This window comes from Panthera onca, chromosome B2 (assembly GCF_046562875.1).
Source record: "Panthera onca isolate mPanOnc1 chromosome B2, mPanOnc1 haplotype 2, whole genome shotgun sequence".
Taxonomy (NCBI): Eukaryota; Metazoa; Chordata; class Mammalia; order Carnivora; family Felidae; genus Panthera; species Panthera onca.
Window position 1 is genome coordinate 121,010,863 of NC_138343.1, and position 72,089 is coordinate 121,082,951.

The 72,089-nt window shown below is 41.0% G+C and overlaps 2 long non-coding RNA genes across 2 annotated transcripts; both read right to left on the reverse strand.

The window, feature by feature from the left end:
- Positions 1 to 10,516: 10,516 nt before the first annotated feature.
- Positions 10,517 to 17,290, reverse strand: LOC132667663 (uncharacterized). The gene is made up of 3 exons (XR_009605292.3): positions 15,492 to 17,290; positions 14,023 to 14,121; positions 10,517 to 13,724 (listed from the first exon to the last, which is right to left on the reverse strand). It is a non-coding gene; the product is annotated as an uncharacterized LOC132667663 (long non-coding RNA).
- Positions 17,291 to 29,279: 11,989 nt separating this feature from the next.
- On the reverse strand, positions 29,280 to 51,154 carry LOC144616275 (uncharacterized). The gene is made up of 4 exons (XR_013555420.2): positions 50,999 to 51,154; positions 46,696 to 46,820; positions 45,400 to 45,531; positions 29,280 to 31,309 (listed from the first exon to the last, which is right to left on the reverse strand). It is a non-coding gene; the product is annotated as an uncharacterized LOC144616275 (long non-coding RNA).
- Positions 51,155 to 72,089: the final 20,935 nt, after the last annotated feature.

Genomic DNA, 72,089 nt, shown 5'->3' on the forward strand with positions numbered 1-72,089 from the left:
GCCTTTGAAAAGCAAAAGTACCAGCAGCGCCCCGGCAGCATCCTGGAGGTTCTGGAAGAAGGACAAGCAAGTGATCTCCTGTGGGCCAAGTTCCAAGAGGAGCTTTGCAACTGTCACTATCAAAGGGCCTTTGTACCTTGAGCATGAAGGTTGAAAAGCAGCACAGCAGAGCGTTTGTGGGTAATGTGTGCTTCCCAGGTTTCTGGGCAAAGACTGAAACCAAAAGAATTGCCAAAAAAAAAAACCTATGCAGGTAGAGCGTGTAGACCGTGCTCAAAAAATGCTAACTAATCCGTGTGAAAAATGGAGAAAACGCATAATAAGGACACACTAGTTGCATTATTATCATTTTGGAGCTACAACGTCCAAAAACCTCCTAATTAAAAGAAAGGAGGAATCTAGCTGCATTCGTCTTCATTTTTTAAATATTTAACAAATACTCTGGGCATATAGGACAAATCACAAAAAGAACCTGAGGCCTTTACTTGCTCACCAGCTACTGGATACAAAGCACCAGGAAACTTTTCCTTTGCTTTCCCAAATAGATACAGGACTAATATGATACTAAGCATATTCTGTGATGATATGTGTGGGCTCATGATTTCAGATAATAATATTTCCTCTCCATGTCTAGTCATTGCCATGAAAATAAAGTTACAAAGATTCTATTTGTAAGAGAATGAATGTTCTCCCCTGATAAATGCAGATAACTCACGGTATCATTTGCTCTTGGAATCCTTCCCTATCTCATCCATTCATTAAAATTTAATGCATTTCTGATTTTTTTCTCATTCAAAAGCCATATATGGGAATCAATTAACGAACTAAGCAAATCTGCAAAATTGTTTTCAAATGCCTACGAAAAACCCTTTGGCATCATTTTATCGACACCAGAACGTTTTCTTTCCCAACACAATGACACAGCTGTCTCTTTCTGAATGGCATCGGGAGGTAAATTATTTAAACAATTTTCTTAATAATTGGAAAATGGTATTTGTGGATTCGCTGATTTAATCCCAGACAATTTAATGTTGGCCACTACATGTCTCTCTCTGCTTTGTTCTGTTAAAGCCAAAAGTCTAAAGAGAAATGTGTTCCTGAGAGTCTAAATGTTGTCGAGAAATTGAGTCTAACTGGCTCTGAGTGCCTTCTGCAGAGAAGCGGAAGGAGCACCCAGTCCCTCCACGTGACAGGCCATTAACATGTCTCCCAGCCATAGACGGGTCGTCATTCATGAACTACCGTTAAATACGTGAAAAGGTCAAAACTCAGTCTCTGCTTTCATAAGGCTCTGACCTAAATTTCTGCCTGGGAAACTGCATAGCGAGTATTTTACTCCTCACTTTCTGTAACTTAAAGAAAACCATTACCAGTGAAAACTGAGAGAAGAGAAAAGCAGGACAAGGCAAAGCAACAAATCAGCTGTGAAAGAGGGAGTCCATCTAACCAATACATCCTGCCTCCCACGCCGCCCCTTTTCCCTCTGCCTCAAGTTATCCCTCTCACCCATTTCCTCTCTCCCATCCCAGATGGCCCTGCAGCAGGGTTCTGAGATTAATACTCCCGTAACTTTCCTGATCTTTCACAAAGCATCACTGCAAAAATTCCTCTCTCTCTGCCAAGTGTTTTACCACATTGGAAAGTTCCCGGCCATCTTGTTTATTTCTCTACTAATCTTTGCATGAGAAGGGGACTTCAAGCCACAAATAGGTTGTGTGCTCCAAAGAGGGTCAGATAGACGTTATATGTCTGTGAACTGATGAGAAGGTCTGACTGACATCTGTGTGCATGGGAACGTGAGAAGCCTCCCATTCTAAAGAAGAGTTAGGTATGACAATGCTTTAGCCTCCAGAGGGAAGACAGAGTTAGACTCTAATACGGTGGTTCCTCCCTGGAGATTTGTCTTGAGTCTTACGGTGGATGGTAGCACTCATGATAAGAAACTAAAAATCTGTTTCACAAAGAGTTCTTTCAGGAAATATACAGCAGTGATTTTGTGCCTGTTCAACAGACGGGAGAAAGGTACTCTCGGACATATCACATCACAACAGATTATCCTTCCCTGTAACACCTCGGGTCTCCAGTAGTTCAGCAAAGGCAGTTCCCAATAAAAGACAGGCCCCACAATACCCAGTTCAGTGGCTTTTGGTGGATAGGAAGTCATGCAGGAAGAAAATGTCGGAGCAGAAAGAGAGGATAAAAATCTGGGGAGTCTCACGGAAATCAAATGCAACGTATTCAAACCCCCTTGGAGACTCCCAGAAATAGCTGGGAAGACAGGGAGTCAGTCTCACAGAGGTCAAAAGCCAAGGGAGGGAAAGTCAGCAAAGCATGCGCTTTACCTCTTAGAGGAACGATTCTTCTTTGGTGCAATTAATATATTTTGGAACCAAAATTCTCTTGGTTGCTGAAAAGGTATATAAAAGTGGATTTCATTATACTTGAATTTTAAGTAAAGCAAATGTGCAATTCCAGAAAAATTTCTGTGTGCTAGTTTCTATACATAGCAAAGTAAAAGGGAGCAAAAGTATCAGAAGCAGAATAATATTTAGAGTGATAAGAACAAATGTTTAAAAAACTTGATGTTGACATCATTTTAGGTAAATACTCTCAAATTTGCATTCGTGGCTAAATAGTTATAAATCTATATGTTATTATCTGATCCATATCTATTGGATCTCTTTTCCTGACTTGCATTCTCATTAGCACCCAAAATTTCATAAGGTTTTTAGCATGGAACTTTCCATTAAGATTTACAGCCATTTGCATTTAAATATTCATGCCCTCAATCCCATCTGAGATGAGAAAGTATGGCAGCATAAATATTATATACGTGATTCCAATCTCTGAGGAAACGGTGATCTGTTTTATTTTGCCCTGATGTTAATATTTTGCTAAAACATGCCAATGTATTTGTTAGAAGAACAATATAGATTCATTAGTAACAAAAAGAATTCTCAAAGTTCTATAACGCTATTTACCACGTAGCCACACAGTCATGCTAGAAAACAAAGATTAACATGGGGCACCTGGGTGGCTCAGTCAGTTAAGGGTGCAACATCAGCTCAGGTCATGATCTCCCGGTTCATGGGTTCAAACCCTGTGTCAGTCTCTGTGCTGACAGCTCAGAGCCTGGAGCCTGCTTTGGATTCTGTGTCTCCCTGTGTCTCTGCCCCTCCCCTACTTGCTCTCTCTCTGTCTCTGTCTCTGTCTCTCTCTCTCTCTCTCTCTGTCCCCCTCCCAAAAATCAATCAATCAATCAAAGATAACAGAAATTTTAAAGGCCATTCCCATTGGCCCTCTTTATCACAAAACAAAAAAAACAAAAACAAAAAACCTAGGCTTATAGTTACTCGGTGGCAAATCCAGTACAAGAATCTTAGTCTCCTAACTATGAGCCCAGCACTTTCACCACCCTACCGGAAAAATGAGCCTTTGGGCTTCTCCCACATCAGTTCCTAGAATGATGCTTTAAATGTTTTTCCCTAGGCTCAGAGGGGAAACCAGGTTCTCCTTCTCAACCCCTACCTTCTTTTCACCATCCTGCCCACCCATAAGCATTGTCTTAATGCAGATTACGTTCTTAGCTATTGACGCAATTCTAGGGACACTTCTCTTCAAAAATGGAGGAAAGTGAGGCAGATACTACAACCCATGATGAGAACTGAGTGTTCATTCGTTGCCATTTTCTTGTCCATGTTTGAGATTTTATCTCAAATGCTTCTTAAGAAAAAGTACATTTTCTTCTTGCAAACTGGAAGAATTCTTCACACCATTTGCATTTTGTCATTCCCTGCCATACTATGTTCTTTCCACAGTCATCGAATAACGTTGACCACATATAATTGAATAAAGAATTCCTTCTAGGTTTCAAACTTCTTGCTTCACTTGAAAAACTGGGCCTTTTTCACCTGCACTACAACATACTACTGTATGGGTGAGCAAAATTTGAGAGAAATAAAGAGACACAGAGCGAGAGAGGAAGGGAGAGAGGAAGGAAGAAAGGAAGGAAGGAAGGAAGGAAGGAAGGAAGGAAGGAAGGAAGGAAGAAAAAAAGGAAGGAAGAAAAGAAGGAAGGAATGAAGGATTGAAGGAAGGAAGGAAAGACGAAAACTCCAAAGGTATGTATTAAGTAGGAAAGAATTTAAATGCATTATCACTGAAGAATGAAGAACGCTGATTTTTCCTAGTCCTGATCATTATGCCCACTGCCAAATGTCTAGGACATTGACCAAGTTCTTGATTGCATAATTCTCAGCTATGAAGAAGGAAACCAGAGCAGCTAAATGTAAGGCAACTGATAATATGATAGCAGGGAAAGAAAAGCCAAAGACTAAGGGATAGATTACAGGGCCCTCTCAATACATCTGATGAGTAAGTGCTTGAATGGGAAATCCCATATCAAATTCCATGTTCCATGGGTTGTGTTTACATAGTGTCAGGTGCACTTGCAGACTTAAGAAGGCTTCCGCTGCCTTCTCTTTTGTTCTACAACAGGAGGGGAGGAAGACGCTATCAGAGCATGCCTGGGCATCTCTGAATTGGTAGAAGGTTACAGGAGAGCAATCAGACAATTTATTACTATGGCTGAACATCTCATCAGGACCAATTTTGCAGGTGGCATTTCTAAAACAGCAAGCACTGAGGCTGGCTGACATTCCAAGGTCAGTTCTCATTCAAGCGGACACAACCTTCACCATTGTCTGTGGACCAGAGTTAGATTTCACAACACCCAGAGACGACCAAATTACTTACACAACCTCTGATTTTTGGCATTTTCCCACTTCCCTTCCAAATTGTCATATGTTAATGCTATTTTTATTCCTTCTCCAGTTTCTTTGGTTCTTAAAACTCATGCTTAAAATAATTTCCTCCTTAATGGGAGAAAAAAAAACCCAAAATAAATAAATAAAAACTCTGAATACTTCGTAGCTAGATGCAGTCACACGGAGTTATCAGAGCCCAATAGTTCAGGACATTTCTCAGTGTCATTTGAAGGATACTTAGACGCATGATTTATAAGGGCTGTGATCTCTGAGTCAAAGTTATGCCCTGACAGAGACATCAAGATGACACTTTTAGTAGGGTATTCCAGGAAAGCAGTGGACAGTAGGAGAGGTATCTGTCTGAAGTTGACAGCAGAGAATGGTGGAAGGGGCTTTCATAGGTCAGACGAGGGAGGTGACCAGGGAACCTCAGTGAATTATGTAGGCACCCACTGTTAGAGCCTCCCTGTCCATCACACCTTTACCCTTGGGTTTTGGCCACTTCTCTAACTCAGCCTATCCTGCCAACAGCTAGTGGAGGATCCCCGAGGGACGCACACAGACACTGACTTTGGAAGTTGTGGTGGCAGCGAGACCAGGCTAGGTTTCAATCAGGCCATTCAAGTCTCCATGGAAAGGGTTTTGTTTTGTTTTGTTCTGTTTTGTGTTTTGTTTTGTTTTTTTCTCCCCACTAGATATATTCATACCAACTGAACAGGAAGCAGACAAGTTCAGTACAAGTTCAGCTTCAACCCCACCCCTTCCCTCTGCCATGGTTTAAGACAGGCTACAGGACCTAAACTTAGTTTCACATTACACCCACACATACTTGGACTCCATTGTAAAGCGAGGTCAGCAGACAGTATATAAAACATGAGATACGAATCAGCGCTCTTGTGTATGGATTACCAGCCAGGAGATCTAATCACCGGCAAATTCTACCTCTTGGGATTGTAGTCTTTGGCTCACCTCCACCGCCTGTCCCAGATGGTTAGTAGGTTGGGAGTGCAGGACCAGGCCCTTCTAATTCACAGCCAGAGTATGCTCATCACGTTCTCGGTGACAAACAGTCTGAAGTGACAGTGTGACAGCAAAAGCAGATGGGAGTCATAGTTTTAGTCATTGCCCATATTTCTCCATTTTTCACAAGCCAAGAAGACTGCTGATGATATTTGAAATGAGATGTCAGTGACCAGCAGGGATGTCATTCCAGCAGCAGTGATGGAACGGGGGTGAACGAGGCCAGCTGGATGTGACAAATATCAGACTAGGTCAATAGTCAAGTCACACACATGATAAACAGGAATGGCAGCAAAGTATAAGGAAGATTGCAGATACCCGTATTTGATGAGACCACAGCATTTCAAAGGTTCCTGATCGAGTAAATGATTTCCATGGCCAAATAAATTTGAGAAAAATTGGATTAAACAAAGACTGATTTCCTTGTTCAGGGTTTCTTAGAGCCTTCAGTAAATTCTTATGCATTGCAAATCTCCAAGAAGCAATTGCACCACAAAATTCTTTCATTATGGATCTTATTGACATATCCTGGGACAGGTGCTCATTTGATAAATACTGGACAGTTACTAGATTTGCATGGTTTCCGTGCAATGTGAGGCTTTAAGAAAATAATTATTGATATTTCTTTCAGTTCCATTACTTTAGGTTCTACTACTTATTCAGACAATGATAGTGCTGAAGACCAAAATAAAGGGCATTAGAAAAACTGATCCAAGGAAAGGGGAAATGGTATGAAGCAACTAAACTTTGATCTAATAATTGATCAGCAAACCATCATCTGAATAAAGTCAGTGCTCCCAAAAACAGAAAGCAATTTCTGGGAAGTACTAAACATGGTTAAGACTTGCAGATGTAAAAGAACCCGGGAGAAATTTCTAATGAAATTTTGATTTGTTTAATCAACTCAGATGTAGCTTCAGAAAAATGATGTGGTTGATAAGAGGTTATAAATGGGAATGTGATTAGTATATTATTCCCAATAATGGCTACTTCCTTGTTAGCTCATGTATCGAGATGCTCACTTCGTTTAAATAGTCACTGATACCTTGTTCCAAATATCAGCAGCTACAGTCTTCTTGGCTTACTTTTTCTCACGTAATAATGCGGAATATAGACTATCCCTAAAATAAAATAAAAATAAAAATAAAGGACCATGAACATGTTGTGTGTGGTGCTTTTGCAAACTTGAAATCTACAAAAAGAAATGTGAATAAAATAGCAAACTTTAAAGGATAATAAATTCTTCTTTTGCAAAGAAACGGGAAATTATTTTAATCCTCTTTGCAAAGAATTATTTTTAGAAATGTAGACCTGAATATTTTTTAGAGGTTTTTTCCTATTTAATATGTTGCAAACTGAGATAGAAAAACCTTTAATGTAAGCATTATTATATTAAATATTTATGTAAGCTGTTAAATTTTAATCAGGTAAATTTGCTTCATCTCTGAAATATAAATATGCTTATATATTTAGTTTCTAGTACAACAGTGTGAGATTGGGGGGTGGAGAGTGAATTAGAATGACTGGCTGTGAATTTTTGCTGTTATCAAAAGCAAATTCCTAGGAATATTTTAACTCGTGCCATAGTATCTTAGATCATGGAAGTCTGTCACTTACACACACACACACACACACACACAAATATGTGAGTACATATATATATATGTGCATGTGTATGTATATATGCAGAGTTTCATATAGAGATGTGCTATGTGAATACACATATTCTAATCCTTAGCTTTTCACTTAAGTTTTATTGAAGGTCAAACTGAATCAGTTCGTATAAAGCTGCCTCATGAAATTTTTTAAATGGCTGCTTAATATTTCATTCTATGGGTATTTCAGTTTATTTGACTGGTTGTCAAATTGAACAATGGTTCAATTGGTTTGAACACTTATATTTTATTAGCTTTTATTTTTGTTTTTGTCATTACAGAAATGATACAACAAATATATCTGTAAATACTTAAATGTTTCTGATAATGCCTATATGATAACTTCCTAAAAATAGAGCTCTCAGGTCAGAGTCTGTGCATTTTTAAGCTAGCTAGATATTGTTAAAGGTTTTACATCAGGACCAACCACACTTAAGAGGCCTTGATTCCCCTCCTTCGCATCTGGCCCTATTTCTGGACTCCAACCTATTCCATTGGCAAGTATCACAATATTAAATTACTGTAACTTTATGGTAGGCTTTATTTTCTCTAGGGCTAGAATTTTTTTTTTTCTTAATCCTTTTGATTCTGAATTCTCCTGGCAATTCTTGCATGTTCATTTTCTCATAGAAACTTTAGAATCATCTTGAATGGATCTCAAAACTTAGAATAATACTGTTATGATACAGAATTTTCCATTCAAGTATAGGAACAGAATAGCCATTCTTTCACTTCTTTCACGTTTGCATTAACGTTTTAACATTTTATTTATGTAGGCCTTGCATGCTTTCTTTTTCTATTATTCCTAGGTAGTTTATCTCTTTCTTTTTATTGTAAATGGGACATTTCCTCCCAATATATTTTCTAGGTGGGTGTGAAAAAAATTCTTGATTTCGGTTTATTAATTGTAAATGTCTTTCTTAGTTCTCTTATCAATGTTAGCCTTTCAGTTGATTATCTTGAATATTTCAAATAAATGATCACATCATTTGCAAATAACCATCACTTTCCCCCTTCTTTCTAATTTTATACCCCTCATTTCTTTAATTGCATTGATAAACATCTCTAGAACAACAACAACAAAACATTTTAGCCTCTATTGCCCACTTGTAGGCCTAACCCCCCCACCCAATAATATCCCATTAGTGAATATCTAGGTGATGGCGTATCCACCCTTTCTCTCCAATAATGATGTCTCACTGTCCTGATACTCCTCTTTTCCAGATAACTTCACAGTTTTACCTAAATCGTTTAGGCCAAACAGTTTTGGCAGATTACATGTAAAGCTCATGTTTCCATGGAGAAAGTACAAATCTTAGAATTCCAAGAAGCTAGAGAAAACCTATGGAACTTTTGAAATACTCCGTGAGATTTTAACACATCTCCCTTATTCTTCAGGTGCTTGGATGCCTGTGTGGAGTAGTGAAACAGAGAGCTGCCCGTGTAACAAGATAATCAAGTGAGAAACTATTTTCTGTTGTATTCTTAGGGATATAAAAAGGAAGTATTTTTTCCATCTCCATCTTAAGACAATAGCCAAGCTTGAGACCCAAGTCTGGTGCTCCTAAGTGCAGGAAGCAATTTATGACTTTGGTGTTCAAGGGTGAAAGTAGATGACATGAAGCCCCCTGAAGACAATTTTCTTCCAGGTTTCGTTTGGGAATGTAAACTCATTAAGAAAGGCTGATGTTGAGGTTTGGATAAAGGAAACAACCTGACCTGCCACGGAAAGGATGAGTAACCCAAGCCCGGGAAGAGATCCATTCCAGGTCAATCCCTCCACTAGCAAAGATTCAAGCTCTGCTTCCATACAGCACATGATGCAGAAGGGCTGTGGCTGTCTGAGCCCAATTTTCCATAAAGCAGAGCTGGGGACTAAGATCAAGCTGGTAAAACTTTACTTGGGAGATGCCAACCAGGGCTGTGAGAGTGAGGAGAAAAGGAGGCATGGAAAGATGTGAAACAATGTGATGCAATAGATAGCTAGCTGAATACCACTTCAGGAGCCAGGAGGAGAGACAGCAGGTGGCTCAACAGGCATGTTCCCATGGCAGGAGGGGCTTCTCCATTCAGGTTGACAAATAGAAATTGTACCTTATAGCAGTCCACAAGAACCAAACAAATGCAGGTAATTGATCTTGACTCCGTCTCATTTCCCATTTCTCACTAGTCGAAGTTCACCTCAAAACTTCTGTATTTCACCAAAAGCCAGCATATTGATGTTTCTCAGGAAATTACATCCCATGTCCTGCCAGAGGGCTTATCATCAAAGCCTGAAATAGTGGGGCAATGAGGGTCAGGTGAGGTTCTAGCCAAGTGAGATGAGGGAGGAGGCAACTGGGAGAATCTGAAAAACCATACAAGGTCTGAGCTCCAATAGAGTGGAGGCCAAGCCCCAGTAGCAATGGTATAGACAGCTGCAACCAGCCTTCAAAGTCTCATCGGGTCTACAGGTCCTCATGTGATCCAGGCATCCAAAACCTGGCCATTCAGAGACTGGAGACTCAGAGTCAGATTTAATTTGATATTTTAAAAGTAAAACAACGTGACATCTCTTCTCATTGAAACGCGTATCAGCGATACTAGGAAAAACGCAGGGTAATCACACGACAGAGAGCAACTGCTCATTTTACCGATCCATATTTCTTTCAAATTCCATTAACTTTCCTAAAACTGTGTCTCAGTATCCTTAAAATATAATAATTTTCTATTTTGAAATGAGTAATTTTGTTGACTTTTCCCACTTCAAATTTGAAAGAAGGGAGCAAAAATATAATGAACTTACCTGTGTCTCTTTCTACCCTCACCTTCATTTAACTTTGAGATGTTATCCCTGTCTTCTAAAGAAAACTAGAAAGTGGGATCTTAGAGAGACTGAGCTGTTCAAAAGTCACATCCCTGGTAAAATAGCAAAGCCAGATCTTAGAGAAGAAACAAGTACCAAAAATAATAAATCATTAATGTTCATGAAAACATCAAAATGAAGAAAACACTAAGAACTACATAGACTATTTTCATTTACCCACTACAGACCTTAAGAAATAGCTAATGCCTTTATGAATCTGAAGAAGAATTTAGTAACTTTGTACCCAATATGTCATTAATCATGGGAGACACCTTTTCCCTCCCGGTAAGACACTGACATTATTTTTTTTAAATAGAATTAGCACTAAGTCACAGATTTTTTAATATCCTAATTAATAAATCCATCATCTAAAGAAGTCAAATGTACCTCACAACCAGACTCAGGAACTGAAATTTTAGAATTTGATGATCCAGTTCACTGTTCTTCATTTGCTGCAGAGAAATCTGGCATTAAGTGAAACAGTCACGTCTTCTCAGCGTGCCTCCCTATTTTTCAGCATTTATTGTAGAAGTACTTTGTGTCATATTGTGGACTTGATTGCAAATATTCATCATTATTGGAGATGATGCTAAACATGGGGCTTTGTTTTCTGCTTTTCACATTGCTCAGAAAGGGCAGTCACAAACACATGAATGGGTCTGAGCATAACAATGAATCATAGAACACAATGACTATCATTGATATTTCGCACAACTGGAGTGGGTCCGTTTGCATAATTACCTGCCATCATTTCTGCCTTGCAACTTTGCCATAACACAGAGCAGTCACTGGAATGTTTTCTTTTTTCTTATTTTAGAAAATGTCTTCAACTGTGATAAGAATGTCTTGGAATTGCCTTAAAGAGATGCCCTTCAGGGTAGCGCATTTGACCTTTCAGAAAGAGCAAGACAGGATTTTCATTTTTATATGTATACGTCAGGGAAAATGAGGCCATTATCTGTCAGCACCAACTCTATCACACTTCCTGCTCAACTCTAGAAGGTTTTGAACAGACACAGACAAATGTGCATGAATGCGTTAAACACAACATATTGCTCTGCCCTAAATCCATAATAAGCGTAGCTTGTATTCACTGGAAACAATTTATACCAAATTGTCCAAATATACACAGAAAACCCAACTCCTATCTGATCCCAGGGTCCCGGTGCGTTTGTGATAAGGCAAAGAATCTGCTTTTTTTCTTTTTTAATTTTATGATGAGTATTTACAATGAATGGTATGAAAACAAAGAATGTGAAAACACTAAAGACAGTAAAGTTCTTAAAACACAGAATCAAAACTCGCTTTTTGATAACTGCCTCTATGACACAGCCAGGGCGATTTTTCTATAATATAAATCTGGTCCCATCACTCTCCCAATGAAAGCCATGTGAGAGCCTCCCACTTCTCTCTTCCAACCAAATCCCGCCTTATTTCTATCCATGTGATCCCTTGAATGAAGATTATAGCCATACCGCCCACCTGACATCCCACAATACACCTTGCACTGTCTTCCTTACTTTGGCTCCTCAGCTTACTCTTTGCATTTCCCATAATACCCTTTCTCCATTCACTTGTGGAGTCCTTGCTTCTCCTGCCAGTTGGTCACGGCTCCGATGTTACAGCCTCCTGGATGTCTTGCATGAGCTTTCTCCTCTATGTGCTTCAAAAGCACCCTCTGTGAAATACAACATAATCCTGTAGCATATAGACTTTCTTCTCTGTTTCCTTCTCACTCTCTCCCTATAGGCTGTAAGTCCCTTGAAGGCAAAAACCGGGAGCATGTAGCATGTTATATCCCCAGGGCCTGGCTTAATGCCTGACACAGACTAGCCTCTCATGCACTGACTGAGTGGATGAATGGAAATCTTACTATCCTCAAACTATCTGTAAGAGATGAATGTGCGACAGGGAAATTTTTTAAATTGTTAGTCTGAGACAGACAAATTATATGCTATTTTTAATCTCCACTCTGGCAGATGTTGTAAACTGACTTGCTTGACATCTGATATGATGAAGCCTGAACAGTTCAGTATTCCACTCCCGAGACTCCCCTGGAGTGAAGTATGATTAAATACCTGACCTTGAGATTAAATACCTTACTTCACCTCTTCGTGCCTGAGTTTCCTCATCTGTAAAATGAAGATGCTTATAAATCCTTCCTCGTGGTGTTGTTGGGAAGGGGAAATATTGATAAAGCATGAATGATGCTTAGCGCTGGACCAGACATATAGTAAAAACACCATAAATGTTTGCCAATGCGATTAGTCCTTGTCGCATACAATTGACTGCCAGTGACTCATGTTTTCTTTGGACATTTTCATCTAGCAATTACCTTACCATCCTTTCTCCTCATTTCCTCCTCAGTGAAATGACAACATTGAAATAGAGCCTCTCTGAGGTGCTTTCATCTCCAAAACTGGCTATAAAAATGTGTCCAGAGAACTACGCCTCTTGTAATAACCCAGAATGAAGGGTGGGCGGGGTGGGCGAGGGGGGTCAAGTGTGGCCAACGATGGATACAAAGAACAAGGCAGGAGTATCCGAAGGGACATTAAGAAAAAATAAAGGCAAGAAAGTTGGTCACACAAACAAACAAACAAAAAACATTGCATTCGTGCTTCTTCCCGTCAGCTCTTTCAGATACCACAGACAAGAGCCTCCTCCTGGTAACTTGGGCCATTGTATATTCATAAGGCCAATTCCATGCACAGAGGCAGACAGTGGAAGAGCTGATCTCTAGACTCCCTGTAGAAATAGTGGTTTTGTAACCACTCTTTTGGCTGCGTGCAATAGAAACCAACTAGAGCAGCTCAAACAAACAGGAGGCCGCAGATTTCATTTCACAAGGACACTAAAGGTGAACGGTGAAGACCGCGACAGCTGTTCAAGAGAACCAAGCTCCTTCTGGATGACGCTCTGTCATCCTTAACCTAAGGCCTTTGTCTTTCTGATCACGAGATCGGGTGTAAGGTTCTAATTCCGGGCAGGAAGAAGAGGGAAGGACAAAAGGACACAGGCCAGCTGAGATTTTCCCCTCCTATGCAAAAAAAGTAGTACTATTTCCTGGAAGCTCCACCTGTAACGTTTATTTTGCATTTTATTGGCTAAAATTATGTCATCTGGCCACCACCAGTTGCAAGCAAGTCTGGTCCCCTGGCACTCTAAACAAAAGCGTGAAATTCTTTTACTGAAGAAGACGGATGAAACAAATGTGGTGTAACGAGCTAGCACGTTTACCACTCGCCTCCTGGTCAATAAGATAAGTTCGGCTCGACCAGCCCACAATGAAACGTATACTGTACTTGCATGTGTTGTTCGGTGGCAGCTGAAACTAGATTAAGACACAACATTCTCACGTTGCTTAGAAATCAAGCAGGTCTACAACCTTCCTTCCCCTTCCACTCCTTGGTCTCCCTTCCATGTCCTGCCCTCTACCTAAAAAAAAAAAAAAAGTTGTGTTTAGCACATCAAAAAATCCATGAGCCCTGAGCCAAAATCTTTGCAAATACATCTATACGCCGTGTTGTGGAACATTTTTCAAGTTAACAACCCTCAAGTTTTTCTGATCATTTTTATCCGATCTTCATCCCACATTTCTATGTTAAAATTTCTATGTTAAATTTGTCACATTGTTTCACGATTTCTCTTCCCCTTCTACCACTGCTATTCTGGGGGCGAGAGAAGTAAATGTGCCCAGTCATTAGGTCCCTGGAGACTCCAGAGCGTGGCTTACCACAAGGGCTTCTGTATCTTTTCAATAGCTGGTGATGCACAGGTCTAAAACACAGGATGGCTCGGTATAGACGATGCACAGGATATATAGAGGAAATTTCTGAAAGTAAAAATACTATGTTGACTTGAAAGAGAAAAGAAGTGAGAAAACATGAAAGCCTGCAAGTTTCCTATGTGCAGACATACATCTAACTCAAAATATTTGTACAAGTTATCTAGGAGGTATTCAAAATATAACCAAAGGAGATAGCCCTAAAATATCCAAGGCTTTAAATTTTCTGAAACAAGCAAACATCCAGGAAATTGAAAGCCAGATCCTTGTAATAAAAATTGCCCTTCAACTTAGAAAGTCAAAATACCATCACGAAAACAGGAAAAAGGCTTGGTGGAATCAGCTGAAAGGTAAGAAGAAAATCTACCAGCTTTCCCTCATATTTCGGGTCATTGATCGTTTCCAAACAACTTAAGCCAAGTTTCCTGTGCAGATCAGATTCTCTGGACTCCAGGGATGACCCAACAGGCTTCAACTGCTTCTTTACACAATCACTAAAATTATATACAGGGTGAAGACGTGATGATCACATAGCAATTTGATCAGGATTTTAGCCTAGGATAAGGCAATATATTTATTGCAAATCATTTTGCAAATCATTATCGCAAATCAGTTCTATTAGTAGGAAAAAGCTTCAGTTGGATAAAAAGACAAGCGGTCATAAAACCAGAGTTTGAGACCTGGACAGACACAAGTTACCAAACCAATCAAACCAGTCTATCACAAGATAAATATATTTGAACGCAAGGAAAGGTGTGCTCTGACCTCATGCTTTCAAGGACATGAAAAGCAAGCAATTGTTTGCTCGTTTTTGTTCTTGCTGTTGCCGCTGTTGTTGTTGTTTATTAACCTTTGAATGCTCTCTGGAATTGCTAAGCACAACGTTTTTAGTTTCTCATGCCCTATTCTGGAGGCAAAGTGTATCTGCTGTGAAAACGTAATTAGCCAAGTTCCAGGATCAGTTAAAGAAACTAGTAACACACTTGTCCAAAGTGCATGCCAGTATGGCTGGTTGAAACCAGTGCAAGGAAATGAGTTTACTCTGCTCATACTAATAGAGAAAAAAGAATGGGAGGTAACAGTAAGCCAGTAGCCTATCAGAAGGGATATGTTTACACAGGACCAAGAGAAACGCAAATCAGCGAGAATCAAAATCTGAAATCATTTGTCAATTGGCTGAAAAAAAATAGAACATACTAGGATATGCACATGGTGCCATCTCTCTGTTACCACGTGCCTCCTCCAAAATGTAACAACGCACAGTTTAAACCACATATCAACATCAAGCCTCTACTGCCAAGCTATTGATTCTTACTGCGGAAGAAATAGTACTCACTACATTTTCCAAACCTTCCTTTGCAGTGAGGTAGAAATCATAAGACTGAGCCTCCACCAATCAGAAGGTGAGTTGAGCTCACCTGCTGGTCCTGCTGGTCCAAGGCAATCAAAGTGTTTGTGAGTTGATCACCCTCCCTCTCTGCTATCCATGTGGCTGACAGCCAAGTCCTCCAGGATGATAGAATTTCAAGGTGAAAGCAGCTCAGATCCCTGAGTCACTGTCGGAAGAGAGGCTCTGAGCCCATCAGCCGGGCTTGTGTCATCCTATGTCAAGAGCTGGGCAGAGCTGAGTTGCAGTTAGGTTTGAACTTACTTGAGTGGGTTCTCACATTTCTCGTCCCTTAAAGGAATAAAGGTTTGGTCACACTGGTGCAAGTGGACATCTCTTTTTCTTTTTCTTTTTTTTTTTTTCTTTAAAGAAAAGAGCAAAAAAGCCAGCAATTTGGCAAGTAAAGAAACAGATTTGAAGAATCATATTCCCTCAAATGATTGAACTGAAAGGGCGGACCTACGCCAGCCGACTCCATCTTGCTCTGTGTCCTCCACCTTGAGTGACTATGTCCCCGACATGCCCCCTTTCGGGGAAAATCGCAGAAACCTCAGACCACACCTCCTCCCCTTGAGTAACCTCCCGCTCACCCGTTCAAACTTCCCGATCAAAACACACCCCGGTGACTGCGTAACAGGACTCCGACCCTTCCCCAGCCAATCGGCCGAGGCCACAACCCTTCCCCAGCCAATCGGCTGAGGCCACAGCCGTTACCTCACCAACTGCCCCTAGACCCCTATAAAACCTTTGTGCTTTTGAAACTCGCTCTCTCTCCCCGGTATCTCACCGCTGCGTCGGTGCAGGTAGGGGATTGAGCTCGAGCTAGCTCCAATAAAGGCTCTTTGCTTTTGCATCGGACTCGGCTCCCTGGTGGTCTTTGGGGATCACGAATTCTGGACATAACAGAACAACAATTTCTTCCACTGATGACTTAATAGCATGACTGGTCATACATTTAAAAAAAAAATCGGTACATGAGTTCATTCAGCATATATCTGTTAAACCCCACTGAGTGGCAGGGACTGGTCTAAGCATCTGGCACATTTCAGAAAGCAAAGTAGATAAAAAGCTCTTCCCTGAAACAGCATACATTTCTGCCAATGGTCAAATTATCTTAAATGAACTCCTCTTTTAAAATGTTTCTCTTGATTAAATATTTTGAGAAAGAAGCTATTTCTCCAACAGTTCGAATTTTATGCTCAGTATGATCTTTATCAAATGGCACTATCCACCATATTTCCACCTCCAAAGAGAAAACTTGCTAAATATGCATGCCTCTTGATTTTCTATGAAATCAGAGCTTTGGCTTAGAGTGGTTATAACCATTTCTATTTCATAACCAAAAAGTCTTTAAAGCTATTGTTGGCTCCCATAGGTGTCCTTTTCCGTGAGGATGTGCTAGCAGCAAACGCTGTCAAAGACATGGAAACAAGTTAAGAGTTTGGGACATTAGTTATGTGTTTTCCTTAAGGGGCCTTGAAAGAAGGAAGAGGAAGGTGATTCCCATTGTAACTAATATGCTACTTTGCATATTACTATCAAACCTGCCAGGTCACAGTTTAATGTGCTTAACAACTTCCTCGTGTTCTCAATCATAAGAGGTAACATCCTGTCACCAAGCTTGAGTATCTGTTCTCTTTCAATATGGAAAGATTCAAATTAATGGTGGGTGAGTTCACTCGCATGAAACTGGCTGCCTAGCAAGACTGGAATGTATAAAAGTGCTGTTTACCTCAAACAACACGTCCTCGGAGACAATTTGCCATACTACGAAGATCAAGAAAATGGAGGATAGAGTCATTAACACTACAGATACCTTTGAATTGTGTGCATGCTCTTCTGAGGCATATTACCACTTGACCTTACTTTTATAAATTGATATTAAGGTTCATAAGCAATTGAATGCAGACAATGCGTGTATATATGTGTGTATATTTGTTTTCCTGGGGATTGTGGCGGAAAGTAGGTGCTGGAGGAAATAATGGTCGGAAGCAAAGGTTGAGTAAAAATGCTATGATATTAATAATACACACCAGTTATGGGGTCTACTGTATGGCGGGTACTTTGTTTATGCTATCTCATTTAACCCTAAACATTTTTTCTCACTTTTTAGATGAATATAGAGGAGAAAAGTTAAAGCTCAGAGAAATTAAGCATGCCCTGGACTCTAAGGCATCTTGCTAATAATTGACAGGGCTGACATTTGACTCTTGGTCTGACACGAGAGCCAATATACTTTGAAATATGTCACAGATCCTCACATAGCAGGCTCATCTGGGCCAAGGTAATCCCCGTGAAAGAGAACACAAAGCTGGGCCATCGGCCATGGTTGCCTGAGGATATAGACCTTTGGTCAGACAAGGGTTACAGGTAATGTCACTCCGTAAGGCCAAGTAACAGGCCAACTTGCAAGCTGGTGGAGGAGTAATCCAATATTACCAAGTGTCCAAAGAGGAGACTCAGTGGGATAGAATTAACTAAAACTTGAGTCACTGCTACTATGGCATAACTCTTGGAACCACTAACCTCCTTAAAAGAGCATTCGACTCTCCCTTAGGAGGAAGCCCCACACGCGCACTGCTCTGAACTCTAGGGCTTTCCCAGGGAGCCCACGGGCCTTTCTTTTCATCTGAATTCCAACATTCTGCGGGGGGTGGGGGGGGGGAACTAAACCTGCCGAACAGGTTCCGAAGATGTAAAAAGCCCAGCAACAGGAAGCCAGTTGACCCCATTTTTAAAACCCTATTCAAAATAGCCCTCATCCTTGCCTCCCCTTTGCCACTCAAGGTGAAAGGTAGCTGCAGATCCTATACAGTAGATAACTGCCCTCAGATCTCCAGGAAGACCAGATGAGCTCCCATATCAGAAGGCTGACTTGTCTACAGCATTCAGTAGAAGTTAAAGGACCAATGAACCACCCTCCTCTCTCCACCAGGTTCGTAACAAACTGAGACACACACACAGGACTCGAAGGAAGGATCAGAAGGAAAGTCGAATTGCTGGTGGAGCTGGATTGAGAACAATATTTGGACCCTGAAGGGGCTTACCAATACACGGCCTCATGGTGTGCACTGACTTTCCAGATCTGGCTGTCACAGGCCCCTGCCCTGACCAGCAGAAACTTCCCAGGAACTTCGACAGATGGAGAAGAGAACTTCCACCCCTTGGCAAGGTACCTGCAAGGGGAGAGAGTAAAAGAGGCAATCACACGCAGTAAGTAAGCGGCCTCTACCGTATAAGTTCCTTTGCAGGAGGATCATGGGTGAATAACTGTCAGATTCTTGCTACTTCACCAATGAGATAAGTCCCTCTTTCTCCCCAGGGTGGAGTAAGTAATACAGAAGAAGGTCAAAGGTTAGTACCTTGCTACTCAAAGTATACCCTTGGGCTGACATGATCACCCGAAAGCTTCTTGGGAATACAGAATCTCAGGCCCATCCCTACCAAATACCAATGTGTGTTTCAACAAATTCCCTGGGGTGACTCGTGTACACATGACCGTTTGAGAACCAGTGCTTAACTGAAGTACTTTAACAGGAATCCCAGAACAGGGCAAAAAAAATTCTCAAACAGAAGCTGAAGTGAGGTGGCCGGGGGGCCAAAGCCATCTTCAACATTTCATAGTGAAGCTTGGAATTTTAAACTAGAGCCATAGTTTCAGTTGTTTCAAACTAAATGAATTGAATACATTCCTGGTCTGCTGTTAGCCTGTGTTTAGCCAAAGAGTTGGAAGCGATCAACAGAAAATAATGATTGCATTTGTTCACTTAACAGGCCTCAGTTTCAAGCATCTCAAAAACTGAGAATCACCATCAAATGGGAGGCTCTAAAGGATAAATCCTGCTTGGTGGCCTATCACATGGACAGCTCCCCTGCCCAGCTTCTGGCTTCAAGGGATCCATACCACGTGATCTTTATTTTACAGGCAGTTTAGAACTGGAAACAAGCTGACAGTTCTCTTGATGACAAGTCTAGTGCTTAGTGGCAGATTTTGTCATATATACGTGAACCCCAATTATTGACTCAATTCTTCAAGAATCCAAATATTGCATTTAATTTTCTATCCCACAGCATGGTCAGAAATGCAATCGGTTTTGCAACTTTCACATCTACCACAACCAAAGAGTACTTTGAACAACGTTTATGGGTCTCTCCCACAAACGCCAATGGAAAATTATTGCCAGCAAGAGGCTTACCTCCTGGCTACCATCTGCCCTGTTTGAAACATTTCAATCTCGGATTGCAGGGGTTTTTTACAACTCGTTTCACGGCTTTGGGGAAGACACTCTGCTTTGCCAACAGCAGGCTCCACTCTCTTTCCTGAAGTCTGTACCGCTTGTGAGCTGTTGGTATTTCTTCAGGACCATCGGCACAGGCACAGGGTGATCGGAGGATTGAGTCTTCATGCCTGGTTAAAGAGAGAGATTGGAAAGAGTGTTTAGTTGATTAGAAAGGAAATCTCTAACCCTTGCTACCCAGAACTGAACCGGTATAAACTGGCACATTCAAAAGAAGCTACTGGGTTTACTTAACATTCCACTTGGTTCCCTGTTAAGAGTTCAAAGCATGCTGATATTGCTATTGCTTAGTCCACAGAAAACTAGTAAACAGCGGGGTGTCGAATATTGTATGATATATAGCTTTTTTTGTAATAGTGTGTATTTACACAGAACCTGTCAGCGTATTAACACAAGGCATTTTCACAGTAAGCTATTTTAGAAGCGTACAGGAGAATGAATATGTAATTTTGATTTATTAAACGCTTTTTCTTCTTAATATGGAAATGTCAGAGGCCCAGATTATTCTGGGGAAAAATCATTTTCCGTACATGCTATTCTCTCTGTGTGAATTTTTCTCACTTCTGAAACAAATTTCACCTTTGAAGCTGTATCAGCAAAACACAGAGAAAATGTTGTTATTTACTCACTAATTACCTGATTTATCAAATCAATACAGTCTGTTTGGGTAACCCATGGCCCAAAGAGCCTTTTGAACGGTGATTTGAATCAGTTACTCAGGAAACTAAAGGGTTCCATGAACTCGAGGAGGTGGAGTGTGGTACTAAGTTATTTATGTTAGTTGTCTGACTTTTTCTGGGGGAATGTATCTTTTTCCACGTGATTTTCACGTTGTATGAAAGAAGCTAAGTCACCTGTGCCAGGTTTTTTTTTTAAAGTTTGAAATGACTGCTTATAATACTGAGGTCATTTTATATACAGAGAAAGCTATTTTTAGCAATAATAACCAAGGAGCTAATGGTCCATCTTCAAATACTTTGAGATAAGGCAGTTCACTTCCCTTTGAGTAGCTACTTCACTAAAAGCTGCTACATAGTCGAGTGCCATTTCTTGCTGGCCTTTGTAAGCAAACATTGTTATAATGGTTTCATTTAACTGCAAATTGGCAAAAATACCCCCCCCCAAATAAAAAGCTATTCTTATTACAGTCAAGTCCACTCATAATATAGCAAGCCATTATTAGTAATGTCAGAGCAATAATGCAGAATGTTATGTTTGAGCCGAATTTTATTACAGCTTCCTAAGTGGTCTACATCCATTTTCTCATTTGCTTCACACAATAATTCTGTGAGATAAGAAAGTTGGGTAGCACTATTCCTATTGTTTTTTACTGTTTGAGAAGTAAGCTCAGAGAGGTGATAGAATCTGCCCGAAGTCATACAGTTGATGATGGATGTAGACACAAACCCGGGTCTTCTGGCTCCTTGTCCAAGCCTGTGGACAAACCACAAAATGATTGCAAAAGCCCTTGATAAATTAGTCCTACTTTGGAAATTTCCTAACCAGATTAGCATAGAATCTTCTTTAAGATAAAGTAGATGTGTCAAACAAAAAGGAAATGCAGTAAAAAAAAAATTGTTATGTAAGCTTTTAAGATATACGTAAGATTCACTGTAACTTAGAAAAATAATACCTTAGGCTTATGCAAGCTTTTTTATTTCACAAAGTAATTGTAGATATGTTACCTCATTTCACAGGTACAATAATCCTGTTGTTTGATACAGCAGATGGGAAACTGAGTCTCAGCATGTTGAAGTCATTTGCCCAAGGTTTCCAGGTGGCGGAGGTCAGGCCAGAACCCTGGTACTCTAATTTCCAGGATGATGTTCTTTCCATTGTCCCATAACTTGTTGTCACCTTATATAAGGTGAAGCCTAATAGAATTAATTAGGCTTACGGTCCTGTTCTGTGATTTTATTTATCCTCTCTACTCAGCTCTTTCTTGTACCACCAGGTGACAATCAATAAACACCATGTAACAAATTTGATGACATAAAAAGTTCACCAAGGAAAGATAACCTATGGGTATCACTCCTATGGGAGTGGGCTACAAGCCCAATTTTTAGTCCTCCTCTCTGAATAGTCATGGCTTTCTACTCAAAGAAATTCTTCCTTGAATCCTCCCATGATCCATTGTGTGGTACTGTTTTTGGAGACAGCCCAAATCTCATACTCATCTGGTGGGAGGATTCAGAGTCCTTAGAAATGTGTTAAGAATTGATTTTCACTGACAACCCCATTAAAAATGCCTGATTTGAAAAAGACACAGTACTTGAGAAGCATTATCCACATCCTATGTTCAAGCTTCATTTCCTCATTTGTTTTTCTTTAGTCCTGAAATGTGGACTGTGACCGTGCAACAGTCTACAAAGTGACTGAAGAAGGTAACGCCTTCAAAAATAACTTTACCCTTCTGGAAAAATATAACTTGTACGGTGTTCCAAAATAATGCTGACTTAGGCCGTAAGGAAAAAATATTTGTATCTCAAGATGTAGAAGGGGAAGTTTTCAGACATTATCTTATCCATACATGAGGCTTTGAGGCAAACAAGACATAACAAAGAATGTGAAAGAGAATATGTTTCAAACGTCTCCTCCAGCTTGTTTTCCAGTAGCCTGAGCATACAGAAACAACATCGACTCTACAGATGATAAACTTATTAATCAGGTTCTTGCAGTAAAGCTTGTCTGTATGCCTACATTACTCATTCAGAAAGTTCTAATGTAATAACCCTGCATGCGACGTTTTACTCTCCCAGTAATCGTAATTATCAAATTACTATGTTTTTAACTGTCAGTATACAGTGTGGAAAAAAAAAAAAAACCTTTTGAAAATTGTAACTTGCTTGAGTTTTAAAGAGTGAATAAACCTGACAGAAATCTTGACTTTTATTATTAAATTTTCTCCAAACATTTTCCCCTTTCTTAATGGTACCCATGAGCTTGGTCTCACGGTATCCACAATCTGCTTCAGATCACATTCGGAAGCAATTTGGTTACCAGATGACCCAGTGTGGCATGCTGTGGGCTGCTCCCAGCCTCACCTCAGCCAACAAATGACCAAATTTGTGTATTTGGGGGAAAAGTTTTAAAGGAAAGCATGTTGCTTCTTCTCAATTCTAGAACAGGTATTTTCAATTCTCTCAGAAGGCTCTCCCATCAGTCATCTATTCAATTATTAATCAAGCATTGCTTGAGCACCTCCTGTGTGCCAGATCAGCCTTGGCCCAGGAAACACAATACGGAATTAACTACAATTTTGTCTTCCAGACGCTTCATCCCATCTCACACAGATACACCATTAACAAAGAGCTCTCAGTCCAATGAAAGAGAAAACAATTAATTACAATGACGTTTCATGAGCACAAACGGAGATATGAGCAGTAATATGACTAGAGCAAATTTAAGTTGAACTTGCAATACGATCTTAGAATATACAGAGATATTCTATACCTAGAATATATGGAAAATTTATTTATATAATTTACAATATATATAGAATTCTAGATATATTCTAATATCCTAAATTACTCTAAATATAGAATATCTACATGTGTGTATATACATATCTATATATACTTATATATATATATATAGAGAGAGAGAGAGAGAGATATAGATAGAGATATGTATGCACACACACACACACACACACACACCCCTCGGGAGTCCCAAAATGAAAGTTAAAAGTTTGTTCAATAACTCTGTCCAGTTATCAATTTCTCCACCATCACTATGAAGCTAGTGCCTTTAAGGACTTCTCAGAAAAAGATGTTAGTAGAAATCATCTCAAATGATGCATGACCATGTTTTTGTAACATTCTACCTGAAAAAAATACTTATTAATTTTATTTTTGATGCAGAAAATAGCCAAAAGCCAAGATCATCAGTTATTTTGTTGCATTTTCCTATTTTTTTAGAATGTTCAAAATTCCCTACATATGGTAAATTCTCTCTTTTCCTAAAAAATGAAGAAAATCTAATTTAAAATTAAAATTATGTCATCCAAATGTGTTTTGTAATAATTCAATTTTGTTTGAAGACTGACATTCTTTGTTTTTATGAATTTTAACATGTGGTTAGAAACGACAGCAAGTCTGTGTGTGTGAAATCTTCTTTTAAAAACAGGAAGGTTTGGGGCTTCTGGGTGGCTGAGTCGGTTAAGCATCCAACTCTTGATTTCAGCCTAGGTCATGATCTCAAGGTTCATGAGTTCCAGCCCTGCCTGGGACTCTGCACTGACAGTGGAGTCTCCTTGGGATTCTTCTCTCTCCCTCTCTCTCTGACCCTCCCCCACTCATGCACGTGTGTGTGTGTGTGTGTGTGTGTGTGTGTGTGTGTATCTGTGCTTGCTCGCTCTCTCTTGCTCTTTCAGAATAAATAAATAAATAAACATTAAAAAAAAAACAAAAACAGGAAGGTGCATGGCGCATTGTAACGCCTGGTCTCACCTAGTGCGGATAAAGAACATACTTTCATTTGGGTAGTAATCTGGATTCATCCAAAGTTCAGGTAAAATCCACCCTTAATCAATGCTTGGCTCTTTTAATCATCATCTTCTTCCTCATCTTTATTCTCCCCCTCGTCCTCTTCCTCATCACCTCCAGCAGCATCATCACCATTTATCAAAACTTTGCTAACTTCAGGCACTGGGCTGGATACCTTATACCTAATCCTCACATTAATCCTTCTAGGAAGTTGATCCGTAGAGAGAGGAAGTAAACTCTGCCTCAGTAGCTAGCCAGACAGAGCTGGAACTGGAAGGAAGCACATCTGAGTGCCAAGCCCTTTCCACTAGTTTCTTGGTGGAGGCCACTCTGTCCCCCGTCTCAGCCCAGCTGCAGGACAGTCCACACGCAGGACTACCACACGGCTTCCATGAGTGCGTCGGGCCAGCAAGCCCCACCCCACACCCCAGCACCCACATAACCTCTGCCCTGTGACTGGCTTCTGCATCTGCTGAGGCAGTGTGAGAGAAGTCTGGGAGAAGAGGCTGATGTCCTCAGAGGAGGTCATCTTTAATCCCTCAATGGCTTCTCTGTGCTTCTCCGATGCAAAGACTGATTTCGCTTGAGCCCACACTTTCTCTCCGATTCTTTCTTCCTCGTAACTCACTTTTTAAAAGGAAACTTAATTTTGCAGATCAGATGCTGTAATTTAATAGGAATCTAAGAGGTAACTGCAGATGGTCAGAAGGTGCCAGGAGTAGTTTCTACTGGCTCCTTTCCCTCCAACCCTGTAACAAACACTGCCACCTGTTATCGGCGGGCAGCTCAATAACAAATTGCATGATTGGAACTAAGTTGCTTTAGCTTCAGTACAATTACTTCTTTTGTTGGGAAAAGTGTACTCAAGTCAGGCAGTTTATTGGATTTTCACCAATCTCTCCAGCTCTTAGGTACTTGTGTAGAATGTGTGCTAGATAGAGGTAAGAGTTAGAGGGAAAATGTGCTGTGTTTTTCAGCGCAAATTGTAACACTGAAATTATTAGCGATTTTTCTGTATGAGGAGTCTGTAAAATTTCATTAAGTATAAATCCAAAAAGAAGAAAGAAACTTTGTAAGTTTCCTGATCAAGCCACATGTCCATTTTCAGATATATTAACTAACTAGAATGAGAAATCACATTCTAAATATTTATCATGGGTAAGGCAATTCAACACCAATAAATATTCCTATAGCCCAAGAAGGCATCGACTAGACTTATCTGCTATGGAAAACAACTCTACATTGAGCATACTGACACTTTTTCCAAAAGGAAAATGTTTAAACTTTAAAAATCAGTGGGATACCTACTTCAACTCTTGGTTCTTCCCATTTCGCTTCTTTTGATTGTTACATAGTTTTACGTAGATTACTACATTTTTCAAAAAGGTTGCTCTCACAGAGGTGATGAGGATATTCGGTCTGATGGTTCTCAGACATTTGAATCAAATCATCTTTGCAATACTATTCCATGAAATTTTGAAGCCAATAAACTGTGTGTTTTAATGTCCTTGAAGATATGAGCAAAAATGGCACACCAGTGATTTCCAAATCAGTGACGGTTTCATCAATATGTAGAGTATCACTGGCCATCTATATTTTAAAGAATTCTGGGGGCGCCTGGGTGGCTCTGTCGGTTAAGCTTCCGACTTTGGCTCAGGTCATGATCTCACGGTCCCTGAGTTCGAGCCCCGCGTCGGGCTCTATGCTGACAGCTCAGAGCCTGGAGCCTGTTTCGGATTCTGTATCTCCCTCTCTCTCTGCCCCTCCCCTGTTCATGCTCTGCCTCTCTCTGTCTCAAAAATAAATAAACGTTAAAAAAAATTTTTTTAAATAAAAAAAAGAATTCTGGCAATAAATTTCACGAGCTTAATCTCTAAACTGAAGAAAAATGATTGCTTTTTTTAGAACTACCAGGTAGATCAGAAAGTAAAGTATTAGGAATTTAAATTAGGAATTAAAGAAGTAAAGTATTAGGAAATTTAAAAAGTAAAGAGTACTTGTTGTAGAGATAAACAGAGTAATAATACTGCTAACAAATATGCAAAATTGAAATAAAATTCTCAATGTTATATTACTAGAAATTTCATTGAAGAATGCAGGAAACAAAGTTTTTTCATTGATAATACTGTATTTCCTTTCTCCTGAAATGCATTTATACAAACATTTGTCAAGTACTTGGCAACATGTCAGATTAGGTGCTAGGAATAAATAGGAAAAAAACATAGCACACACGTCAGAATTATTATACAATTATTTGTTTGTACCATACTGCAGTTTCAGGGAAGGGGAGATAATTTTTTAAAAAACAGGACAGCTGGGGCACCTGGGTGGTGCTGCTGGTTGCCCATCTGGCTTCAGTTCAGGTAATGATCTCACGGTTGTGAGTTTGAGCCCTGCATCAGGCTCACTGCTTGGATCTTCTGCCCCTCACTCACTCTCTGCCCCTCCCCACTCACTCTCTGCCCCTCACTCTCTGCACCCCCCCACTCATGCTCTCTCTCAAAAATAAATTAAAAAACATTTTTAAAAAGCAGGACAACAATAAACATTCTTAATATGTAACATCCACTGGATAATCTTAATGAGCTATTAAGTAGGTTTCTGGATTACTTCCATTGTTCCACATTCTTGAAAATACCTAAGATATGGGACATCTTGATGCAAATTAATTCTAGCCATCATCTCATCTTTGCCGCACTCACTCAGGATTCCATACCATTCCATAAACTTCAGACCATTTGAGCCTGGTGACAATCCTGTACACCACATTTCATGGGTAGATCTTTCAGCATCCTTAAGAAACAGGGTACTGCCCTCACCAAGATTATTCCAATATGAAATATCCCCCAAATGGGGAGGTTGCTCCATTTTCTAAACAGCCAAAAATACAACAAATGATCACCTCACTTTCTCACCTTTGGTGGCCCAATATCCTTATAAGCCTTTATGCTTAAACGCTTCCTTCAAAAATAATAAGTAAATAACAAATGCTTGCACTTAATGTAATGCAACTTGGTCTCAGTGACTTTGCAGGATACAAAATCAATATACAAAATCAGTTGCATTTCTATACACTAACATTGAGATATCTGAAAAAGAAACAAAGAAAAGAAGCCCATTCATAATAGCATCAAAACCAATAAAATACTTAGGAATAAATAAATTCAAGGAGGTGAAATATCTATACACTGAAAACTATAAGACATTAATGAAAGAAATGGAAAAGACATAAATAAATGAAAAGATAGCCCATGTTCAGGGATTGGAAGAATTAATATTGTTAAAATGTCCATGCTACCCAAAGTCATCTATGGATTCAATGCAATCTCTACAAAAATTTCAATGAAATTTTTTACAGAAATAGGGAAAATTTGTAAAAATCTGTGTGAACCACAAGAGACCCCAATCAGCCAAAGAAACCCTGAGAAAAAGAATGAAGCTGGATTTGATCACATGTTCTAATTTTAGACAATACTACAAAGCTATAATAATCAAAACAGTATGGAATTGGCATAAAAAAGACACAAAGACCAATAGAATAGGACCAAGAACCCAGAAATAAACCATGCATGTGATCAACTAACATTTGATAAGCGAGCCAAGAATATTAAAATGGAACAAAAGCGAGCCAAGAATATTAAAATGGAACAAAGATGGTCTCTTAAATAAATGGTGCTGGGAAAACTGGACATACACTTTCAAAAGAATGAAACTGGACCCCCATCTCACATCACTCACAAAAATTAACTTGAAATGAACTATAGGCTTAAATATAAGACTCAAAATCACAAAATTCATAGGAAGAAAACCATAAGGAAAATGCTTCTTGGCATTGGTCTTGGCAGCAATCATTTGGATATGACACCAAAAGCACGAACAAAAGCAAAGCTAAATAAGTAAGTGGGACTACCTGAAACTAAAAAGCTTCTACACAGCAAACAAACAACCGACAAAATGAAAAGGCTATCTACAAAATGAGACAAAATATTTGCAAATCATAAATATGATAATGGGGTTATATCCAAAATATATTAGAAGATCTGTACAACTCAGCAACAAACAAACAATCTGATTACAAAATGGGCAAAGGACCTGAATAGATATTTTTCCAAAGAAACTATACAAATGGTCCACAGCTAAATGCAAAGATGATCAATAGCACTGATCATCAGGAAAATGCAAATCAAAACCACAATGAGATATCACCTCACACCTGTTAGATTAGCTCTTCTCAAAAAAAGACAAGAGAAAACAAGTGTTGGGGTGAATGTAGAGAAAAGGGAAACTTTTTGCACCTTGGTGAATGTAAATTGGGTGGTCACTGTGGAAAACAGTATGGCGGTCCCTAAAAAATTAAAAATAGAACTACCATATTATCTTGCAATCCCAGTTCTGGGTATATAACCAAAAGAAATGAAATCACTACTTGAGGAAATATCTGCACTTATGTTTATTAAAACATTGTTTACAAGATCTGAGACGTGGAAACAATCTAAGTATCTGTTGACAAATGAACGGATAAAGAAAATGTGATACACACACACACACACACACACACACACACACGGGAATATTATTCATCCATGGACATGGGTGAACCTTGAGAACATTATGCTAAGTGAAATATGTCAGACAAAGAAAAACAAATAGGGTAGGCTCTCACTTACATGTGGAATCTAAAAAACTGAACTCACAGAAACAGAGAGTATGTTGATCGTTGCCAGGGGTGGACGTGAGGGGGATATGGGTGAAAGTGGCCAAAGGGTACCGACTTCCAATTATAAAAGAAGTAAGTTCTTGGGATTTAATGTAAAGTATGGTGACCAGAGTTGCTAAAAGGCTAAATCTTAAAAGTTCTCACCACACACACACACACACACACACACACACACATAAATAGTAGCTATGTGAGGTGGTAAAGGTGTTAATTAACTTTATTGTGGTAATCATTTTACAACATATATATGTATATATATCAAATCATTACATTGTACACCTTAAACTTACATAATATTATATGTTAATTATAACTCAATAAAACTGGGGAAAAAAACCATGAAAAAAAAAAAGAGCCCAGATAGGCAGGTGATAGTCTCAGTTTTCAATCTGGTGGAAATACCCTTGTGTTTCTGATAGACACATAGGTCTCTTAGGATCTGAAATCTCTAAGTCAAGTGAGCCCAGAGTTACAGAGATTAGATGAAATCTAGGTGTAGGTGGTATATCATTAGGAACTTCATGTAAGGAACCACTTCAACTTACATCCCTTGTACACAAACCTGTGTCTTCCGTCACTAGAAGAATAGTGTTGTGTCCTATTCACTGATTCATAGTATATGCAATAGCAGGCAGGACAAACACTAACTCTGAGAGACAGTATCTTCCATATGGTGTTTTAAGATGTCAGTAAGCTTGATAGTTCTCTGAGGCCAGATTCCTTTGGAAGATGGGTTCATAAGAACTATGAACCTGATGGACATCAGCCTTCCATTTTTTTCCATATAACGAGGCCTTGGATCAAAAGCAATGGGAGACTAGGGATATATAGAAACCATTTGTCAAATGTATGGTGGAACTCTGAAAGGCAAAAAGGCAACTCTCACTCCAGCATAACTACCTATAGAAGTGAGGATAATTTGAAGGACGCTTCTTCACAGCCGGTTAAGGAATGAAAAGAGAACTCAAAGTGGGATGATAGCTAAGGGACAAATGAAGTAGCTAGACTGGCCCTACTGCTAGGATGGTAAGCCTACCATCCACATCTGTGCCCAAGAAAGTTGACAACCTATGGATGATATGCCAGTGCCAATTCCTGAGGGGCCCTAGGCCTGGCAGTTGGGCTACAGGAGGAAAGTCTCTTGCCAGAAGCACATTCAGAAACCAAGCAGGAAGAAACATGGGAGTTCCAGGAGGCTGCCCCATTGGTTATGGAGCCCAGACTATAACTGAGAATTTGGGGAACATGATCATACCCTCAGAAAAGAGACTAGACCCTAACAAGGGCTCAGGAGCTCACAGTGGAGCTCAGAGCCAGAATTAACTATGTACTCTGAAGAAATGTACCCCAGCCTACTCAGTAAGTGACTTCAAAGGACAAGACTTTTCCAGACCACACCAGTTGGTGAGGCCAGGGCTTCAAGGCAGAGCAGAGCTGCGAAAAGCAAGGATTAACAACACTTTTATTTATAGCTCACTCCTGCTTATTAAATTCTCCCCAATTGTGTCTTTTTCTTCAATTTTCTCCCACTCTGTCCTTCAGCATTTTCCGTAAGAGCACCCCACCCCCCTGTGCTCAGGCATGGGTAAGGCCTTTACAATTCATTTTCCAGCCTCCATCATCTCTACATCCTCAAAAGAGTTTAACAATGTAACTTGTCCTTAAACCTACTGGACTATTTATTGAACTGTGTTCTTTTTATGGCAGTAAGACAAAGTAACAAGAATTCACTTTCTAGAGCCATGTGTAATCACTCTGATACAAAGTACTATTGTAAAGGTTGACCATTTTGACATAAATATAATGGTGTGGACTCACTTGGAGAGCATTTTATACATGAAGTGGTGTTACAATTGCTAAGGCAGCTGTATTCTTACTGGAGAATAGAAAAGATTCTTTGAAGCATTCAAAAACATATAGTCACTGTGCATGTTAGCGCTGCCCTTGAAATAACAAAAGGCCTTTTGATAAGAGTTCTAAGCTACAAGTGTTTCTATGGATGCTTGAGGATAATGGGCACAGATTCACACTCCTGCATTTACTGTTGACTCATCTCTTTTGTGATTCTTCCCAGTGAACAAAGAAGAATGAAAGTAGACGTGAAATGAACATATACTGAGTCACATGGGGTACATTTTTGCCTAGTTTTCAAAGAAATGGTTTAGTGCACTAAGTTCTAATACAAGGGATAGTGGGAGTTGAATGGGTTCAGAAAGTACCCATGGATGTATTCAGCCCAAATTTGAGTCATGGAATCCAACGAAGCTCACGTTACACTTTTGTTTTCATTCAAAGAGAATCAAATTATAGCTTTGTAAATTTCTGAGGGCTTTTCAAATTAAATGACCTATAAAAAAAAAACAACAGAGAATTGAGTAAATGCCAAAGTAAAATCTTATAAAAAAAATAGCAACAATTTCTTAGTCTCTCCTAATCGCTTGTTAATCAAATCCTTTACCATTACCTTTAAAACTGTAGGATCTGAGCTTTGACTCACAACACCCCAGTCAGTCCCTTTTCTTCAGCCACACAGGTCACCTTCAGTTTCTCAACTTTGCTAAGTTTTATTATACTTTGAACCTTTGCACATTATGTTTTCTTTGCCCTAGAAAATTCTTTCTCCCCACCTTCTCCTTACATAACTGGCTCCTTTTAATCCTTCAAGCCTCAGTCTAAACATGACTTCCTAAGAGAGATCTTCCAAAAATTTTGATTCAAAGCAATCCCAACACCAGCAAGCTTTTTATGGAAATTGACAAGCTGATTGTGAAATGTATATGGAGATGCAAAGGCCCAAGAATACCCAAGAAAGAATCTTAAAGATGTACAAAGCACCTACTGATAAAAGAAAAGAGTGGTAGATTGAAATCTAGTAAAATAAGAATTTCCCTTCATTTAATGATACCTGTGAAAAAATTATGAAAAAGTGTGAAAAAAAACTTGAAAAAACAAGCCACAAATATGAGTGTATGTTTGTGTAGTCTTTTGTCCAGAGTTTATAAAGAATTCCTACAAATCCATATGAAAAAGAGAACCCAGTAAGAAATGCGCAAGAGACTTGAACAAGCACTCCAAGGGACAAAATAAACAAATGAAATTAACACATGAAAAGATGCCCAACCACATTAGTCATCAGGGAAATGCAAATTAAAATCACAATAAAAAAAAAATATGTAAATCCTTCAACATAGCTAAAATTTAAAACTCTGATAATATCAAATGTTAGTAGGTATGTGAAAACAATTCGAATTTTCATTAACTGTTGGTAGGAGTATAACTGGCACAAATCACTTTGAAAATAAATTTGACACATCTACTAATGCTAAATATATTAATATACTATGATCCAGCAAATTCTTTTCTAGGTATATAAGCAAAAGAAAAGTATACATATGCTTCCCATACAGCAATACTTTTCATAGTAGCCCAAAACTGGAAACAACCCAAATATCCATCAACAACAGAATGTTAAATAAAATGTGAAATATGCCTACAATGAAATACCAAAGAGTAATGAAAAGGACCAAACTGCACTCAACAACATAGAGAAATGTCACAAGCATAATACTGAGTGAAGTAAACCAGACACAAAAGAGTACATACTGCATGATTTCATTTACATAAATTGAGAAGCAGGCAAACTAATCTATGGGTTTGGAAGTCAGGATGGTGGTTATATTAGGAGGGGGAACAAGCAGGCTTCCTGGGGACTTATGCAATAGCGGGGAAGTGTTTGCCCACATTTGGGACTTTTTGTAAGGCAGTGTTGTAGAAACAATTGAAGAATTATTTCTCCCTTTATACATTGCATTTCCATTTCTTTCTTCTCTATTTCCATGTGGTTATTAACCAGATTATTTACAGTTCAGAGCTTCCAAAGCAATGCCAAGGACAAACTCTGGAGACCTGCTGAGCTCTGGATGTAAGTTAATATGTTTCCCAGTAAAAACTGAACTTTCCTTTAAAGAATATGAGCATGTATTTTAAACAAAAAAAAAAAAAAACTGAACACACAAAAACGCTCATACACTCAAAAACATATGTAAAAATCACTAAATTACAGCTTATAAAAACAAAAAAAACATAAAGTGGCCTAATAGTGGACATCTGTTGTATCTTGTCTATCTAACCCAGCTCTCTCTTTTCTTCCAATAACAGTACACATTTTTCCTTAAAGGAGTATGGTTTATGTGGTTTTAGTGAGGCTGACCCTACCCATTCTTGGTCTCTAGTAGGAGACACCAGAGTGAGCCTTCCCCTTTCCATTATGATTGATTCAGGAATAGATCTATGGGCCAAGCGGGATCAACTGCACTCTTCTCTGAGATTTCCTACATAGAAGTAGTATGAGAAAGAGTCTCCTCCCTCTAGGGTGGCAAGTTATAAGAAAAATGAAATCTGGGGTGGCCTATAGCCATCTTTCTTAACCATTAAAAAAGAAGCCATCTTATTTAGATCATAGATGAAAATAAAGCCAATATGTAAAAAAGTCAAGAGAAGAAGACAGAGCTCTGAGAACAAACTTGGGACCCTGCATTCCTAACATTTATTTTTCTGCCTTCAAGTGTTTATATTAGGTTTCTGTTATTTGCAGTTAAAAGTCTCTGACTATTATAGACCAGAAAACAAATATACCAAAAATCACTTTGGGAAAATTAAAGATACCTGCCTGTGTACACAGTTATATAGGTCTTAGACAGACTTTAAAATTTTTCCAGATAGTTTTAGCAGACTATTTTCACAAATTATTTACATCGGCTTGTTTTGAAGTTGTTTGCCAAACCTTTCACGCTCACTTCTTTCAGATAAACTCCAAGTTATTTATTTTTTAAAAAACAAAACAACAACATAGGCTCTCTGCATACCTATTAGAGTTCTTTTAAACATTTTACTGATCGATAGTATCTTCAGGGAGCCTGGGTGGCTCAGTTGGTTAAGCAGCAGACTTCTGCTCAGATCACGATCTCACTGCTCTTGAGTAAGAGCCCTCTCTCTCTCTCTCTCTCTCTGCCCCTACCCCACTCATGCTCTGTCTCCCTCTCTCTCAAAAATAAATAGCCTTAAAAATAAAAAATAAAAGTAAAAAAAAAAAGTAAAAATAGCCTTAAAAAATAGTATCTTCAGCAATACAAATTTAGGGAACCAAGAGAGACAAAATTCAAACCAACCATTTCCATTTTTATTAACTTAAAAAATGTTTAAATGTAGTTCTCTCTGCATCACTAATATTTGGAATTATCAGATATTTTAAAACATCTTCTATATTATGGGTTGTCCTAAGAAAAGGACATGTATTTCTGGTCATTTTAAAGGATCCTGCTAAAATTATCAGCATATGACTTTGGCTACTTTGATATACAAGATTGATTTCTGCCATCCAATAACCTACCATTTGGTTTGTGAAGAGGTATCTTCTCAATGTATTATGAATAACTGTCAAGGTAAAAGATAGTAATTGTTCCAAAGAACAGAGCCATGAGCAACACCACATCAGCGGTAAGTGTGCCTGGCTTGAAGTGTAAGTCTGACCTCTACTAGAAAGAAGGGAAAGGAAGAGAATGGTGTGACGGTAAATGTAGAACCCAGGAAACATGGAATTCGTTTGTGAGTATCTAAAAGAGAAGAGGAAATAGTAAGAATAGCCTTTAATATTGAGAACGGACCCCTGTGATCTAAGACAAAACTCAAGAAATGTAGTTTCTCGAGAACTCAAGAAATGGAAGTTTCTAAGCCAAAACTTAAGAAACCTGAACTAAAAAAATTCTCACAGTGTTAATGCTCATAATCACTGGGGATTTTTACCACTGGTGCCTTGGACCAAAACAACCAGGAACGAATGAACAATCATTTGAACTCATTCAAACTACTGAGAAGCAACTCAGAATACACAACCTGGGGATGGTTGCTCAAGCACACCAATAATTTGTCAAGAAACAAGCATATTTCCTACTAATCTAGTCAAGACAAATAACCTACTTGACCTTATAGCCGTAACCTTGGAAACTACAGCATTTCACCCTGCCAAAGTCTTGATGTATATGTACATGTATAGACATGTAATATTTCATTATTAGCCATTTACAATTTATTTTCTTTTTATCAAGTGTAAATAATGGTTTTCAGAAATTAAGGAGAAAATGCAACACTTCCAGGAGTCACAGCGATCCATCTTCAAAAAATATAAATTGACTAACACATGAGTCATACACCGAGTGAGTCAGTCCAATCAGGGTCTAGGCTAAGCTGGTGATTCATCATTAAACTGAATTCATATTCACGTTTTTCTCATCACTTGAAGGCAAACACAAGAGATTAAATTATTTCATAAATGTATCTTCTTGACAAATACATCAGACCCACAAAAGAAAATGGTAACTTCGTTGGATGCCAAGTTTCCCTGAAGTGAATCAAATGCCTCCGCACAGCACAGCCTGGGCCACGTGTTTCAGAGATGCCAGCCACACAGGGAAACACAAGACAGAAGCTTCAGATGCCAAGTCTTGGCCTCCTAACACCTCAGGAGCTTATCAGGCTGCTCCAAGTAAAGAGAAGGAAGCACTGAGTTCTTGTTATCTTCTTGTGCAATGTGGGCAAATCACTATATTTCCCGGAACCCAGTCTTAAGCGCCATCAGATTAAAATGATGCAAATCAGCCTACATGTCCCATCAGGTTAGGGTGGAGATTGAACATATGGTATGCTCTCTATCCCCCCAAAGGGAAAAGAAAAAAGAAAAGCATCTGTACTCTGGCCCTGTCTCAATGCCTATAATTCCCACTTATTACTGCTTTTGAATTAAAGCATTCATTCTCAACTGTGCTTCGTGACAGGATCACCTGGGGAGTTTTTGAAAATATCATTACTGGGGTGGGCACCTGCCTGGCTCAGTCAGAAGAATGTGTGACTCTCAGTCTCGGGTCGTGGGCTTGAGCCTCACATTGGGTGTCGAGATTACTAAAAATAAAGAAATAAATAAACTTTAAAAAAAAAGGTAGCTGAAATATATATATATATATCTCATAGATAGATAGATAGATAGATAGATAGATAGATATCATTACCTGAGCCCCATTCCAAAACAACTAAATTACAATTTCTGGAGGCAGGGCTTTGGCACTCACCAGTAAATTTTCAAAAGTTACGCAGGCAATTCTGACCTGTAGCCAGGGTCGGGAGCCATGAGAATAGTGTGGATTCCACACGAGCAGCTTTTGTATCACCTGGGAACTTGTTAGTAATGAAATTCTTGGGCCTCGCCTCAGACAGACTGAGTCAGGGACTTTGGGGGACAGGATTCAGCACTCTGAATGTCATTTTAACAAGCCCTCCAGGGGATGTTGATGTAAGCTAAGCTTATAGAACATTGCAATAGAATAAGGGCATAAAGATCCCAGTTAAAACTCAATGATATCTAGAAATGGTACCATGTTAAATGACTGTACTGACACTAACACTTTAGGTGGAATTAGCTTAGCATTTTAACATAATACTCATTTAATCTGTTCCTGAAAGAATGTGACAGAGGCTATGTAGGCTGAGATGGAAAAAAAAAAAAAAAAATAGAAAGGAGGATCTAATCAGTGCTTTCCAGTACAAATATAATGTGAGCCACAAATATGAGCCACAAATGCAAACCACTATGCAATGCGAAGTTGCATAGCTTCCACATTAAAGAAGAAAAGGAAATAGGTAAAATTACATTAAATAATATATTTATGTAGCCTAACGTCTCCAAAAGGTTGTCATGTCAGCATTAATCGATATAAAAATTGTTGATGTTTTACATTCTGTTTTCAAAACCTGGGATGCTTTTTTCCACGTTCAGCACATCTCACTTTGGACTAGCGACATTCCAAGGGTTCAATAACCACATGTGGCCAGTGACTATCAGATTGGATAGCACACCTCTAGATCAGTGCTTCTCAAACTTTAGTGTGTAGGTGAATTACCTAGAACTCTTGAAAATGAACATTCTGATTTAGAGCTAGGATGGGGCCGGAGATTCTATTTTCTTCTAAGTTCCCAGGCCCAGCCAACTACATAATTGTTGGGCCAACTGCAAAATGAAAATGCCGAGCACCTTGCTGCTATCAAAAAGACAAGAAATAACAAGCGTTGGCAAGGATGGAGAGAAAAAGGAACCCTTGTGCACGGTTAGTAGGAATGTAAATTCATGCAGCCACTACGGAAACAGTATGGAGTTTCCTCCAAAAATTAAAATTAGAAATACCAAACGATCCAGCAACTCCACTTCCAGGTACTTATCCAAAGAAAATGAAAACACAAACTCAGAAAGACGTGCATCTCTACGTTCATCACAGCATTATTTACAATAGCTAAGATACGGAAGCAGCCTAAGCTTCCAATGATAGATGAATGGATAAAGATGTGGTATATATACCCAATGGGATATTACTTGGCCATAAAAAGAATGAAGTCTTGCCATTTGTGATAATACGGATGGACCTAGAGGATATTATGCCAAGTGAAATAAGTGAAACAGAGCAAGAGAAGTACCATATGATTTCACTTATAGGTAGACTCTAAAAAGCAAAACAAATGAACAAAACAAAACAGAAACAGACTCAAAGATACAGAGAACAAACTGGTACCCAGAGGGGAGGGACGTGGGTGTATGAATGACATAGGTGAATAGGATTAAGAGGTTCAGTCTTTCAGTCATAAAATAAATAAGACACAGGGCCACAAGGCACAGCACAGGGAAGATAGAAAATAATATTATCACGACTTTGTATGTTGACAGATGGTAACTAGACTTATCGTGGTGACCATTTTGTAATGTATATAAATATCAAATCATGACGTTGTACCCTTGAAACTAATACAATATTGTATGTCAATTACTCTTCAATTTAAAAGAAAAAGGAAAAAGGAAAATGCAGGGCTTCTTGTTTAAAAGGCAGAGAAAACAATGCCTTCAGGGGTCCTAAAATGTAAAATTTTCTCCTTTCTCCTGTGGTCCCTTCATACCTGCCATAGTTCTTTTGTCTTTAATTGGAAGCGAGAGAGAGCTGGAGAGAGAGGCAGAGGGAGAGAGAGAGAGAGAGAGAGAGAGAATCCCATGCTCAGCATGGAGCCCAACGCAGGACTCGATCCCACAATCCTGGGATCAGGACCGGAGCCAAAATCAAGAGTCAGATGCCCAACTAACTGAGCCACCCAGGTGCCCCCTGCTGTCATAGTATTTTTAAAATTTTTTTTCAATTTTAATTTTTATTTTTATTTATTTATTTATTTTTTATTTTTTGCTTCTTAAGTCACACTCCCTGGGGCATGGATAAGGCAGGGTGGTGGGAGAGGATACTCCGGGACTGAGCACAGACCTCCACAGGCAAGGAGGAGACGGTGCGCTGCAATCTGTCGTGTCCAAATGTCCCACTTCACCCAGTATTTTTTGTTGTTCTTTTTGTTGGCAAACCTGGAGCCCTACGCACAGGTGTGAAACTATAAAAATAACTCCGATCTTCCTTTCAGACAAAATGTAGTTGTTTAATTAGGTTGATGGTAGAAATAAGAAAACTAATCCTAAAAGTTCCAACATTTTATACCACAAAGGTAGGGGTCTTTTTTGCTTCCATGGAGGAGATAAATTGTCTCTTTCAAACCTCAGTCCCTTTACTTCCAAGAGGAGGCAGGACTCTGAGAATCCTGGCAGTTTGGCTCAGAGACAAATGAGCCGCCTTGGATAGCGGGAGATGTCAGGGGAAACCAACGTCAGGAGAACTCTGGCTTTTTCTTCCAAGCATCCTTCTCCTGACATGATGATCCAAAAAACACACAGGCCCTGACCATTTGTCAGAAATGGTGCAGGAAAACAACCTATGAGAATGACTGGAAACTTCTAGCTTTTTTTTTTTTTTATTAACTGATTGATAATCTTCCTTAAATCACAAAGGTTCTGAGGTGACCTAAAGGTAACATATGCCAGAAAAAATTTAAATTAAATTAAATTAAATTAAACACCAAGAAAGATATAAAGCAGATTATATTGTTAGAATCAGAGGGAAACATTAGAACTCCAATTTATAGGCCAAGAGGTCCAAAAGAGTAATAGTACTTGATTCTGAAGTGTTTCTAAGTTACTTGCCACCAGAAGTAAAAATGGAAATGTTGTCAGTTACATTGTTAACTGTAACTACAGCTACATGCATTGTCCATGAGGAGAAAAGCACTGATGTCCTAGAGAGAAGCAAAACGTATTTGGTACTTAAGTCTAAAAGAAATTACTCACTTGGATGCTAAGAATTATGACGGACAATGTCCTCAGTAATATTAGTCAGAGTCGAGGCGAAGTATGCCAAAACACTCTGCTTTGGCTATTCCTTGCGGCTTCTTTCAGTAAATGGCAAGAGCACAACCGAAAATATAAAACAGAAATAATACATCTTAGGGGCGCCTGGGTGGCTCAGTCAGTTATGCATCCCACTCTTGATTTCGGCTCAAGTCATGATCTCATGGTTCATGAGATCGAGCCCCGAGTCAAGTTCTGCGCTGACAGCACAGAACCTGCCTGCTTGGGATTCTCTCCCACCCCCCTCCTCTCTCTCTCTGTCTCTCTCTCTCTCCTCTCTCTCTCTGCATCTCTCTCTCTCAAAATAAAGAAATAAACATTTTTTTTAAAAAAGGAATAATACCTCTATACTCCCTGCCAATTCATTTTTCTGATACAGTTTAATATTTGGTGAGTAGTATATAGAGCGACAGGATATAGCAGATGTTTTCCCACAGCTGGGCTTGATAATTGGTCGGGAGAGAGAACAGATAGACACAGAAGCCAAGACCCGTGAGTCTTTCCGATAAGCGTCGTACAATCTCTTTGAAGAGAAAGGTCTACTGTGGATTGGTCGTCTGACACTTCATCAAGCTGCAACAGAAACAGAATTCATAGGCACGGCCCGTGATTAAAGAAACAGGATCCCACGTGAAGATCGAATCCTTAAAACCTGTTGTTACTGTCTTCATGCAATTGGAAACCATCTTCACGCCCCATCTTTCGGAAAGAAAGTCACTCCTCTATACATAGCGTGGAAGTCAGGGAACGCAAAGGCCAGTGGATATTGCCAAACGTGCATGAGTGACAGCAGTACTGGGGGCCTCCTGAGAATGCCCAGGCCTTCTGAATTTAAGTAAATTACTCAGCCTATTAAAAAAATGTCAGCCTGGGGGCACCTGGGTGGCTCAGTCAATTAAGCATCCAACGTTAGATTTCGACTCAGGTCATGATCTCATGGTTCTTGAGTTCAAGCCCCGTATCAGGCTCCACACTGACAGTGTGGGGCCTGCTTGGGATTCTCTCTCTCTCTCTCTCTCTCTGTCTCTCTCTCCTTCCCTCTGCCCCTTCCCAGCTTGTTCTCCCTCTCCCTCTCTCTCTTTCTCTCAAAGTTAATAAATAAACCTTAAAAACTTTTCTTAAAAGACATTAAAAAAACTGTCAGCCTGGCCAGCATAAAGCTACTAATGTTAAAGAAATTATTAAACAGAACCGTGAGACATTACCAAAAACTCACTTTAACGTATGTAGCTATGGCTTAAGTCCTCATTTGAGCACTAATCAATACCTCTTATAGACATAGTGTCATGAAGAATGAGAGGGAAATATTGGTAAAGAGTCTCCCACTAAAATTAATTACAAATTCCTTTATTGCATTATTGGTCTGTAGGCCTCCAAAATCAAGTTATACAGATTAGTGTGTGAAGTAACACAGGGACAGGTGACCAGTGGAGAGATGGTGGGCATGGGCTCAGATATCAGGAGAGAGGGGAAGTGAAGTTTCTTTCAGCCTGAAAAGAAAAATTGACACGGGGAATGTACACATGATGAATTTAAAATATGATCCTATGAGAATAGGATCATAAAGGAAGTAATAGATTTTAGCCCTCAAATCAACTTTCTCATATCTGTCTTCGGTATGAAAATTTCTGCATGCCCACTTCAACTTATAATAAAAGTTATATATAAACTCTGGAGTCTAAACAAAATATCATCACTTTTATGTACTAAGAATGTATCCTTTCGCCATAAAATTGGAACTCTAATTTCCTGGGAATTTATGGAAGACATTTTTAAAATCCCACGGAAGGGTTAAAATATGTGTGTGTAGCCACTCTTCTTTTAATTAGATTTTTTATCATTTTTTTTATTTGGGCTGTTACGGTAGTTATTATTTTAATTAAATTTTTTACTGCCAGTGCTCATTTTAATGCATTGAATGTTATTCCTAATGAAAGGAAGGCAGTTTAATATCATCTGAAACTCGGCGGAGCCTTTGTAAAGTTAATTTTTCTCCAAGGATGGATCTTAAAAATGCCTTGACCTCACAGACTTGGAGCCAAAGTTAGGTCGGTTTCACTTGGATAGTCACTGACCCATTAAGAGGATTGCCACCAGCTTTATTGGGCAAAGTAATATTGCCCTGAGTCTAATAAAATTCTTACTGTCCATCCAAGTCTTCAGCGGTTGAGTTCATCCTCGCTCTTCTCTTCCCAACTTCATAGCAGAAAGAATAACCTTTAGATGTAGATTTCCATGAAGCCCACCCTGTTTGATCCAGGGCCTGGCATTGCTATGAAATCAGCCCCCTGTTTCTCTACTCGCCAGGGAAATATATAAGTGTGTGACACTTTCCCTCTGTAGCACATATCATGATTTAGAATCATAGACTGGTTTGATTATTTAATCAGTGTTTCTTCCAACCCGACCTGTGTGCCAAAAGGGTGAGCAGAGTGTTTTATTTGCACGCCATTGCACCCTGCACTGGCCAAGCACTTACCAAGCACACAATGAATGTTTGCTGACTGAGTACATGAAATTTTAAGCTGGGAGCATTATAGCGAGCATCATGATGTCTGCCTCACCCTTAATACAAATGGGAGAAACTAGGAGAGAGTTGGTCCTGATTCTCATTTATGGTTTGCTTAATTTTTAAAAGTATATTTTATATAATATTTTAGTTAAAATCATTTAGTTAGAAAAGGATGCTCTGGGGGTGCCTGGGTGGCTCGGTCAGTTAAGTGTCCAACTTGGGCTCAGGTCATGATATCGTGGTCCATGGGTTCGAGCCCTGTGTTGGGCTCTGGGCTGACAGCTCAGAGCCTGGACCCTGCTTCAGATTCTGTGTCTCCCTCTCTCTGCTCCTGCCCTGCTCTCTGTCTGTCTGTCTCTCTCTCTAAAATAAATAAACATTAAAAAAATTTTTTAAAAAGGATGCTCTGATTTAGTAAGCACTTAGTGCGTTAACCACTATTTGGCAAACAATAAACTTGAGCAAGCCACTGCAAAGCGCTAAGAAGTATATTAGCTAAAGAATAAAAACAAGGGGAGCCTGGGTGGCTCAGTCAGTTAAGTATCTGACTCTTGACTTCAGCTCAGGTCATGATCTCACCATCGTGAGATCGAGCCCCACATCAGGGTCAGCACTGAGCTTGGAGCCTGTGTGGGATTCTCTCTCTCCCTCTCTCTCTGTCTCTCCCCCATTCATGTGCACACATGCACATTCCCTCTCTCTCTCTCTCTCTCTGTTTCTCTCTCTCTCTCTCAAAATAAAAATTAAAAAAAAAATTAAAAACAAGGTAGTAGGACCCAGAGGTCTGATGCAGAGGAGCCCAGAGACTTTATAGGGCAATAGGCCTCACAACCAAATTATATCCAATATTGGGAGAACGGCATTTTCACTCTGGGATTGTGTCCATCCTGGAGAATGCAACAGACATAGAGTCTCTGGTCTTTCCCTCATCCCCTCAGTCTTCTCTCTCATATTTTGCCTCCTTATACCCAAAACTGGGGAGAGCTATGGGATAACAAGGGCTACCCTTTTAGATGAAGAACTTATATTTTCCTGTTTCCTGTCTTCATCTCTTGACAGAGAACCTTGACATTTTCCCTCCTTGGATTCTTTTTCCAGTATACATAAATGAGAATCTTCCCCCCTCCCCACCCCCGCCTCAATCTCAATCACTTAAGTGGTATGTATTTTTTTAATGACTATGCAGTCAAAGGCTTTAGAATACTTTCTTCACTATAGGAGAACAAAAAATCCAGCTAGGTAGTCAGCAATGTTCATTTAACCTTCCTTATCTAGAGGAGAAGGCACTTGGCAGGGGGAATTTCGAAGTAAGATCACTCCTTCCTGAAGGGCAGCCATGTCCTCACGGGCATCAGAAAATTCTCCTTCCCCCTTGTTCTTACACACACACACACACACACACACACACACACACACACACACTAGTGAACAAAGGCACAGTTGGCACATATCCAGTCAGACTTGTGGTCTATGGGAAAACTTGAAGGACTATGAGGAGGTTGGTGTGGATTCTGCTGAAGGAGAAGGTGAGGAAGAAGGAGAGAATACTAAAGGGAAGACTGAGGAAGATTAAGATGTCACAAAGGTGCTGCCTTTCCAGGGAAGCCTATTCTCTTCTAAACTTTGGGAAGCTGTGGGCTGATGTGGTCCTTTGTACCCAGTGCTGTGCACCCTCGTATACAATTCCCAACCTATGCTTCGAAACCCAACATAATGATCCAAATGGCCCATGTCTCTGATGGGTTTGAATACGATATTCTGTGTCTTAAATGGGGGGGGGGGGGGGGGCAGGGGGAAGAAACAGAAAAAGGTCACTCCCTTCTGCCTGGTCCACATTCCCCTGTCAGTGCTCTTTGGCCAGACTCCAGGGTGCATCTGGCACTCAGTTCTGATGATCACAGCACATTCTGCCTACTTAGCCCTGCACTTTTCGTCTGAAGAATTCCCGATTCCCAAACTACCTTTCCCTTCCCATTCACCCCTGCCCATTCTCTCTGTACCCAGATCTGAGATACCCAGCAAGCCGATGTACAGATGCGATAAGCTGATAAGAGCCAAAGGAGCCGTCACTGAAAGTTTATACTGGAAACCAGATGTAATTGCCTTAAGCACAGAGAAGCTGCCATCTCAAGGTGATGCCTCAAGGAGTCTCAGGTAGGAAGGTGCCCTGAGTCGGTGGAGGTGGGAAGATATTAAGGGCTAACAATGGTGACTCTTGGACTGGGGAGGAGCCACGATCCTTGGAAGACACAAATATATTGAAGCAGTTTATTTGGTAGCACATATAAAACTGGTAAGACTAAAAAAGCAAACAAACAAACAAAACAAAAAAGAAATAGAAATAAACAGTTGGTAAATGCAACCAAAGCAAGCAAACAAGAGCTGTGAATGGCTGGTGGCGTTCCCTCCGCTTTACGTCAGGGGGGAGAGGGTGCAGTCACCCCCCAAATGAATACTCCTTGTTCGTACTCCAACAGCCGAGTACTCACTACTCAACCCTTCAACCACAGCTCTCTTAAACTCAGTCACTGAAACCTTCAATTCCTCCTTAACTTAGGCCTTTTCTGAGGACCTAGATCTCAGTGTAGGTGGTTTGAACTCTGTTTATTAACTTAAGCTACAGAGAAACTTCTTCATTTTCCATCCTCTGAGGGCATGGTGACTTATTTTCCTTTTCCCTTTTCCCTTTCCTCCGTGAACTTTCCCAGTAATCCCTGGGGAGAAGTAGGGCTTACTTTAAATAGCCTGAGAGGTACTTGAATTTCCATGTCTCAGTGATCTTTAGCCATGAAGTTAATCATTACGATTAAAGAAGGTCACCATAACTTAGGATTGGCAATAGAACTGAACTTTTTCTCCCAAGAACCTAAACCCTTCAAACCCGGCCAAGTTTTGCAGCAATCGAAAAAGCTTTCCCTGAGTCAGCAGTGGAGGCAGGTGACAGGAGTGGGCAGGCACAGGTGAGGTCACGGTGAGGTAGTTACGGGCCAAGCAGTATGGGGAAAAACCCACACCACCATTATTCCAAGACAGGCCTCATTTGGTCTTAAGGTCAACTGGTGGCCTAGCAGCTTTTTATTCCCCCTTTGCTACAACCCTCTATCTTACCTCTTCCTCTTCCTCAGCCTTTTCAGAAGAAAACACCCGTGACGAACTGACACATATCTTCTTATTTTCTTTTTTTTTTTTTTTTTTTTTTTTTTTTTTTTTTTTTCAATTTTTTCCCAACGTTTTTTATTTATTTTTGGGACAGAGAGAGACAGAGCATGAACGGGGGAGGGGCAGAGAGAGAGGGAGACACAGAATCGGAAACAGGCTCCAGGCTCCGAGCCATCAGCCCAGAGCCTGACGCGGGGCTCGAACTCACGGACCGCGAGATCGTGACCTGGCTGAAGTCGGACGCTTAACCGACTGCGCCACCCAGGCGCCCCATATCTTCTTATTTTCGATATTTTAGTTTGCCAAATGCAGATGCTGAGGTCAGTGTTACCTGTATCATATCTCTTCCCAGTTTGGTCTCTCCCCCACCCCCAAAATCTAACCCAGCCTCTCCCTCCCATGCCCCGTTCTCCTCTTCTCCCCACCAGCGAGACCCACTTATGCAGCGACTTACCATCTAACCACTCATTCCTGAGAGGATCAGTCTCAGAGCCACATCGAAAAGTCAATTTTTAATAAAGTTTCAGGAAGTGTCCAAAGCGAGACTATTTGATGCAAACAGGAAGCAATGTTATGCATAAATAACCTGTGGAGACAGAGAAATCAGACAGTTCCAGCATTAAGCCTCCATGTGGGAAGAAGAGAAATCCATCCCTGGAAGCAAATGGCCACTATTAATTGTCCACCTGTAGCTGTGATGTGCTCAAGAAAGAGGAAGGGTAGAGGGCACCTATGCAGGTCAGTGGGTTAAGCATGTGACTCTTAATCTTGGCTCAGGTTGTGATCTCACGGTCCATGAGTTCAAGCCCCGAATTGGGCTCTGTGATGACAGCGTGGAACCTGCTTAGGATTCTCTCTCCATCTCTCTTTCTGTCCCTCCTCCTCTTCTCCCTCTCTCTCTCTCTCTCTCTCTCTCTCGCGCGCGCGCGCGCACGCTCTCTCAAAATCAAATAAACTTGAAAGAAAGAAGAAAGAAAGAAACAAACAAACAAACAAAGAAGGAAGGAAGGAAGGAAGGAAGGAAGGAAAGAAGGAAGGAAGGAAGGAAGGAAGGAAGGAAGGAAAGAAAGAAAGAAAGAAAGAAAGAAAGAAAGAAAGAAAGAAAGAACAAGGATAGGAAAAGAGCTACCACCATAGCCACATGTACACTAACCTTTAATTCAATTCCATTCCACAAGCATCAAGAACTGACCATGTACCCAACACTATGACGTGCATCAGATAAGCAAGATATATCCGTTTCCTGTCCTCACAGAGCTTACTGTTTAATGGGTAAGAGACACAATGTGATATGGCATGAAAAGCACTATGGCAGAGAAAAGAGTGATCTCAGGGACCATAGGAGGATTCCTACCCAGACACGGGGAAGATTTCTGGAAGAGGTGACATCTCAGCTGCGGACTGAAGCCTGAACAGGACAGCAGTTATGCAAACCTAACTGAGGATTGGGAGGGAAGGGAAGAATTTAATCTTGACCAGAACCCTGTGAAGTATGTGTGACTGGCTCCGTCTTCCTAGTAAGATAACCACGCCTCACAGGCATTAAAGACTCACGTTCTCAAATCCAGTCCATGGCGAGTGTGGGCTTGGTCCTCGGGATAATCAAGCCCAAGGCTGGCCTGGTTCCTTGCATGACACCAGGCCTCTAGCCGCATCTCACCTGTCTACCTGTTCCCAGACCTCAGAGAAGCACCTGACAGGATCAGGACCGAGAGTTCTGGCCAGAAAAGGAGGGCAGGACAATGCTCACCTGTGGGGATTTTATCTCTGAGCAGCAAGGGCTCCGCAGGGGCATGTGTCCTTCAAATCGCCTCGGAGTTCCTGTACAAGGATAACTTCTAGTGTCCAAGCAGCACATCGTATGGAAACTCATTCCTGAAAAAGTGCATGCAAACGATTTTGAAAAGCAAAAGAGACGCTTTATTTAGAACAGACCTGTCACGAGGACCTTTAAAGCAAAGTCTTGTAAACAACTGTAACATCTCCTTTCTCTTACGATGAGGCACGCTTGGAATATTGGAGTTGGCTCTTCCTGGCATAGCACATTCAGGAGATCAGAGGCTGTCAGAGGCAGTTGGAAAAAAACGACCTTGATAAAACAGTTGGCTTTCATTCCGGCCCCGTTCATACTCTGAAAAGAAAATTAAGCGACTGACGTAAATGTCCATCACTGAGTATATTTATTTAAATCCTGAATGGCAAAAGGCAAACATTGTAGATATTAATGAAGAAATAAAACAAACATTTGACTTTTTTTCTTTGCTCAATGATAATAACCTTGTTTGAAAGCCTGCCTTGCCAGATTTGAGGCCAGCTCCTTGCAGGTCACACAATGGCTTTTCCAGGCGATGAAAATTTCCTTTTCACCGAAAGATGATGCAGATGAATACGTTTGAGACGCGCGGATAGTGGTGCGACCTCTCTACTGGAAGTCTGCTGTGCGGGTAACAAAAAGTAACACATCTAATGCTTTACTTTTCCCTCAGAGCCCAGGATGTCAGTTTTTAGCCCTGCTAGTCAGGAGGAAATGGAGACTTCAGAAGGTCCTGGCTGTGGTTGCCAAGGGATTAGTGTAATGTGTGCAAGACTCACTTCTGGCTGGCATGGATATTTCTGAAACCACCAAAAAGCTTCATTTTGGTGAGGCCACTTTTCTGTCTCAGATATTGAAGGAAGCATTGCTGGCTATGATGCCATCAGCCTTCAGCAGCTTGCCAATGGGAGGCTGGCTCCAGACAAACCCCAGTTGCCTGCTTGTTCTCCTTTCCAGAAAACACTGAACGCATTTGCCCTAACCTAATGCTCCTCACACACATTTCTACCCCTACAGAAATGAGGATTATCTCGAGCCTCCCCAGTGATTAGGTTCGAAGCCCCTAAGTCTGAAAAGAGACATTCTTTGGACATTTCTTTCTAAATGTCTTTAGAATCACCACATTCTTTCGTTCTGCCATTGCCATCTATGCTGAACTTCCCTTATGTCTCTGTTCTTGAAGCAATCTCATCTGAATTCATCCTGCTCTCAGTTCTCTCTCTTTCTCTCTCCCTGCCTCACCACCACCACACCTCCACCACCAGGGTCAATGTTGAGGTAAGTCAGAGATAAGTCAATGAGCTAAGACCAGGCCTTCTACTTGTTAAATTGGAGGGCTCGCGTGGATCGTATATCCTGGGGCTGACATCTGCCCTAAACAACTTTGTTTTCTGCCTCTGCCCTGTGCCCCACTCCAGCCCCCAACACATTCACATTAGGGCCCTTGACCAAAGAGTAATAAGAATACCAGGTATCATTTTGGCTCTGACATTTTCACTTTAACTCCCTTCTCATTTTTAACAAGGCAGCGGTGGCCTCTGGAGATAAATCCAGACACGAGCGTAGGAGGGAACTAACACATCATAAGCACCCATTTTGCCCCTGTTGTACCCAGCCGAGACTGGTGGTCAAGAGCACCGACTCTGGAGCCAAGGACCCAAGGTCATACCCCAACACTGTACTTTCTAGCATTGAGATCTTGGCCACTTTACCTGGCCTCTGTACCTCTTTGTCCTCATCTATAAAAGAGGGAAAGAAATAGTGCAATGTCTTAGGGGTGTCAGCAGAATTGAATAACTCAGTCTGTGTCAAGCACTTAGCACATTATAACCCCAGTAAACACTGGCTATTGTTGCACCTGAGGGTGGGAGGTGGGCGGGGGGTGCGGGGGCGGGGGGGTGGGGGGGGGAGACACAAGCAGCTGATCTCAGCCAGTAAAGATTGTTGTTTTCCAAATTAAAAAAAAAAAGAAAGAAAAGAAAAGAAAAGAAGAAAAGAAAAGAAAAGAAAAGAAAAAAGAAAAGAAAAGAAAAGCAGAAAAATTAAAAAAAAAAAAAGGGGGGGTGGGCACCTGGGTGGCTCAGTCGGTTAAGCGGCCGACCTCGGCTCAGGTCATGATCTCGCAGTCCGTGAGTTCCAGCCCCGCGTCGGGCTCTGTGCTGACAGCTCAGAGCCTGGAGCCTATTTCAGAATTCTGTGTCTCCCTCTCTCTGACCCTCCCCCGTTCATGTTCTGTCTCTCTCTGTTGCAAAAATAAATAAACCTTAAAAAAAAATTTATTAAAAAAAAAGAAAAGAAAAGCAGAATCCAAGCAGTTCATCTTTTTTTTTTTTTTTTTTTTTTTTTACATGCTTTCTTTTAGCTTAATGCTGCATTGGAGGCATAGAAAGCATTTTTGAGGTTTGTGCTCTAGAAAAGCTATGCATGGTTGAGAGACTTTTACAAAGTAAACATAAAGTTGGCTGGGTCCTCCATCTGTGGACGTGATGAGACTAGAAACCAGGCAGATTCTCCTGAGATTTCTTTGTGAGAAGATGAGTTACCCAGCCAGATCATGAGCCCTGGTAACCTATAAATAAATCTTTTTCTTCAAGTCACCTCGTTGGAAGATAACCTTTTATGTTGTGGCTTTTCACAAAAATTAATTGATGTTACATCTCTAAAATCCTTCATCCTAAGAAGAAAAGGTTTCATCTATATCTTACTCCCATATTTACATCCTGTTCTTGTCTAAATGGTATCACATGTCCGGTCACAGAGTAAGAATCCACACAAATGCAATCTGCAAGTATGAGAAAGCACCATGCCTGTTTGATGGTAAATGCCCAGATTAAATGTCAAATGAATGAATGAATGAATGAATGAATGAAACAGCTCAACAGTAAAGCAATGAGCTGTTTTAACAGAAAGCATAGTTCCCTTGGGAATAATAAGAGATGACTTTACAGACAATGCTTAACCTCCGAGTTATTATTTCCACAGGTAAAGCCAGGAAGTTATGGAAACCTCTCCCTGCCCCCACGGTCATAGTACAATGTCACAGATAGTCACAGGCAATTTCATAGCAGACCTGTGAGTGAAAGGCACCCATGGCATCAATCTGCATTGAAGAGAGTTACACTTGGGGCACCTGGGTGGCTCAGTCGGTTAAGCATCGATTTCGGCTCAGATCATGATCTCACTACTGTTCGTGGGTTCGAGCTTCAAGTCCAGCCAGCTCTGTGCTGATGGCTCAGAGCCTGGAGCCTGCTTCCGATTTTGTATCTCCGTCTCTCTCTCTGCCCCTCACTTGCTCATACTCTGTCTCTCTCAAAAATAAACGTTAAAAAAAAATTTTTAAGCAAAAAAAAAAAGAAAAGACTTACATTTGCAGCATTCCCAGTAGCTGCTCACCTCAAGTGGTAGGACAACGCCTTGGTTTTTCATTTTGTTTTGTTTTTTTAATGTGTATTTATTTATTTTGAGAGAACATGAGTGGGGGAGGGGCACAGAGAGAGGGAGACACAGAATCCGAAGCAGGCTCCAGGCTCTGAGCTGTCAGCACAGAGCTGGACACGGGGCTTAAACCCACAAAGTGTGAGATCATGACCTGAGCCAAAGGCAGATGCTTAACCGACTGAGCCACCCAGGCGTCCCCGACAACACCTTGTTTAATCACTAATTCCATTTTTTGAAATTAAGGAAATTAAGCCCTGACTTTTGTAAGCAAGTATCTGAAAGCATAACGCTAGGACCTATTCTTAGATGTGATTTCCTCCTATCTCCAACCTATGTCATCAGTCTTTGGGATGTGGGTAAGCTGTAAGGGTCCCAGCTTCACCATTTTTTATGTCTGAGACTGACCTTGAGAAGCTCTCTGTTACTGCTGTTCCAGTTACCGGCCAGGTCAATAGCTCAGCTCAACAAACATTTTATTACTCTGTGATGGGTTCAGGCTTCCTCACGTGCTTTTTTCTCTGTACCCTCTGCGGATTATTGACTTTGACCCCTTTCCACCTAAAGACAATGCCAGGCCACCCGGTCAACAAAAGAACCCCACTCTTGACTCCACAGGGCCAAAGTCTTCAGTGATTAAGCTTCTTTCTTTTGTTGATGACACCCCAAATAGTCTGCCTAAAAGATACACTATACATACATACATATACATATATATATATGCATATATACATATGCATATATACACATCTATATCATATATAGATCCATTTCATCTCAGAACTTGCCTCACATTGATTGTTACCTTCTTCTGACCTGAAAATTCCAAAATTTTCCAAAATTCTTTGGCATCGTCTGTAGCTCGTATAATTCTTCTCTAGCCTCTGGGTCCCCATAACTTGCTTTACTCTTCTTAATATCTAGAGGTGCTGTTTATCTTGCCTCTGTGGATTTGGAGAGGAAAAAACAGTTTTAGTTCATAGTCTGCTTACAAAGATCATCTCTGCCTTTCTCTCTGTGTGATTTTCCCCCATTTCTTTAACAAAAATTCTCCCTTTACTCTTTCTTACATGCCAGTGGGAATGAAAGGCCAGGGGAAGAACCTGATGACATTTTTAATATCTATCAAAATTGTACTGTCATATCCATTATTATGCATCTCCCATAAGAAGAGGGAGAAGTAACTTCTGAAATGCACCCTAGATCCACCCAATAAAAATGGAAATTTCAAAATTCAAAACTGTTTGAATGTTTCCAGCCAAGTAATACTTAATTCTTAATCAATAATGAAATAGTGTAATAGTCCATGTTCTGGGTAGGCTTCTTGTTTGTTTTATGTGGTCTTACACAAGAATGCAAATACCTCAAGAGGCAGAGAAACCTCCTAAGAGAGGCTTTGGAACAGAAACAGGTGCTAACATCTGCCAGTGACGGGCATTGGAAAGAAGCTGAAATCAAATAGATTTTCTTGGAATTTCAGATTCCTCAAGGTGTGCCTGAAATCATTTGGAAAGATACTAGATTCGGCAAATGAAAGACGGACTAAAGACCGATTCCCCGTCTCTAAGACCCAACCAATCACAAATAAATTTTGTACTTTCCTCCTGCTTTTCACTATTTTCCTTGCAACTTTGAGACCTCTTAGTACATAAGAGGCATTCTTGGAAGATCACTCACATGAAGATCCTAAGGAGGAAAGATCAGCCGTTCATTAATAATGGTGACTCATTAAAAGTTTACTTAAAACATTCCACAGGAATGCCATGGAGATCTCTTCTACATGCTACTCAAAGTTTAATACTTAACCACATTATGGTCCGGTGCCTTCAGCTCTGTCCTGCCCTGCAGCGTGTACCCAAGCTTCTCATAAATTAATGGGTCATTCATTGCACTGGAGCTCACCCACCTCCCTAGAATTCAGGATTTACTGCCAACATTCTCACTCTGCCACAAAATTAATATAGCACTGTTAGGACACGGTGTACTTTGAAAACAACCAGCAATCATGATTCTACATTTAAGCCCCTGAATCCAAGAAATATTAATTAAAAAGATAAAAGGTACAGCAAAAAAGGACCACTGTACATAGTTAGAATTAATCTGTTTTAACTATTTCTCGCTTGCAAAAACGTAGAGATAGTAACTCAAAATAAATCAAGTTATTAGAAGAGTAGGAAAGGAATGACCTTTTAATAAAGACTTGTTTGTTCCATCAGCCTTTCATAAGCTATCCAATATAATTCTCCCAAAGACCCTGCAAGGTAGGCATCATTATCCTTATTTTAGAAGCAATGAAACTTGGGGCACCTGGGTGGCTCAGTCGATTGAGCATCTGCCTTTGGCTCAGGTCATGAACTCATGGTTCGTGGGTTTGAGCCCCTCATCCGGCTCTGTGCTGACAGCTCAGAGCCTGGGGCCTGCTTTGGATTCTGTGTCTCCCTCTCTCTCTCTCTCTCTGCCCCTCCCCCACTCTCTTTCTCTCTCTCTCTCTCTCTCTCTCTCTCTCTCAAATAAATAAACATTTAAAAAAAATTTTTTTAAAGCAATGAAACTGAAGCTCAGGGAAATTACCCCAACTTACACTTACTAAATGGATTTATAAGCATTAAAAGCTATATGTAGAATCAGGATTCACACTCAGGAACACCCAACTCCAGAGCTTTTCCACTAAACACATATTGCCTTCCTAAGATCAATTGATCATGCTATTATTAGAACCATCAATCAATATTTTTCCTTTCAAGTGAGTAATAAAGTGAAATATACATTATTGACAGTACTTACTCTTAAAGGAGAAATTTTCCAAAACCAGTAGTTCCATGCCTGGCTAATCACCAAAATTACCTGGAAAGCACTTAAAATATTCCCTAGGCCTTTCTATAGAACTACTGAGTCAGAATCGCTGAAGATGAGCCCAGGAATGTCCTTAAATATAAAGCTCTCAAGACAATTTTTATAATCAGCCAATTAGGGAGCCATTGGGTCTTCCAACAGTGGAGACAAAAAGCAACACTACCACTTGGAGATACAGTGCACTGTACTTTTTCAAAGTATTATAACATCCTCTGTTTCATCTCATCCTTATAAACACCTGCTGGGCAGGATGTGGGGCAGATATTTTTATCCTCCTTAGATACAAACAGAAACCAAGATCAATAAGGGAAGGACACTTGAATGATTTTTTTCCACTTTCTTACGTAAAAATGGATCACCTAGGAAAACCAAACTGGCTTTGGATATACAGCATTAAGAATGTAAATATCTTCATCTTCTCCTTTCACTGGGATAACAGGTTCAATAATATTAGAGGATGAGGGGACTTCATATTTGTTCCTATCTCCCATTCTGGGGTGTAGAAGTAGTTATTCTTCAGTTATATAGTAAACAGCATATGATGGGGCCCGAAGTCCATGTGGATGTTTCAGAAAGAATTTTGCCTCAAGACACAAATTATTTAATAAAATAAACTGAAGCTAGCATGTCTTTGTTCAAACAAAAATATTTCAGAGTAAGAGCTTGAGGTGTTTGTCAGACTTTTACCAAGTTCTTTCTCTCTCTCAGATGGCTCTGGATGGCGTCTTTATAACCACAAGTCCTTTGGACTGATTTCTCTTCAAATGATAAACATAGGCGCGTCTGGGTGGCTCCGTCAGTTAAACGTCCGCCTTCGGCTCATGTCATGATCTTACAGTTAGTGGGTTCAAGCCCCTCATTGGGCTCTGTGCTGACAGCTCAGAGCCGGAGCCTGCTTCGGATTCTGTGTCTCTTTTCTGCTCTCTCTGCCCCTCCCTGGCTTGTGCTGTCTCACTCTCAAACATACATAAAATAAACATAAAAAATGATAAACATACTTTCCTACTGTTCAATAAAATGTCTTGTAAAACCAGCATTTTATGCACATTTCAAAATTCACATTATATAACCTGTTTTGGAGATGCATCTTATGGGTGATTTTTATGATGTAAGTGGTTTTTACGAGAAGTCTTGTGACCAATTAATAACACATAAGTGTACAGAGACCATGTCATTATAACCAGCATTCGGTCAATTATGCAGCATTTCAAAATACCTGAATGTTTGGCAATATGTTGACCAAATATACACGTGTATATTCTCTTAGTTATATATCATGGCCATGTTATATTTTAAAGGAACCCAACATGAATTACCAAATCAAAACCACAGTTCACCCAATTCAGTGTTTGATCTCAAATGATGGCACGGCAGGGAGGCTGCCTCAAGTCGAAGAACCTGGCTGGAAGTCCAAAGTCATTCCCATAATATCATTTCAATCCAGAGTACATGAAGGGTATTTCATGCCTTATACTCACCTGTGTAATAACAGATCAAGTCTAAACTAGGAGAACGTGCAGAGGAAAAAACCAAAGAAAATAATTTGGAATTATGCCACAGATTTCACACGCAGCCTACTGAACAAAGTAAAACTTTCCCATGGAGGGACAGAGTCCATGTGTACAAAAGTGCAGTTAAAACAAACAGAACTACATTTTTTGGTCCTGGCTGCTTATCTACAAAGCCACAGGATGGCAATCGAAAAATTCCTGTTGTGCAACTATTGTCCAAATGGTTTTATGGAGAAAAAAAAATTGGGGTCAAATTCTTGGGTTCTAGTCCAGTTTTCCTGTAATCTGGTCATATTCAGATCAAGCTTTGGAGAAGCCCGTGCTCATGAAGACCACAAGTACAGACAGCAGCGGTTTTTCATGATCTGACTCTACGTTTTTAGCCTCCACTCCCACCCTGTCAGTAACCCTTCCCCATCTCCAATCTATGACCTTTTTAAAATAAATAATTGGGGATCTACCAGGAGCCAACAACTGTTCTGTGTCCTGGAATTACATGAGAGATAAGTAGAAAAGGTCACTTCTCCATAGAGTTCCCATTGTCATGAAGCAATACTGAACCTAGACAAGTAAACGTGTAGTGGTAGAGATGGCCTTTTGTGCACCAACATTTCCAGAGTGGAGTTGTCACTGGTAAGCAAAGGCCCTACCCTTATATTTCGCAGCCTCCCTTGCATCCAACAGTGTCCACATCGCTAACTTTTGCCAATGTAAAGTGAACAGCAGTGAATGTATATCATTTCCAGGACAAGGTTGTTAAGAACCTGCTGTGCCTTCTGTACTTCTTACTTTTCCCCCTGGTTCCTGCTGCATGTAGAAAACTCTGAGGTCCTGAAGACAGAGCCTCCAGATGGAGGGATCTGGGTGTCTGAATCCCAAGTGAAGGTAAGCCGCTCGCTAGTTAAAACATTAGCATTGAAGTGTTAAGTGAGTATGTAATGGCCCTGAAATATGTCAAATTATAGAAATGTTGGGGTGAATATTTAGAGGTTCTATCAGTAATCTAGCATAGCATATCAGGTGCCATAATGCTATTGAAAATAATGCACGTGTGGAGAATGAGGAATGCAGCGGGTAGAGCTGCTAATCTAAATAGAGTGGTCGAGGAAGACCTCATTGATAAAGTCACATGAAGGGAGACTGGAAGTGAGGGAGCAAGTCAAGTGAAGCTCTTGGGAAAAGCTTTGCAGAAAGAAGGGGTAGTGAGAGCAAGGTTGCTGAGAGCAGAGCATGCCTGCTATGTCTAGGGAACATCCACGAGGCCAGGATGCCGGAAGTGGAGTGAATGATGGGAGTTGAGGTCAGAAGGTAAACAGAAGGACCAATCCCATTGGGCTTCACATGCCATTATAGAATCTTTGGATGTGATTCTGAATGAGATGGAATGTTATTGAGAGATTTTGAGCAGGAAAGTGGCTAGATGTTACTTACGTTGTGCAAGGATCACTCTGGATGTTGAGGTGCGACTATGTTGTGTAGAGTTGAAAGGAACAAACATGGAAGCAGTTAGGAGGCTGTTGCAAAAATCCAGGTGAGAGACACTGATGGCTCAGACTAGGGTCATGGCAGAGGAGGTGACAAGAAATAGTCAGATGTTTGGGGATGTGGGTCGAGAGAGAGTTAATTTTTTTTTAAGATGGGAGATATTATGATTTATTTCATGTTGATGGAGATGATTCAGTAGGGAAGAGGGAAATTAATGATAGGGTAAAGGAACAGAAGAATTGAGGGAGCCATATCCCTGAAGAGAAGGAAGGACATGAGTTAGCTTTTGACAGAGGAATGTTGGTATCCATAGCAGTAGGAAGGAAACAAGTCTAGGGACTCAGATCCCAGCTTGTGAGTAGATGTGATGTGGGAGCATGTGGGAATCTCTTCTGATTCCTTCTATTTTCTCATTGAAACGAAAGGTTAAGTCAACCACTGAGAGTGGAGATAAAGGTGTGGCTATTTTGAGAAGAGACTAGAAGGTGAACAATGGTCGTTTTGGGCAAAGTGCGGGCCACAAACAGGCTAAGAAAATGTAATAAGATGTCATGGCTACATTGAGCGCTCCCTTTAGTTCACTGACCCTGGATAAGACGAGAGTCCATGGCCCTGAGTTTTCCTCCAGCCAAGGGCAGCTTCTCAAGAAGAGGATGGAGTAGGCAGAATTGGAACTAACCAAGGTTGAGGGCCATTGAGTCTTTAAGACAAAGTTAGAGAAGGGAAACTCAAGGAGTTGAGTCTTCATACCAGGAAGTGATGCTCATGGAATTTAGTTTGAGCAATTGAGGACACTAGGAGAGTGAGGCACAGTGAAAATCCGTGGGGGTTGGTGGATTCCTGACCCTGGTGTAATCAAAGAATTATTGAAGTCCAGATACTGAGGCAGCAATCTGGAAGCATCGGAGCTGGGCTGGAGGCAGTGTGGTTGTTGGCAATAAGGCGGCCATATCAGACTGCTTACCATTCCCTGAAGTTCAGGGCATTTCAAACCACTTTTAAATTTGCTCTTGCTATGCCTTCTTTTTGGAATCATTCTGAATCCCCTCCTTGGTTCTTACTCATTCTTCAGGGCCCAGATCAGATGATACTTCCTCGTGCAGCGTCCTCTGATCCTCTAACTCAAAATTAATTGCCTTGTCCACTGTGTTCATACGACGGGTTTTACTCACCTTTCATGTGAGGCTTATCATAGTGTATCATTGTTACCTGTCTACAAGTCTGACGCCCACAGCTTGTGATCTCAAAGAGGACAGGCTAATACTCTACTCACTCCCGCATTCCCAGCTGATGGCGAAGAGGCTGGCCTTAATAGTTTAATCACCAGGGGCCACAGGCATGCTTGCCCTACTCTAGTCCGTTTTCCAGATTCTAGTCAAAGTGATTTCCTTAAAAGTGTAAATCAGATCATGTTATCCCCCCTGCTTAGAACGCTTAATAGACTTTCCAATTGCTCTTAAGATAAAGACCAAATTCTTTCCATGGTACACATGGTGCAGGACTCGGCTGGAGCTAACGTCTCCAGCTTCATTGCTCACCATTTACCCTCTGCTTTTCACGCTCCAGCTACCCTGGCCGCTCAGTACGTCCAACGGGCCATGTTTCTTCCTGAAATCAGGGACTTCTCATGTTCACTTGCCTCGATCTGGCACCTGAAACATTACCTTTCAGATATGAGTTCGAATATCCCCTCCTCAGTCTTTCCTGACCCCTCGCTAGGTGGGGATGACTTTTACATACTCTCAAAATACCCTGTGTTTTTCTCATAGCACTTGTAACATCTGTAATTACATAGTCACGTGGATGGTTTGCTCCCATTCTGGTCTGGAAGGCCCCTGAAGACACTAATCTACCTGGCTTTGCTCTTTACTATGTTCACTGCACCTACCACAGGGCCTGACTCATAAAATCACTTCATAAATATTTCTTCACTAAATGGCTTTATTAAACTGCTAAATCAATGGTTCTGCAGTTTTTCTTAATATTCTGTAAAAGATAGCCAATTGGGTTCTCCAAGCACTTATATTTCCTACAACAAAAGATAACGCAATCAATGCACACACATGCACACACACACACACACACACACACACAAACACACAACCAGTCTTAATGACTTTTCATACAGATCTTTAAAATACATAACCAGGCATGAGGTTGTGGTTTGCAACTTATAGGCTATACATAATTATTAAAATGAAGATGATATGTATGTGGCTAAACCAAGGGCTATTCCCTCTTGAATGAGTTATCATGAAATCTTGCTGCACTGAATATTTCAGAAGGCACCCCAGGGTTAGAATCTATGCTCACTAGAGTTTTCCTGCATAAAAGATAACCACATAATGAAAGGCAAGTGTGTGCCCTTTTGTGTGTGTATATTCAACTAAGAGCCATTTCCTAAGCCTATTGCATAAATGGAAAGTGGACTCTAGTTGTTACTTTCCATACCTTAATGGAATTTTTCAGATGATAAGCACTAGGGTGGCAAGAAAAAAATTACATAATGTCTCTAGGGAAAATCCTCATTTGTTCACTTTCTCTTACACCTTAGAAATACAACTATAAGGTGCCAAATAGGCAAAATAACAGACCTCTCTAACTAAATACATTTCTCTTTTTTAAGCTGATTTTCACTTTAAAAAAACCAATGAACATACAAGAATCCCTGAAATTATTTTCTTTTTATAAATATTTTTTTTTTCCTAGGAACTACTTTGGAGAACCATTTTAACGTTTATTATAGAAAAGTTTAAATAGTAAAGATAGTATAATGAACTCCCATCACCAACCACCAAGCTTCAATAATTGTCAATAGTCTGCCACTATTTTTTTTTCTCTGAAAAAATTTAAGGAAGGTGAAATACAGGTAAATCCAAAAAGTTGTTCAGCAGAATTGCCCCAGATGTCTCCATGTTCTTTATCTCCCCCGCTAGTCCCTCTCTGACCCACCGGAGATGAGTTTTTGTGGGTCAGTCCCTCTCTGACCCACCGGAGGTGAGTTTTTGTGAAGCAAAAAGGACCGTGCGGACACCATCATGGCCGATAGAGGAGGATTTTTCAGGGACCTGTTCAAAAGGATCCCCCAGTTAGAACACCTCCAGAATAATCCCACTCCTGACCCCAAGACTCATATCAGAAGCATCTCGAGATGGCTCTGGCATGAATACATTCGAATTCAATTTTAGGAATTGACGTGCTACTCACAGTCTGACACAGACATGCTCGTGACTCATAATCTCTTTCTGCACAGGCTGCTTCTCAAATCCCTGCAAAATGTAGTTCACATGCAGCTGTTGAAATTTACAATTATACTTCCTTTTTACGATGCCGGGTTTGAACATAAGCTGGTAATGTGACTTGTCTTTATGTCTAAGGCGTGGTCTCCTAATTTCTATACTTTGCTCTGTATTTTAGAAATTACTCTGAACCCTGGCTATTGTACTGATTTTGTAATAGCTTTTGGCCAAACACATGAAAAATTTGGCTTCACTAGAGGAAGATGGACATGAACATTTCAGCTTTAAAGTACTTTCTGCATCGTTCCAAAGGAGAGGAGAGGCCATGGGGCCTTATCTTAAATTTGGTCTAGTGACCTTGATAAAATTGCTCCTGCTCTGACCTTGAAGTCCACACCAGTGGCTGGGCTGTGCACCCTGAAATCCATCCCCTTAATGACCCAGCTTGCTGGCAGGTGCCCAGTTTCTTCGCCACTACGGCTGAGGGCTGTGCCCCAGACCCAGCACTCCACAGCTCCCTGAGGCTTCCTTTTGGTTAAATGCATCTGGAGGGATGGCCTGCATTGATTCTCACTTATATAAACCTCCATTTAGGGCTGTTACATCCTCTCAAGCTCAAGGTATTCATGGCCTTACCCGTTAGAAATTGCTGGTTTGGTACTCACTTTCCTGAGCGGTTATTGAAATTTTCTTCTTGTTTAAATCCTTACCATTACACACAACTCAGCCTTCCCCACCTCTTGAGTCTCCCCAGACATTGCAGGTATCTCCCCAAGCACCTATGTCCTGGGTAACGTGAGGCTCAGAAAGTTCCAAGTCCTAGAGATGGTCTGTCCAACCTCTGCTCGTTTATTCATGCAATTAATGGTAATCTGTGCCAGGCACTAGATGTTAACCATTCTCCACCTGACATTTTAGCAGCGACAGGTAACAGCAGGTAACCTTTGATATAGCTGGCCCCTCCCATTTCCACACATGTCCACCTCATCAGGTGTAAACCTCCAGAAATGACACCTAATGTGGCAGGTGTTCCCCCCCACCCAAGAATTCCTTGGGAATGTCGACCGCCCACTCACTCTGACTACACAATCTCTCCTCTCAGAGGATCAAATTCTTCTTGGTCCCAATGGACTTGGCACACTCGTTATCTCCCTGAACCTCTGGAAGTGAACACGTTTCTCAACGTACGTGGGAGGGCAGAGTGTGACGAATGGGACAGCCAGCGCAGAGCGCCCAGTGCTTCAGAGATGCCGTGAGGCTACCTTCCTTATGGTAACCCAGGTCCTGGTGGGACAGGGCCACCAACCCAAATTCAAGGGTGGGTTCTGAATATCCCTGTTCCTTATCTTTTCTCAAGACTGCAAAGAACACAACCACCCCACTAAACTTTGTATGTGGAATGTGAGCCAAAGACCAGCCACAAAACCTTGTCCTCTTCCAGGCTCTGACTCCTTCCCTACCACAGAAGTCATTGTCCCCCAACCTCTTGGTCCCTGTTGAGGGAAAGAACCAGGCAATGAGGCAGGTTGCTGGTTTTCCAGAGGCCCTTGCGCACTGGCTGAAACAATCCCGTCACCTTACGTGTCCCCCCTAGCTCACACACTTAGAAAAGCATTTGCCAAGTACATATAGATTTCTTGGATCATTTTCAATTACTCAGAGAAGGTACCAATTGTTAAAGAAAACTAAAAAATACCCAGAATGACTGTGAAATCTTTTCATTCCCCACTCTGTAGGGTAATTTGTTCTGATTGCCACTATTTCAAAAGGCAAAATTACACACCAGGGAAGCAGAAAGATAAAAAAGGGAAATCTGTTCCCTGCTGAGGCCCTATCAGAGCTCAACTCGTGTTTGGAAGCAAAGGCGAATTTTTTTCCGCCCTAATGAAACCTTGTTAACTACGAACACTGCGGCTGAACTGATCTATTAAGACTACTTGCTGGGTCATTAGGAGGTCATTAGGGGTCACTGGTGCATTCAGAGGTCACTGCCATTCTTGGCTTTCTTCTTAAAGCAAGAGAACTTAAATATTTCCTAAAAATTGGCCTCCCTGAAGTATATAAGGAAAGTGGGAGAACAAAATTATCATCTTTTTCAGACAAAAATATGTATCACCCACGTTTGTAAAGTTACAGACTGGAATATGTGAGTTTTCGAACCTTGATTTCCACCCCCCTCCCCCCAGTTTTGCCAATTCTCTCTAATAATCAGCAGTGGTCTTGTCCTATTGGGAGAATGTTTTAACTATCTTTTATAGGTTTAGGATATCTATTTTGTTTACGATGAATCGTTGTTACAATCACTGCAAGAAACAGCAGACAACTGACCTTCAAGACTTGCCAGGAAGAGCAATGAGCCCTTCTGTGTATTAAAATTATCTGGGCTTGGGGCGCCTGGGTGGCTCAGCGAGTTGAGCGTCTGACTTCGGCTCAGGTCATGATCTCACGGCTCATGAGTTCGAGCCCCACATTGGGCTCTGCGCTGACAGCTCAGAGCCCGGAGCCTGCTTGGCATTCGGTGTCTCCCTCTCTCTCTGCCCCTCCCCCACTCGTGCTCTGTCTCTCAAAAATAAATAAACATTAAAAAAATGTTTTTAATTATCTGGGCTCCACTAATGGTAAGCAGGAGGCAGAGTATGGAGCTGAATACTTCTTCTGGGTTGGGGCAAGGAATGGCCATAATTATAACATTTGATCTCCCGCCATATTCTTTCCTTGGAGTTGAATTCTCACATAACTGAAAACATCTGAAGCAAACACAGAGCAAAGCATGGCTTTATAGACCCCTGTCCCAAGAGTAGGCAAGAAAAATCGCTCAAACACAATAACTAAGAGTTCCACGTCTTTCATTTATTCCATGACCCAGCATGTTTTAACAGAGCTTTCAGAATTCACATGTCATATATAACAGCCTGCATAAGAAAATGCAGTGCAGAGCTGAGCTGAAGGATAAGTCCATAGTTCTAGAACTATAGTCTCTATAAAGGAATGATAACAGAAAAAAGTAAGATTCCCCCTCCCCACCCCCAAGAAGCTTACACTTAGGGGCACCTGGGTGGCTCAGTCCGTTAAGCGTCCAACTTTGGCTCAGGTCATGATCTTGCAGTTTGTGGTTTTAAGCCCCACATCAGGCTCTGTGTTGACAGCTCAAAGCCTGGAGCCTGCTTCAGATTCTGTGTCTCCCTCTCTCTCTCTCTCTTTCTCTCTCTCTGCCCCTCCCCCTCTCATGCTCTGTTTCCCTCTCTCTCTCTCTCTCTCTCTCAAAAATAAATAAACATTAAAAAAAAGAGAAGCTTATGCTTAGCTATTAGATAGGAAAAGTAAAGGCTAGAACCGTACAGGCTTTAAGATTCTTTGTAGCTCTACAACTCTTTGAGGACAGAAATAAGATTTAACATGACATTGTTCTTGAGGCCCAGAAAGTATACCGATATACACATTGTGCAATTGATACAGCATGCAATTATCTAAATCAGATTTGGTTAAACAAAAATTTAATATTTTTGTAAAAAGGGTATGCCTACTTAGAAGACATCTCTAAGGGTGGAATTTAAAAAATGAGAATTTAATCCAAAAAGTAATTGAAGAGGCTTCTGGAATCACCGAGTCCTGGATTGGTTTTACAAATGAAGCGTCCCGGAAAACCCAGACGTCCCTTTCCTCCAGGCCTCCTAGTGAGGGGCAGAGCTGGAACCAGATTCCAGACCAAAGCCAGAGGCTCTGGCCTCTGTGGCCTGGTGGTTACCGGCTACACGTTGCATTTGCCTACTGAGGAAACAGCGTCATCTAGCGGCCATTTATCAGAGTCACCTAGATGAGATGTGATTCAACCCTCACTGACATCTCACCCACTCACCCATTTCTGCTGTCCCTGACTGCCCCAGACAACACTGCTGGACATTTTTCCTTCCCTAGATTTTCCAAAGCCCAAACATCTCTCGCTGGGACACTCTCCTACAATGCCTGTTCCCATTTGTATTTTTCAGACTTCTCATGCCAAACTTTGACCAGGCATCAGGAATCCTCCACCGCAGGACCCATACCCGTGGTGGCTGATGTCCTTTGAGTGCTTCTTGATTCAAGTGTTCAGCAACATAACACTCTTACCCATGCTTTCAGGCCTTCTGCCAATTGATGTGTTTTAATCAGAGAAATATCTTCCTTTCTTCTGAAAGTTACGCATTTCATTCAGGCATGCTGATAAAACACTCCCTTTTCCCTCCTACTGACAGATAAGGACATTTTTGTTGCCTTTGAAATAATCCTAGGTATTGCCCGGGACAGTTCTGTGAATAAGCATGTGGACGGACTAGTTTCAGCCAGATGCATCTATTCATTTGTCTTTCGTGATCTCAACCATTTACCCATCTCGTAACATATGCCAGAGGCCAGACGTGTCCCCTGCCCTCAGGACTCTAACTTTGGAGGTGAAAAACAAAATACATCAACAAATAATTGCCTTATATGATAAATGCTCTATTATTCGTAAGCTTAAAGGGACAGGGGAAATCATTCTGCTGAGGCTAGCAGGGGGAACAGCGAGGGCGAAAGTGCAGAGTCAGGAAAGTACCTGGTATGATAAAGGGTCAGCAAAGAGTCTACTATATTCACAAAAAAGAGCCCAAGAAGACAAATGGGAAGTGATGTAGCAAAGTAAAGAATTAGAACACAAAGGTGCTTAGATGCTATCCTCGGGAACGTGGACTTTATGTGCAATGACATACTTTCACATTATATGACCCCCCCAAAAAAAGGACTATGTTTTCAGTTCTCCAGAAAATGAAGTACTTTATTTTTTGCCATTTTGAAGCTGTTTCCTTCCTAAAATGCTGCCCTCATTGCAGAGCTGGTGTGACTGAGGTCCTGGATGTGAATGATTTGTCAATGTTAGGGCAAAAACTCAGACCTATTGAATCTCAGTCCATTTCTTTGTAATAAAGAGTTAATCAAGAGCATGAAATACTTATTAGAAAAATAAAATAATTTTAAATTACAAAATCTCTGGGTTTTTTTTCCAATTTAGTTCTTGTATAAATCCTCTGAAAGTAATTTAAATATTCACAATGGTCCCTTCTAATCGTATCAGCCTCATTCAACATGTACCGGCTGTATAAATGGAAAAATAATTTGATAGGCATTCTATTTAAAAGCACTCGTAAGAGAAATAGAAACTTTTCAGACTAAAACGTGTGATAAAGGAGAATAAGGCAAACGTAAACCACCATGAACTAAAGAATAAATGAGCAAGAAAGGTCATCTTAAGCATCAGAAAAGCACAGCCGTGTAAAGATTTCTAGAAAAGTCTATTTCTCTTGGCTTTGTGAAGACATCAGTCCCATTGGTGTCAGAGGAAAAGATAGCTTACTAGTATGTGTCGTTAAAAGATAATCTTGGCAATCAATTCTAAGGAGATGGAATTTTTTTCAAAGTTTATTTAATTATTTCGAGAGCGAGAGTGCGTGCATACATGGGGGAAAGGCAGAGAGAGAGGGAGAAGGAGGGAATCCCATGCAGGCTCAGCGCTTCTGGCACACCGCCCAATGCAGGACTAACACAAACCTAACCATGATATCATGACTTGAGCTGAAATCAAGAATACGGTACTTAACCAACTGAGCCACGCGGGTGCCCCAGCAACCAGTTCTACACTGGTAATTGAGAGGTCATTTCTTTTCAAGAAATACGTTTCTCAACATGGGCCAGTGTTTTCTATTTCTGCTTTGCTTATACAAATAGTCAATCTACCGGGGCGCCTGGGTGGCTCAGTCGGTTAAGCGTCCGACTTCAGCTCAAGTCACGATCTCGCAGTCCGTGAGTTCGAGCCCCGTGTCGGGCTCTGGGCTGATGGCTCAGAGCCTGGAGCCTGCTTCCGATTCTGTGTCTCCCTCTCTCTCTGCCCCTCCCCCGTTCATGCTCTGTCTCTCTCTGTCTCAAAAAAATAAATAAACGTTAAAAAAAAAAAATTTAAAAAAACAAATAGTCAATCTACCTACTAAAATCTTGATCCAACCTGCTGTTGTTTCTCTTATTAACTATGCTCATTGAAGTGTCGGGTCTTACAAAGCTCTACTCCATTTTCCATGCTTTTGCAATAGATAATAGGAGATATGTGTCTGAGCTGACAGTTTTCTGCAAATGGATGCCAGACATTTCACATAGAGCTAAACGCTACAATCATATGATATAGTGCATTGGCCAATGCTGTTACCGTAGTATTTTATGTTGAGGCTGACATTCCATTCATCAAGTGAACACCCAATGGGAAAGGGAACAACATGGACTGTCGTGCTTCTGAAGCTGCCAGACCACAAAGAATAACTGGACTTACACAGCTCCTCCTTGGCCCCCCCTCAAGAGTCAGCTTGTAGATTTGGGTGTGTCATTTCTAAATGCTCCTCTCCGAAAAGTAGCAGCTGAGTGGACCACGGGGAGGTGAGAATACCCTGCAGCCAGGCTGCCTCCCAGTTTCCCACTCCACTAGAACCAGCCCCCTTGGCACTCTGCCCCTCACAGAGCTGCCTCAGAGGCCTGAAGCCCAGAGTGCGTAGATGCCGGCCTGTGGCCATGTTGGCTCACCTCTGTCAGTCGTAAATAGAGCCAGACCATGGAAGCCTCAGCTGGAGAATTTCTTCTCCATACTTGGCCTCCCGAGAGAGGGTGTCTGCTCGGTGGTTTTCACTGCCTAACAAATAAGAAATGAAAACTCTAAGCATTCAACAGAGAAGCTGGGACTGAGTGCAGTGAGATTCCGCGTCTGTTGAGAGATGATAGCACGCTACAAGGCAGCACCTCCAGACCTTCAGGGCGGCTGTGACAAGGTGCACGTCATTGTTAAATAGAATAGTTCACATTCACTAGGACCGTCTTTTGTGAGAAGCATGTGTGGGGAATGAGTTCAACTGGACAACTGTAAAAAAAAAAAAATCAAAATGTAAATGGACACCTACCATGAACCTGGCACTGTGTTAGACAATCATCCACGTCCCATTCTCATTGAACTAACAGGTGATAGGTAGCATAAAGAGTTAGTCTGGTCTAAAGTCTAAATGAATAAGGGCTTCCCAGAGGCACTGGTATTTAAATGCACTAAGAGAAAGGGGTAGAAGGAAACAGAGACCTTAGGCACAGAAACAAAGGGGTGAATTCCAGAGAGTATTAGATGTCTTCGACTGACCTAGGCAGGATGGACATTCTAGAACAGCTGACCTTCTGCCTGTCTGCCGTTATATATAAGCCTGCTTAACTGTGCAAAATATGGCCCCAACATTCTACTCAATCAGGTCTGACCAGCACATTTCTCAGGGACAACCTGGAAAGGGATTGTAATATCTCAACTATCTCCAAACTATGGCTTACCACCTTATTTTGCAAATAAATCTTAGGGGAATCCAGCCATACCCACTGTTGACATATTCTCTATGGCTGCTTTTGTTCTACAACCTTGGAAATGAGTAATTGCAAGAGAGAAAGCATGGCCCATGAAGCCTAAGGTATCTACTATCCGGCTCTTTATAAGAAAAGTTTGCCAACCCCTGCGATGGCTGACAGAGACTATGTGAACCAAGTTTGTGAAATGTTAGGAAGGAGTTCTCAAGTACCTCATCGCCCTTCAGACCAGGAGGTCATATGCCAAATGTTAGGCACTTAAGACACTCAAGGGCAAGCAACCTCACAAGACAGAGGGCGTGATGAACACCCGGTATGAGTTGGTACCCCCATGTTTGTGGAAGGCATCAATATCAGACTCAGAGAGTATATCCACTTAGCAGAAAAATATGCCATGGTACTAATGTCATTTCATAATAGCGCTTGGGACAACAGATCAGTTTTTCTCTCACTACAATGAGAAATTCCTTTCTATGAGGGACGTGTTCGACTGGGATCCCTGGCATGATGGTTTCAGTGAGGGTGGAAGTTGTCTGGAGACAGAAGCATCCCTGATGGTAGGAAGCAAGGGTATGGTTCTCCGCAAGATAGCCAGGTCACTGGAGGGATCAGACAGAAGCGTGGACAGCTTGTGATTAAACTCTGCAGCATAGTCTTCCCATAGCCCACTGCTTTCCTCAAGCAGAAGGTAACGGGGTCCATGCCTACCAACAGGTAGAAACAGTCTGACCAGACCTTGGTCAATGAGGCCACTCAAGTCTATTACTTCAGTGCAATGGAACACACCTCTTCCTAAGACTAAGAACTGGGTTCTGACCAGGGCAGGAGCCAGGGAAGAGGAAGAACCTCTAAGAGCTAAGCAGTGAAAAAGGACCCCTTACCCAGCAGAGACTGGCCACCCAGCATGGCAATGGGTCCCTACTGTGTGTGTCAGAAGGCTGTGGACACTGACAGCCAGCAAGAAAACCCCCTGTGAGAGGGGAAGGAGCAGGGAATCACCATGCCAGGAGGAGGAAAGGAGGTCAAGGAAAAGGAGTCATCGCGTTCTCATGATGTGAGCTTCGGAAAAGCTGGGAAGAGTGGGGCACTGGACCACTGTCTCCAAAGCTTTCAGGGGGTCTTCCCAGGGCTTTACTTGTGGTCCCAGTTTGCATTCTATTTTTATATCAAGGCTTCATTCTGTGGTAGTGCATCTACACACCCGTGATGGAGCCTGTGGCTGGTATTGTTGGCCATCTCTTGCCAAGTTGAGCCATGGCATTTTGTGGTCTCGGAAGCAGCTGGCTGCCCTATAACTGGAAGGTGCTGGTAAGCCTCTGGCAGCATGAGCTCAATCCTCATCTCTGGCTGGCAGAGGCTCCTGTCAAGCACAGAAGGGTGGGGACCACATTCCTTGGGTCCCTCTGAGCTTAAAGTACTCAGCTATGTCTAGAACCAGCCAGGGTTGAAGGGCGATCCCAGGCAAGGAATGCTACAGCAGCAGCCACAGCCACAGGCGGTAAATTATGATAAATTCACACAACTGGTGATTCAGGGATTGAATGTCTAAACTCCCCTCCTAGACAAGCGAGAGTCCAGCTTGCCAGACACAGGCCATGTAGGGCCAGGAGTGACTTGGTGCTGACCCATAAATCATAGAGCTGAGGAAGACCAGGGCCAAAGAAAACACCAAGAAAGCAGTCCATGTGAAGCAGCAATTGAAATGGCCAAGGTAGAAATGTGATCCTTAAACATTCAAGGCAAGAGGTTAGAAATCAGACGTGAGACGCTGGAAGATAGAGCTAGGAGAGCCTTCCAACCTCTGGGGCTTACCTTGTGGCCTTCTCTGTAGGTGAATGGGCAGGCTATTAGAGGCACAGTAAGCCAGATATTTGGATGAGCCATGGTCTACAAATCCTACCTGATGTCCTGGGTGTTAATGAGTCGTAAAACTAGTTTCCAGGCGAGGCTGCTATCTGATTTTGGAGAAAGTTCTGGGACTGTGAATTGGGGTATCTGCGACATTTGCATACTTAACAGGGACTCTGCATGTCTCACTAAACAAACAACTTCCGGACTCAGTCTTCATGGTCTCTGACATAGAGAGTCAGCCTCATGGGGAGGTTTCACAGAAGATGCAGTCAAGAGTATCTAAAGGTCACCTGTAGTGAGCTGCTTAGAGACATGCTTTTTATGATTGAGCCGTTAGGTTTTATAACTGCGTGCAAGGTTCAGATTCGGATGGTGAAAGATTCAACATACTTTGAGTGTAAAAGGCTTTGCAAAAGGAGCCAGAAAACCTGACTGGCTATGCCACTGATTAGGTCCTCCAACTTCCAATCTGTGGTCTCTTCCAGAACTGATGTTCTATAATTATTCATAAATCAAACTGTATATTGTGATGAAGCATGCTGGCAAAAGACAGGCCCATATGGGCTTGTACAATTCCCCTAAAATCAATTATTAATGAAGTCTTTGGCTTGCAGATGTTGTATACAAGGATTGGTCTGGTGCCCACAATGTAATCTTCTGTTCCCATGAACAAATCAAGGCTATTGTGATCAATAAAGCCTTGTTAAACATTAGTAAGGGAGTGGGCAAATGGTGCAGAGTTAATAACCTATTACCCAGGCTATTGTTTTTTTCCTTGATCCGGAATGTGCCCTTCTTCCTCAGCTGTATCATGCTTGCAGCACATGCTCGCACTAAACATACACTTACCTCTAAAATTAGGCACTGTGTATTTATTTTTGTTAAAATTCAAAGTTATTTCACACTGATTTCCTGCACGGCTTCCAGTTTTGTTACCGGAATAATAATTAGGAGTTGAGCCAGCATGAGAAAACTGGAAAACTTGATGTTTTAGTGGGACCTAGAAATGTTCACTAAACTGCTCCTCGGCTCATTGCGAGAGCAATTAATTGACCAAGAGTATCCTGCATTGTGGTAGTTGTTTAGTCAGAAAAAATCATTGTCGACGCATGGCGGGAAAAAGAATTCTCTGGCTGGTCAGTCTGCGTTCAGTCTCACAGACTCCTGAGGATTAACTTGGACCAGCCTTCATAGTAGACCTTCATTCATCAGGACTCCATAATCTGAATGAGTGGTTCCTTGAATTCGGTTAAAATGCAGTGTTACCTCAGTATATGCAGCTAACCAATAGTAAACCAATAGTAAAAGCAGCTAACCAATAGAGAGAGCTTCCTGTCAGACCCTGGTCTAACAGCGTTACACGTATCCTTGTTTAATCCTTACAACAACCCTATGAGATACATTCGACTACCCCGCACTTTATACAGGCGGAAAGTGAGAAGTTAAGTACATGGTCTCACAAACAGTAAACACACCCGGCCTAGTTCCAGAACCCTAGAACTTAGCCGATGCCTGCCTCATGTACATTTTCACTGTTTCTGTAAAGCACCTATTGTAGGTGAACCTTGACGTATCTAGAGACACAGAGAATTTGTGTTATCTAACAGACTCAGACCATCTTCGTGCTGAAAGCCTCTACGGAGACCATCCAGTCTGACCCCTCCTGCAGACCCTCAAGGGGAGTAATCACCCTCTGTCCGCTCACCCCCAGTGAAGGAGATTCACTAGGTCCTGTAGCACCCCCACCTCAGAGAGCTTGAGGCCTGAGAAATGGCTTCCTTTCCTTAAGCTGGAACATACTTTTCAAAAATTCTACCTGCTAGCCAGAATTCTGCTCTCGGAAGCCACGGTGAAGACACGCAACCCCTTTCTCCTAGTACTTTCCAGATCTTCACAAGAGCGGTTATGAACCATCTTAAATTACAGCCTTCGTGACTCCTCGCTCATCACCCAAGTACCATTATTTTGAGATCCAGTTATCTTGGTCATTCTTCAATGGGCTTTCTAAGTTTGGGGCAAATCTCATTTGACGTGTAGGGCCTGCAAACAAACACGGTTGTCAGAAAGCCTGAAGAGTCCACAAGGATTGCCCCACAACTGTAGGACGCTTCCCTCAGCGCACCCTGAGGCCGGCCCTGCAGAAATGATGGCGGCCCATACCTGCCCACTCACATCTGCTGGCGTATAACCCAGCTCTAGTCCAGAGGGGATATCTTTGCATCTTAAGCTGCCATCAAATGAAACTTCCTCCACTGTGTATTTTGTAAGTTGTCCTTTTAAACACAAGTGTAGGATTTAATACTTATCAATAATGAATGGATCCTTCAAGCCCACAGAGAGACAGAGACAGAGACAGAGACAAAGACAGATAACCACCCTGTGTTCATTCCACCCTACAAAACACTAAGAAATTCAAGTGGCCTGTTAATTAGTTCAGAGATATAATGAGTTATTTTAGAAGAGGAAAGCAAAAAAAATGTAGTATTAGCACAGAGCTAAGCTGGACCCTAAAATATAAAAACAAAAAACAACAAAAAACCCAAAGGAAAGGCCCTGGCAGCTTTCAGAGCCTGGGGCTAGTTTCCTTTACCGTGTCCCTGGTGGAAAAGGGACCAATCAGATGCTATAATTTTAGACATTTGTTGATACAAGAGTCAGCCCAAACGTCATAAAGGCCAACCTGAAGTTTGTGGTATGCGGGGTCATAGTTTTGTCACATGTGACCCTGTTTCCAAGACGGCATGTGGGGAAACTCACTAATTGATCTGCCCATCGGAGCCAAAATTCTAACCAAAAAGCAAGGCAGAAAACTAGGTTCTTAGGCAAGGCAAGAAGTATTCTTCCATGGCAGCAGCACTGATGAATTTACAACTCAAAAGGAAGAAAACAATGATTCATATCTTAGACAATTGTTCTTTATGTTACATAAATTTTGTTTAAATAATTCATAGCTACATAATCAAGATCCCACACACACACTACAATGGATCTCTGCATACCAAAGGGATTTAAAATATTTGGAGTAGGGGCGCCTGGGTGGCGCAGTCGGTTAAGCGTCCGACTTCAGCCAGGTCACGATCTCGCAGTCAGTGAGTTCGAGCCCCGCGTCGGGCTCTGGGCTGATGGCTCAGAGCCTGGAGCCTGCTTCCGATTCTGTGTCTCCCTCTCTCTCTGCCCCTCCCCCGTTCATGCTCTGTCTCTCTCTGTCCCAAAAATAAGTAAAAAAAAACGTTGAAAAAAAAAAAAAAAAAAAAAATTTAAAATATTTGGAGTAGAGTATGCGGAGATGGGGCTTTTTTTCCCCTTCCAAATCTTTTCATAGCCTTTCTATCACAAAACAGATTTTACTTTGAAGTTTAAAAATCCACAAAGGAAAAACGCAACAAAGATTTTAAATAATAATGAATAAACTGCCTAACATGTAGAACAACGCTTATCCTCTCCCCTCTTTTTTTTTTTTTTTTTTTTTTTTCCCCTGCAGGATAAACTGGCTTGCTACAAAGCTAAGGGCTAACATTAAATTATGCAGTTAGTGGTTTTTATTAGATATTTTGAACTTTAGTGAAACAAT